The following is a 71,260-nucleotide window of genomic DNA, read 5'->3' as shown; positions in this document are numbered from 1 at the left end:
GGAGCATAAATTTATTGAACTGTAACGGTAGAAACCGCCTGGCAGCTTTCACGGGCCGGCTGTGCCATCGTTCGCCGATATTGGACGGTGGTCCTTCGGTAGGACTTCCCAGTGATGGTCGGCGGCTGTTTGATGAGCCTGGAGTGATGCTGGCTGAGAGTGGGAGACAATAAACCACCAGCACCGTTTATCGATGGCAACCAATATGGATCTCAAGTGAAGCGAAAGGATTGCACAAAATGGGATTGATTTCAGCTGGTGTGCTATTGGCGAAAAATCAATCATTTACGTCAGCCAGGCGCCAGCGAGAGGCAGAGAGAAAACAGGACGAGCTGTGACGAACTGTTGATGTTTATGATTTGTTGCATCATTTTTCGCTTTAATCTCAATAAACAATTTAAAATTGATTTAATGATTTATGCAACTAGTAATCTTCCTTGAGTGCTACAAACAACGACGAGAAATATCGTCCCTTTGAACTAAAAATAGACATCTGTCTTCGGCAAGGATCGTTGCTGGCATGAAAATCTTGCCTTAAGCCCTGCTGCCTCTGCCTCGCCACATTCAAAGCCTCGCAACGTGAAGCTCGGCTGGCGATCAAGGTTAGACCCGAGGCAATTTCCGCTGCGATTCGGACCACTCCAGTTCAGCATCGCGTGGGAAGCGCCCGCAGTATCCGATGCCGGTGGAATTAGAGCCGCAGCGTGAAAGAAAACCCAATCCGCTTCCTTCGGCGCGATAAGTGAGAAAGTTTTCCTGAACCGTTTCTAAGCAAATCCGCCAGCGCCATGTCCAAAACGGACGTTCGATTCCGCAAGTAAAGGATTTATTTTTAGAGAACACACGTCACACGTCGAAGTTGATTTCCACTTTTGCGGAGATGTTTTTCACCGACCTCGGAGGGCTGCGAGGATTTCACTGACCGTACGGCCATTCAAACGCGGCCATCAATTCATCGGCGGCCAACGATGATTTCTCATAAATACCGCACCAAGGAGCCCACGCCGGTAGCCGTCGGCCGGCGAGAAATGAAAACGGAAGAAAAATCACCATCGCTGATAGCGCGTCACGGTTCTCATCATGGTGGGCCCCGGCATTAGTTACGGTGAGCCGGTGGCCGAACCGAACGCGGACCGGTCTGCCTTCGCTGCCCGCTAGTCTAGATAAACATGATTGATAACCCAGGGCACGGGTGCACTTGGTCGGTGGAAGGGCACCCCCGGGGGCGGCCAGCATCCCTGGGTGGTGTCGGACCGTGTGATAGATCCCGCCGTCCCTGGCCGTCACGTGTGCCCACGGCTTTGTTGATATAACACGCTCATCGATTTCTTCTCGTTTTATTTCCCCCGCGCTCAGCTCAGGATGTGGCCGAGGGCCTCGCCAAAGTTCGCCGCTATTTGTTTTACACATCGACATTAAGCATTCGCCGGCAGGTTCTTGCGATTGAGCTGCGAGCTTAAGGAAAGTCGCGCCCGGTCGCGGCCAGCAAAAAGTTTCCTTCGAGTGATTTGTGCATCAACGAGATGCATCATTCATTGCGGGCGACGTGGTGTGCACTTTTCTAACGACCGCCAGCGGCGAACAGCGTGAAGTGCAAGGTCCACAAACGGTGGATGGCGAAACATTTCTTGCATCTGCGATGTCACCAATGGATAGTTTGTAGCATGGCAAAATAGATGATCTGCCCGGAAGTTCCCGGTGAAAAAAGATGCAGCTCGCTGCCGGTAACGAGCATGACGGTGCTCCACGGGCACGACAATAAGAACTTCGTGCTGCGCCACGGGGCCAAGGTTCGTTTGCGGTTTGCAGATTGAATTGGGATAATGTAAAACTTTCTAGAGCCCGTCATTGTGAGCGAACGAAAGCGATCGTTTCAACGGATTAATTGCTTTCTTTTTATTGATAGTTTTACTTACGGAAGCAAAAGAAAACATTAGCGATTGAGTTCGATTTTTTCGTCGAAGATATCTCTTACCGCATTGCCCAAATACACTAATGTTTGAAAAGATGGTGGATTCCGGCCAATGCGTTTAGTGTCTGACTGATGATGATAAATTTTATCATCATTACGCTCTAATGGCGCCGCTTGTAACTTGATTGCTCTTTCCGTCCCAACATGTTCATTTTATCTGCATCTCGAAAGTTTGATGCCGCTTCCTGCCAGCATGGCGGATGATGGCTGCGTCAGCAATTTGGAAGATTTTTGCATCCCTGGCCGGAAGTGTGCATGGTTTGCGGCATGGCATCACAAAATGTGTGTCAATGGCGAGGATGCTCCTTGAAGCGAGCCACTTCTCCGACGTACGCTCGCCGGGGTTTGGCCCCCCGGGGTTGTGTGTGTGTGTGGGTTAAGGCATACAATAATTGGAGCAGGGCACTATTACGTCGGGTTTCGAGTTGGGCCAATTGCTGGGCGTGGAGCCGAAACCATGCCAACCACCTGAATGCTCACATGTTCCAGAATTAATTAATTAGTGCCATTGTTGTTCGAGGTGACGTTGGACGGAGGACCGTGCCTGTGGAGAAACGGCCATCGGCCAGCTGCACCGTACAGTCGGAGTCGGCAGCAAACAATTATCTTGGTTTCTTTCATCTTTTTATGCTGGAGCACCGTTTCCGTTTTTCACTTATGCTTCACCGATCCGAAGGCACCGGGTGCACCCGGCTAAATGGATGTGGCTCCGGAGGACACTCCAAGAACCATCTATGGCGATGATCCTGCTCCGTTGCAGTCAGTAGCCTTCTAATTGAAGACCTAACTTTCTCGGAGTATCCTGTTATGTCGAAATAATCCCTTTTGTACTATCACAGGGTGTTGCTTTCTTCCTGCCCAAACAGCCTGTCACGAGCCTGTTATGACGCACTTTGCCGTATTCTTCGCCAAAAAGCCAGGCTTGGCAGGCTGCGTAATCGCGATGGACAAAAAGCGCAGCCATTCGTGGCGTTCTCGTGTGGACACAAAAATAAAAGGGCGCACGGACCACGCGTCTGCCGTTCTGCTCTATCTTTACGACACGCAGAGAAAGCACGGCAAAGTTCTAAAAGCGTCCCAGCGTATCTTTGCATCTTCAACACCACCGCCATAATAGGTGCAGCGCTCGGTTTTTTTTAACCATCGCTTTGACACGACCCACTCGACGGGGCACTCCAAGTGATTGAAGTGGCCATCTGGCGCGCGGCGGCGAAAGTGTCTACCGCACGGCTTATCCTTCAAGGGTGGGAAACGAAAAGCGCCTACCCGACCTAACGCCCCGGGGTGAAGCCGGAACCGAGTCACTTATTTCTAGGCAGCTTCCGATCAACATTAAGGCCAGGGTGAATTACCGTGGGCGGGTTGCAAGTGCACCGCTAATGAGGTACTGCCCGTGCAAGGGGCATCAAATTGAGGCACAGTCCTTCAATTCGAGGACCCTGCCACCGACAAGGGACCGCCAGTGGAAAATGCGGTTGACCTTTTGCAGACACGGAAGGTCGATGCCGGTTTAAGATGGATCACCAACCCCTCCATCGATGGTTTGTTTTGAGGGCGCAATTATACGCGGATCAAAGGCAAGCTTCAAAACAAACGCAACCGCTTGAATATTCATTGTTAAGCAATCGCCCAGAAGGATCAATCGCTCGGCAACAGACTCATCGGTCGGTCCCATTTAAGAGCCTGTTTCACGATCGATTCTGTCACACCATTTTGTGATGCTTCGAGTGGCAGCAAGCAATCGGGGAGGAGTAATTCGCACGACGAGCAGCTTCAGAACCACCAGACCTGGACTACCCTCCAGGGAACTTCCCCGACGTCAACGATAACGCAAATTCAATCGCATGTGAGCCGTTCAATTTCGTGTGTGATCGGATGGTAGAAAATAAATCGTTACGTCGTTACTCCGAACCGAACCACCATCAATCACATCGTCGTGTAATCGTCGTCAAAAACTGTGTGATTGTAGTACATCGTCCCGCACGGTGTCTTGGTTTTTGCTACGGACTCCTTCCGAGACATGACCCGGGGCTAGTGCATTATATGGGGCTTCCGCATCAATCCCGCATACGTAATCGAACGCACTCAGCACAAGGACCCTCTGTGCCTGGGTTCGGATGGCTACGCCACCAACAGTCCCCGGCGGTGGGCGGTGTTGATTGATTTTCGACAAGTTTGGCGTACTTTTCAAAGTTCCAGCCGCCTTCGTATGGTTCGGTGAACCAGCGTTCCTAGGGCCCCTGGGGCGGGTCTCCTTATGAAAAAACGATCGTCTTGACGTGCAGAGAATATCGAACCGAAGTGGGCGCGAAAGAAGAAACACGCCTCAAATCAAAACGGTGCCATCACCCGGAAGCCGGCGCATGAGTGATGGTTGCCCATTTCGGTGGACCAGGCTTGGGAAACATTATTACCCTCCATTACGTGCACGACCCATCCACTCATTCGTCCCGTTTTTTTGATGATCCCACGCTGCTCAAACAATCTCGGCCTCGGTCGTCATTTTATTCTTTTATCCCGCCCGCCAACATGATGCGTGATAGAAATATGCTAACGAGCTGTTAATCCAGCACCGGCACCAGGATACTTCCGATGCTTTTCGGTACCCATCGCCATACGTCGTCACCGAAGAAGCTTCCTCGGGTGCCTCGGCTTCGTGGCGGACGAACTCGACGACAAACAGCGAGTGCCACCGACAGTGCCATTAAGGCCATAAAAAGGGTGTTGGCGAACTGAAGCCAATAATAAAAGCAAACAACGGTACAATGTCAAGCGGGGATCGACAGGCAAACGACGCGATCCCAATTAAGCGAGCAACCGGAACGAGTTTCCTTTAATTTAAACTTTACCCACCTAATTAAGCTTTCAGCAGCTCTAATTGGGTCGGCGTCCGCTCTGGCGGCGATTTAAATTCGAAAACTCTTACGCACAACGACGATGAAATTATTTTCTCGAAACCCGGCAATTCACTTAACTTCAAGAGCAACAACTTCACTCACTCCGGTCCAGATCGGAACGGAACAGCGAAGAGACAGCGTGAACAACTTTGCCACCGAATCAATCAAATATTTAACAACCACGTGCGCCGCGGGGAGTTTAAAAAGCAATTATTGAATCTAAACATCAGCAACGGTCAGTGGCAGTGATTCCGCCCGCAGCGTTGTCCCCACACACTTTTTTTCTCTGTCCCGGCGATACAGTCTGCGTTTAATTATCAGCAACAAATGGCGCCACCCGGCACGTGGCAGGCTCGTCAATCGGCGATTTGGGGCCGAGCATCGTTCGGTTAAGCTTTTAGGAGGAGTGAAATTAATTTTAAGCTTCTTTCTTGCTCCATCGCGCACCGCGCCTTCGTTTGCCTTCGTCCTCGTTTTATGCCGTGTCAAGCTGTGTGGCGACGACCCATTCTGGTGTCATAACAATTCTCATCAATTTCACTGTTCCGACACCGGCAGCGGAGCATGAATTTTAAGGGGCCACCAAACGAGACTTTTACATAACTTTGGCCCACAACACACAGAAGGGTGTGTCAAAATGTGGTTAGATCGGAGTCGTACGGATTACTGGAGGCGGCTGCGAACGGTTCGCATCCAGCTTTTTCCATCGGCCGGTGGCGGTGGCGGCGAAAGAAAATGGAATTCAATTTCCATGCCCAGTGCCGGAATTATGGTGCCCCGGACACAAGGAGGGCGTAACGTTTCGACAGTTCCACTCGAATCGTCCACAGGGCCAACACAGAGATGGTCCAGAGAATCCCGAAAATCAGGTCAGTCAGCGTCGGTCGGTCAACAACTGGTAACGTCGGTCAACATGGTGCTGCTCCAGCTGTGAAACACAGTTTTGTAGGCAGTTTGCCAAAGGTTGTCTGAAGTGGCGATGATGCTGATGCATTGAGAAAACATTACTGTGCCCTCTGTCCTTGGGAGGAAGGGAAATATGGGCCGACAGTGCAGCATTATGCCTGTGCATCTGCTTTTCCGCTACGATGCCGAACTGAGCCGAAAAGTCACGCTAACGAGCATCGAGGAGTTTTGTCTTTTTTGCTATGGTTCCCAAAAAGATTGTGAAAATGAGGCGCCTTTTTGTTGGACCTGATTGACCTCATTTCAACAGTTACCAGATTGTCAGACCGTGATATGCATACAACTCCATTTTAGTTTGCAAACTTTTTCCATTTGGATATTGGATTATGTTGAGTTCACATATAGAATGGCATGTCTGTTAAAAACTGTGCATAACGGTGTGATCGAGAACGATATTAAGCCATCCATAGCGTCTTGAATGTAAACAATTTCCACGGTGCATTGGCCATGGAACCGACACTCCTGTCACGCCACGACCGATAGGATCATGTCGGATCACATTATTAAAAAGCCATGAAGCATAACAAACGCGATGTTCCAGTGGGTAGCGGGAAGCTATATCAATAACGGAAGATTCCTTTTGTCGGGGTATGTGTGCACTAGGAAAGGAAGACGATAGACCATCGTTACTCCGTCAGTGACACCAAAGTTTGTCACCAAACCGTGACACCGTGGCGCACGCGAACGTTAGAAGCGAAGAATGTTTTATCGGAAAGCGATGGAACGGTTTGAATATTTGTCAGTGAAATGCTTATTCTCCGTATACTATACTCCGACAGTATCTGTTAGGTTTCTTTGCAAGGATTCAACTGTAATCTTTTAGAGTTTGCTTCGCTAATTCCATCCCGGGCCATTTCTACCTTCAACGAGGTTGGCAATCATAAACACAGATGCTAGATACAATGAACACCAGCAAAAAAGAGCAACGACACACCTCAACGACAGTGATCCCTCGTGGCAGGTGACAAACCGGACAGGCCACTTTGAGCGTGGACGAATGGTCGCTGTTGGCTGCATTGCGGACCGTAAAAAGTAGAAACGGATCTACAAATACCAACGCGCTGGCCACTGCAAGGATTCGGTTACATGGAACGAATCCCGTGAAGCGGTCTGTGCTTGGCCACCGGCACAAAGTTCCGAGCAACCGGGAAGATGAATGCATGTCGTTATGCTACGTTACAGGGCGCATAAAAAGTATGCAGCTCCAGCATTGACGGTCGGGTAGATTAGCATGAGCAAAAAGTAGTGGACGAATGAAACCGTTCGTTAGTGTTCCCCCTGACCGATGTTTTGCTTGCTCACCAACACGTAACGGAAAAAATCTACATCATTTTGCCTGGCAAAGCCAATCACACAACGACACTTTTTACAGGACGATCCTTGCCGAAAGAACGGCATGGCAGAGCATATGCAACTGCAAGGGGTTTTTTTCCTCTTCTCTAACAACGATGATTGCAACCCTTAGCTACCTTATCCTTTTTTCTGCTCAACGTCAACAACTCTGCTGTAAGACTTTATGTTATGTTAGCTGTTGCGATGCTGTGCTTGATGTAATTCGTTGCAATATTCAAAATTTGATCAAGTTGAGGGAAAAGTAAATTCCAAGTATCTGTAAAGTGCGTAATGTGCCAAAGTTGTGTTTCTAAGAATTGAATATTATTTTTCAGCCGAAAGCTAGAGCGCAAAAAACTTTACTCGCTCACATAGCACGGATATTCGATTGCAAAGCACGTAATTGTTTGACACCCAAGACGATGCTTCTTATACTCGACAGTACATAATTTATTCACATAATGTTGGCAGCAGAGTTTCATTTCAACGCCATCTTTTTTACCATTTTATGTCTCAAACTGAAAAAAAAACCTCCAGCGTACATTTGCGCCTAAAGATGCCCGCTGCTTGAATGAATTTGATTATCGATGTTGCTTTTAACGGAGGTAAAACTTCTGAAAAATGTACAATAAGAAACTTGAAAAGTTGCTTAAACTGTCCTTTGTAGAATACAATTGGAGTCTTCCTCTCCGTTGACTAATCAGTACAAACGACAGCCTAAACGTATTCCACCGGTCTACGACGGGAGGACGTTCATTATGAACGACAATTGTGGCACTGAGAGACTAACGAGTCGCGGAGGGAGATGAGCTGGAAGCGTAATTTTTCAACGTCCATCCCCAACGATCGCAAAAATGTTTTTCCGTGCATCCGCCAAGCAAGCGGAGCAGAGCTGCGGCGGTCGATTCCAATGAGGACAGTTTTCGCGATCCTTTCCGCACCGGAACTGTTAAGCATCCGAATCGGTATTAGGAGGATAGAGTTGACGCAGAAATGGATGGGTAACTGAAACGGGCAGGAATGTGCCACATTCTTGCCGCCATTCCATTCAACCGTCACCATTTTTTGTGGTCGATAGCAACCACTTTGACGGTGGCCACGGAAAATGGATCCCATCGCACGCGGGCTTGCGGCCAGCTGCCATTTGGACGATGAATGATTGGCTGTAGTGAAATTAATGTGCGGAAGATACTAACCTTTCTGGTGAGAAAAATGTGGCAGACCCAGGAATGGTGTGCATAGCGGATACCGAACGGTGACGTAAGCGAAAGAAAATTGTTCCCTTTTCTTCAGGGCTTTCACAAACGAGTTTCAATGAATTTAAATGACATCCGTTTCATTACTAATTAAGCAACTTTAATTCTTGGCACTTGTGTTTAGAAGCTTGTACCGGGTGATAATTCCCATTTTTTGTAATAATGAAGACCTGAAAAGTTATTATCTTTATCCGCACCTAAGCGAAATGAAGTTTCCTATTTCAGTAATGAAATTGTTGTCATTGTATTGAATATTTACGGTAAATTACGCTACAGAGCAGATCGGAACGAAGTGTCGTAAAATTCCAAAAATGGGCAATACCCCATTACCAAAAAACGTCCTGTGGATACATTTGCCTTAGAGCTTTTTAGTACAATTTGATTATTTGTTTCATTCGTTGGGTTTATCGTGGGAAAGTATTGACCAAACGCTTGAGTAGGGTGCCGAATATGCTACCGGTGCCATTTTTGTAATCACATTGGCTCTACGTTTTATCGTTTTTTCAGTTTCTGTTTTTTAATAACCAGTTAACTATCGCTAGCCGATTAGAAAATAGAACGATTGTAATAACATTATTTGAATATTGCACCGAATCGGGTTAGAGGTTTAATTAATAGATAGTGTTACAACCTAAACTGATCTAAGTTCATCTTATGAACTAGTTCCAATTTTTAACATGACCTAAGTGTGAACGAAACAATATATTTTGGTGCAAAAGTCCTTACAAATATAAAAAACACAATTGCAATCGGAAGAATCCTTCAACTTTCATGTTCACATTAAATACTGACAGTATCTGGATCAACTTCAAGTGCCAATCAATAGTGTGATCGATTCTGACAAAATTGATTAAACATGTCTCTTTTGGCCAATTTTCTGCCTGGACAGAAAATCTTTGGAAATGGTTTTTGATATGGCTCCACAATTTACCAATCAGATGCCTCTGGCAAACGTTGGAAAACGAGTGTCCATGGCAACGGCAGAACATCCGTGCTCGGTGAAAATTAGCTGTCACATTCCAGCTGTCCGTCAACTATTTTGTCGCCCACGGGTGTTAATTGCGTGCAAACATCGGTTCGGTTTCGCGAACAACCGACGCCAAAACTCACTCTCTACTACTGCTATGGGCCTCGTTCATGGCGAACCAACACAAAACGTGTCGCCATTTGCCATTTACTGAACTCGTGTTCGTCACCGGCGTTTTTTTTCGAACGGAGGACATCTGAACGCTGTTGCCACGATTCATTCTGGGGATATGCTTGAGTCTTCTCAGATAAATGTAAAATATATGTTCGTGCCTAATGGATTTCTGGCAGAAGAATCGACACTCTCGCGCGCTTTCCTTCCGTTCATTCGCCAAAAGGAGTCGGCATATTTGCAATCAAATCGATGGCACCAATCCGTCTGTCTGTCTGGAGGCATGCACTTTCGCCAAGGGCAATGTGAGCAGATGTAACGAGCACTCACTGAAAAGCCCTACGAAAGGCAATGTGGCGATAATGATCTGTATTTCCGGAAGAGTTTTCGTTTCCGCAAAGGGCGAAAGAAAGTACACTCTGGAGCCTGCTGAATACTTGCAGGTTAACTGGCTTTCGTTGCACTCAACGATGTCTGCCGAAGTTTTGTGCTCGGAACTCGTTGAGGGAAATCCACTTTGGTTCGGAAAGTAAAAAAGATTCCAAATGCAACGATTACAATGCCATTGCAAATCGCATCAGTTGCAACATCAGCTGCCGAAAGCATGTGATAATGAAGTTTGGTTCACTTCACTATTTGCATAAGCATTTATATGAACAAACAACATTTGTAATAAGCATTTTTTTAGAACCATTTTTCTTGTTATAAAAAATATGGCAAATCCCTTTCTAACAAATCGACTCTACTATGGTTTCAAACTGTGCACTTGGCCGGGAGTGATTTCATTCACATCTGCCGTCGATGATGTCCTATAATTGTGTTTTGTGTGGTGAACCGATTCAATATCGAGTTTCTTGCCCAACCACAGCCAGCCAGTCAGCTGTGCCGCAAATAGATGTTTTCCATGCGCATTCCCGGTTTTGGCAAGGGCGGTTACATGTTTTTTTTTTTCATGCAAATGCGAAAAACGTGACAAATATTGGCAGACGACGCCACCTTCGGCCCAGGGCCAGGCATTTTATTTATATTTCACGTCTGGTACAACTCGGCAGATAATTTCCGTCACCAGTTTTCCACCGCGAGGGACCTTGGGTCGCGACCGATCAATCGCACTCGGATTTTTGTTTGTTTAGGCCTGTGGGAACCATAAAGCGACGTGATAGAAACGCACGAAATTGGCGAATCACTCAGAGGGTCGGTGCAAACGCGAACAAACGCCTATCAGTCGGCAGGCTTGTGGCAGCGGGGGCTTCGTTCAGTTTGCATAACCGACGAAGCGTAGTAAAACCGATGAAATTCCAAACCGTGCGTGAGCGTGAAGAACATCGCACGGAAAGTACAAGACCACGCTCCGGTAAAAGCAGCGCTTAAAGGCTCAAACATAAAACCATCAGGGTTTAACGAAACGGAGTGGTCGATCGATTGCTTTTAAATTAATGCATTTACATTGTATCCCAGCACTATTGGGCATGGTTATTTAATGAAGGTTCACTAAATTTAGTCACTAATCTGTGCGTTCCACCGTTGACGGTGAGCTACCGGACTGCGTTAGTGAGTTCTGAACGCACGCGCCCGCGGCTCTCCGGACCACATTCATACGTTCCAACGTGGACATGTGTCTGGTGATGATGTTTATGGCCAGATTTGATGGGATTTTCCATTAGTGTTTGAGAATCAATTAGCGGCGCCGCTGGCTGCCGGGTACAACCGTTAGCGACGGCCCAGGATGTGCCTGTGATGGGATAATAAAGCACAATAAATGGAATTGGTCGTTTTGAATTGATGGTTCAAATTCAAAGTTTGTTCAATTTCCATCCGTAAACACTCGAAAACTTGTGAAGTGGAATTTAAGGCAAAATACTGTGAACCATTCCCATGTTGGCCCCATTAATCAGAATATCTGTCTCGAACATAATCTACGCAACGTAAAGCATAATCTTGCACAATGTCAAAGACAGGTTCGTTGCACCAGATTTATATTGGCTCACCAGGGCTTGTATGTATGCAAGTGTTGCTTCAGCTCCTGATACCCGTAGCAATGGTCATATGGCGTAATGGTACAGTTTATTGTTCAGTTTGATATCTGATACCGTTACAGTTTTATCTGTTTTTTATAACTTTCACTTTCGTGACCCTATCAATGGTTTGCCTTTCGGTGGGACCGATTTCGTTGACCTTTCACTCGACTGTCCCGCATGTCGCACGAACATACACACGCAAATCAGAGACCAATCGTTTGGTGACCGTCGAAGGATGAACCCATCATAATCCTATATTCAATTAAAACTTTATCCTTTGGTGAGCTCCAGAAAAGTCCATCCGAGGCTGCGGATCCCGGCACAGGGCTGCAGACTGTAGTCTGAGAACCGTGGAAGTTAGAAATCGTTTCAATTGCGATATGGGATCAAAGTCCCTCGCGATGGTCGGTGACGATAACCGCGGTGCCGTCAACGTCCCTGCAAAAATCAATGTCAGTACTGAATGGACAAAAGCGTTGTGCGGCAAATTGGTGCCACTACCACAATGGAGGGATACATGGAGATTGAACATGCAGGAGGGTTAAAAAAGCCATCAACCCATGTTCCGTCGTAGCCATAGGTTTCCATAGGTTCAAGCAGTACCAGGCGCCTCCATCTGCTAGCTGAAGCTGACTCCAAGCTCAAAGTCAAAGTCAATTAATGTTCTGTATTTTTTGGCACTCTCGCACTACACTCTTTCAAATCAATCGAATTCAAATTGCGTTCAACGCAGCCCTCGAAAGGGAGTTTGAATGAAAAATAAGCGCTGGCTTATTGTTTAATTAATTGGGAAAAACTGAAAAAAACAACACTAAACTTTCCTCTCGACGAGCTCATGGAACGTGGTTGGGTTTAATTATTTCCCAAAAACTCCCGTCAGGCCCTTAAATCCCCAAATCCGTTTTAGAACGTAAGCGTTCGGAACTTTCATCCGCAACCGGTAACGCCTGCCGAACAAGCGGGGTCAACAGATGCCCAAACATGTGTGTCGCTTACATCGCCAGACACGTTCGAAACATAAATCATGGCCACCCGAGGCTTTGGTGCCGTTCCCCACAAGTCGTTAGTCATTTTATGGTTTTCAACAACTCAAAGGTTGTTCTGATAAAACTGTGATTTTATTCATCATAGCCGAAGGTAGCCGGTATCTTTACAACTTACTGTAATTTTAAACATAGTCTTAAATAATAGCAATACTGTCAATTGTTACACTCAAAGATTAAACTTAGTAAACTAAGTTTAGAAGAAAGCGAATTATGAAAATCTTGTGTATTATTTTAGAGTTCAACAGATCAAACGTCGTTCTAACTGAGGTCGTCGGTTGTTTTCACAGAAAATAAATCCGATTGCTTTTAATAAGAAACGTTTCGGCCAATTATCCTTCCGAGGATCCATTATTTTTATTTCTAGTTTGCAAACTGGAACGACGCCCCCGGAGAAAATGTGTTTACTCGTTCCAAGCATAGGGAAAAAGGTGAAATAAACCACACTGTGAGTGGGTAGCAAAAACATTCCCAGAAGCGTAACATATTCGAACATGAGTAATGTTTTTTTCTTCAACCATCAGAACACACAACGGTATGGAAGAGGTCTACAGTTTTGAATATGTTTTTGTTCGCATGTTTGCCTCGCTAGCCAGTCACCTCTAACTCTCTAAAAACCAGTTGACTACAGTTGAGTCTTGGATCCAAAGCGGATCTTGTTATGTCGGTAAAAATACCTTATGATGGGTTAGGTTGGTGAAATGCCTGAATCAGAAAATACTTACAAACAATACGTAAAAATACTGAACACAAATCGACCGAACAAAACTCGCGACATGGAAACAATGTTTTCGTGTTTTTAAACATGGGTTCACGTTACTTACAGCTGCGCATGTTCACTTGAGAAATATGCGGAAAGAGAAATGAAACCATAAATTTACGCTCCAGTAGACACCACTTGAAAACTTCATTAGCTATCGTCGAGCTAGCGCGTCAGCTCGTCTGGATCAACGGTTTATATTCCTGCCGTCCCGTTAGCCGTTGTCATCTATTCTATGCTCTATAAAACTATGCCCTCGCCCTCATACGCCGGCATGTTTGTTTATCGGTACGCCAGAATAGACAAACATGTTGTGGCTTGCGGTTTGTGGATCTTGGAAGACGCCGTAATGGGTCTGGAAGCTATCGAGTTGTTAGCATTTGATTATGTGTCTCAAGTCTGGCGTTCGACGTGGGAAGCAGCAACAAAGAACCAACTTCTCAGAAACACGTGCTAATGTAATGGTTGTGAAGCTGCCAACAACATCATAGAGGGTGTCTCTTGGACGGATTTTGGGCGTTGAAGCTAGGCACGATATTACTCCATGGCAAGAGTCAATGAAGACGTGTAGTATGTACAACTTTTAAACAATATAAATAAAGGGTGATGATGAAGGCACCACCACATCATCAAACTATGGTTATAAATTAGCTTCTCGAATACATCATTACAATTTGCATCCGATGTGAATTAAATTTGGAGCACTATTAGTCGGTGTACCACAAACGGCTGTGCGGTGTGAAAATCAAGTACCAGAATAAAACGCTAGATACACAGTTTATGAGGTGTGCAGTGAGTTGAACTAGCCATTAAAACTCAATTAGTATCGGTTCATCACCTGCTATTGATGCAACGGTGACTGATTGGTGTTTGAAAAACCCTTCACTCGAGCACATTATGCTTTGCCATTTGAATGCGTTGCCAGTACTCTTAACCACAACTGAAAGGCCAGCGAAGTGGCGTGTTTTTTCTACGATAACAAATTACTAGCAAGCCTGAAAGCGTTAAAAGCCGACCGAATACATTCCCAATGAATGCTCGAATGTATTTTAATAGAGCTCATTCAATCGAGTTGTGGCAAATGATACAAATTAAACAACAAACAGCGATTACAGAACCCCAACGGAACACTCTCTCGTGTGTTCAATAGTGTGGATTGGAATGAGACACTGGCATTCCAGGAGCACCGTAAATTATTCATTCACATTGAAGAATGTATTGAGGTAGCGCCAAAATTGCCATTGCCGCACGAATGTAATGGAAAAAACCAATGCCGCACTATCGAATCAGTAAGATTAAATTACTCAACCAGTTTTTGTTCGTTTGTTTTCAAGTGAAACGTAAACTTTGCAATTGGTTTTTGTTGAAGCATTAAAATCCTTGTGAAAGGAAAGTTAAACACTTGCCAATTTCGGAAATTGCGCAAGACACCGACTCCCGTCTATCATGTTACATCATTGTGTTAAGAGCCGTGAATTTGAATAATTCCAATTGGCTGTATCGTTCGTCGACTGTCACGTTTCGTCTGCTGTCAGCGTTTTGTAGGAAAAGTGTCCAAGAATAGAAATGTGGCACACTTTTTATTCATTTACTCTCAAAGCCAGAAGATCATGGAAAGGGCCATAGGGACCTACCCAGAACAAAAGAACCACAAAGACTTATTCATCAAATACAATTACAAGGCGTTTTCTTTGTGGCCATCTTTTTTTTGTTGAATGATTCTCATTTAAAGAAATATCGAACAGTCTACACCGTACCAAACCAAGATGTCGTCGAATGGTGGACTTTAATACGGAGAAATAAACCGATAGAATGTAACACCACATAGGTAGATAGTCGTGTTTACACAAATTTTGTTCACAAACGGACCATATTGTACTTGGAGCACTGCTAGAACCGATCGAAACGGAGTATTTTTCGGACAAAACCGCCCTGAAAGGTCTTCCCAAAACATGCCAACCACTCGGCTCCTTTCGATGTTCGACGTAACGAATACCAGGTTACGTTTTTTTGCATAAACGTCGACTGTTCCGATCGGTTTTCGGATCGAAATTAATTACTTTTCCTCAAGCAAAGGCTCCGGAAAGATCTTGGGGTTATAAGCGGGTCACCCTTGAAGACTGCTTTATGCTGTGAAGGCACAAAAACTGATCCCGCCGGCATTACTCTACACAGACGCCAGGTTGAGGACGGTGTGTTTGGGCGTTATTTGGCGTGGTCTGGTGTTCGCAAAAATGTTGAACTTCGAAGGAGCTAATGGACGCTTGTTGGTTTTGTACCAGACTTGTCGGTATTCGGGTAAACGTCCGTCATGACAGGATCGAAAACATGACCTGTGGTTGGTGTAAAAGGTTGAAGGTGTTTGAAAGATATTACCTTTTCTTAGCCGATACAAGGCGTCGCATCTTTCGCGTGCACTGCAACGAAAAGGCAAAGTACAAAAATATGAATGTTTTATTGCGATGCAAAGACCATGAGAAATTTTACATAATATTTCTGGTTACTTATGTAGCTGCTATTTAATTTTAGTTTTAACATTTGTTTAAACTCACTACACCTTCAAAGCGCTGCTTATTTACTCGGTTTTTCTACAAAGACTACTTTGATGCGCTTTCTGTGGCGCTGAAAACTTGTGCACTGAAAGTTGTGGTGATTGTGCAGGTTTGTGTAGGTTGTACAAGGTCACCATATATTACAGAACTTTTTAATTTCATACCGAAAAATGGTCTGCAAGGGGATGGATAAATAACAACCGGATCATGTTCAACCGTAATGCCCTTCAACTCTGTGAAGGGATTTTTCGTGCTTGCTCGTGCACATTCCATCAGCGTGATCTATTGCTCATTGCTCTGTTAACACCCTTTTCACACGCACTGTCGGAGCGAGGAAACTAAATTGTTAAATATTAATGGTCTCCAATTTGGTCTTCTGACAAGAAATCATCCACGGAGCGCTTGTTTCCGCTGAGTATCCGGTTCGTGTGTACATTGATTGTACCGTTAAATATTAAAGTTTCCCACAGCAGCAAGTGCTGGGTCACTGATCCTGCTGGCGAAGCGAAGAAAACCAGTGACCCACGGTGAGCGGAAATGGAAAATCATCCTTCTGACAGCTGTCCAAAATTTGACGATCTCGGGGCATCGCTTAAGTGGAGTCACTTCAAAGTTATTCCATTTGGGGTAACGAATTCTGGCACCATCAAACGCTCAGCTAAGACGGTCGTGCCGCGCGTTCTTCAATCACTTCTTTTTGAATCTTTGAAAGCTCTCATGGAAGCAAATTAAAAAAAAGGTAAAGTTCCCAGCGGAAAACATTTCCTTCCATTTCCAAACAACCTGGCCCTTCCAGTTGTCACAAATAAGGGTCAGCGCGCACGCACCGCGCGACGAAGGGCCCATCACGAGATTAACCGGCAGCTTCAGACCCGGTAAGCGGTAACAAGATAACAAGCGGTGATTCTACGGTGAATATTAGCCACGGATCCTTACGGCTATCCCTCGCGGACAGCGACCGTCGTTTCATGCCAAAGTCGTCACCATCGTCGTCACCCGAAGCTGGAGGCTCATTCGCGGAAATGGAGTGCAAAAAAGCAACGAAAATGACTGCTGCTCTCACGTGGAACACCTTCAATTATGTTTATCATGACCCTTGCTGCTACACTCCTCCGGCAGTCAGTCAAGGCATTTGGCTTCGGCCTCTCAGTTATGCCGCTTTCACCCGGGGTCCATTATTTTATTATTAATTTTGTTCTGTCATCTCGCCTTCTCGAAGACGTTTAGTGGTTGTTGCTTGACGGAAGAATTTCACTGCTTTCAGGGTTGCCATTACACGAGGGCAACCCAATAGGAGCATCACCTTTTTTACCATTCCCTTTTTTGCCCGACTCTCAATCGTATTAGGCGAAAAGAGGCTGCCTTTCCACTGAGCAAACATCAGGCACAAGGATAAATTATTCACCCGGTCGAAAATGCTTCTTCTAACGGGAAGGTTAATAGGTTTATTGATTAAAAGACAAAAATAAGCCACCCAAAGTGCAACGTCCCTAGCGATGGATGAAGGAAATTCGTCCGTGAACTAAAGTGAGGCAACCCAAAACTCGATCCCCACTGTCGTTAGTTAACCTAATTATAGAGGGCAGCAAAATGAAACATTCTGTAGAGGCGTAGCGGACGTCGCCGTATGCCATTTGCGATCCGTGCCGGAGTTGGGAAAAACCGGAAACTTCTTACATATCCCGGCTTGGTGACTTTGATTTGACTTTCAGAACACGGCCGGGCAAGGTCGCTCAATTCAGAGCACCTTGGTGTTAGCGTATCGTATTCGATTTCTGTTAATCGCAGCCCGCTGAAGGGCACACGTTAAGGACCGCGGTTCCTCATTGCATTTTGGTCTTGGCATTCGATTTCCATCATTAACCGATCGATAGCCCACGAGTCGCCTCACGAGACCTGACGCTGCCTCTTTTCCCGAGCGACATTGAACCTATTATTTTTCCACGCACACGCCGCACCAGCGCCACCGAGGTCACATTACTAATCAATCGATCCTTACGATCCTTTGTGGAAGTGAATTTTAATTTAACTTGATATACCGTCTGCCGTATGTGACCGCACCAAACCGGCAACCGTCTCTGAAGCTTCTTGTGGGACACGTAAGCACACACACACACACGCACTTCCGGCAGGCGTTGCGATCAGCATTGGTGGGGTGGTTGTTGAATATTTCATCAACCTAAGAGTGGCAATTTCCCATCCAACTAGTCGAACTATCGTCACACTACTCGGGGGACACAGGACATCGAGCAGGAAAAAGTTTTTTAATTAACTTCCATCACGACGCTATCGGACTTTGGGACCTACAGGCTTTCGTTTTAATACCATCAGGTCCCATAAGGCGAACGCGACGATAGAAACTAACACGAGTAGATTATTGTTTCACGATACTAATTGTTAAAAGTTTGATGAAATCAAACAGTCTCATTACAACATGGGTGAGAACACCGTGCGACGACAAGTCGAAAGAACCGTGCCAAAGGAGCAACTTTCTTCCGGGGACAAATGTGCTTTCTTTCCACATCATTGTGTGCGTTTTCAATGCAATTATTGAGAAGCGTTTTCCTGGCACCAGGCTAGAGGGGCCACGGAGAAAGAATAAGTGTTCCAGTTTTTCCTGGAGCGATTAATAAATTGTTTCTCGCTCCCGTTCCGATGAAACTAAAACAAACATCTCACCTTTATTAATCGTGAGAAATTGCTAAATTGAATGTAAATATTGGCCTCAAAGCCAATCAGGATTTTTGAAGGGAGAAAATTCACTCTTCAGTGAAAATTTGGCGTTCGTAGGTCCGCTACCCGTGGAAGCGGACACGAAACATAATCTCAGCTGACCCGACCGGCAGGGATCGTCTACCAAAATTTAACCCAATCCGTTCGTTACGCCATCCCAACCTTTTCACAGCAGACTACCCTAAGCCAGTAACTGAGCAGAACCTTTCGGTGGCCGTAAATCGGTGAGGTGTTGCTTGTTTAAAGCATCAAAATGAAATAAATTGTGTCAAAATGTTTGAAAAATAACCTCCCACAACGTGTTACCTACAGCAGCACACAGGCACACCGATGAACAGGCCGCTATCGCTGGAGGAAAGTAATTGCGCACCGAGAATCGGGACATCCGGGGGCCGTGGGCATCATCCATCAGAATGAATGCGAACCGAAACAACTAGCGCGTCCTGTACGGTGTGGTTCCGGTGACACACTCCCGGTGACATAGAAAAATATGATCAAATGCACAATCATTTCGGCACGTAGCCCGTAGCGCACGCACCGCGATCGTGACCGTGAGTGATGCTGCGGAACAAAAACATAAACCATCTACGCAACCGGAAGCCGCATACGTGACACTCGCGTACGTTAGATACGAACACGGCCGAAAGTGCGATACATCATTGCGTCCTGTTGGCCTATCAGCCCCCGGACGGGGACCGGATCCTGGAGGATAGCGAGCTACGCGCGTGTAATGTACGCCAGCAGCCACAGACACCGTCTGTGGTCTTGGGGTTCACCGTGCACGGCACGGTGAATCTTGGTGCTTCGAGCGGTCCTCGAATTTCACCGACCCAGTCGAACGGAAAATCTACCGATAATGAGGCAGGGTTGTTAGCCAATACAACCGGCGGCAAATTGCCCGTCGCACTCTAGCCCGGTTCCGTTCGATTTAATGAGCCAACGAGCTTGTTTACGGTAATGGATTTTAGGTTAAGAGGTGCGAGACCGATCCCGGGCTGGCCCACACACCGACGGCGGTGTGAATGGGATAATTAAAGATTCATAAACTTTATTCGGAAAACGTGCTGCGTGCGGAACGGACCATTGGAAGCTTACGATAAATAATGATTGATGGATGATTTGAATCAATTGAAACGTAAAACGAAGCACTTCTTTTTCGGTCGTCGAAGGTGTTTGGCGCGTGATTCAATATTTATTTTAATATTTGTTATTGCACCAAGCGAAATCGCACCAAATCACGGAACAAAATTTTCGTAGTCGTAGTGAGTGGCCCGCGCTTGAGATGTAAATTATGCCTAAGTTTAAGTTTGTTACCAAGAATGACCGCATTCAGAAGGAGTTTTTTTACTTGACCCACCAGCATAGCTAAATGATGCTGACATTACAAAAAAGCTGAGAAAAGAACGAAAACTTGAAGCGCAGCCTACTTTATAGCGGAATATACACTGCGCTGAACAGTTGATGCGGTCGTTTAATGTACTCTCTGATTTTCTACAGTAGTGCCAGTCCTTAAAGGTGTCTGTTCTATTGTTTCGCACAAAAGGAGCTGGGTGTTGGAGCTGGGCGGTTCGGCCGTTCCGATACTATCTACGCCTCGGCGGTACGGCGCACTGTTGCCAAGTCGAAAACCAAACCATCAACGGCCGAGCAATTAGAGGTGTTTGGTAAAGAAAGAACTTTCCCAAATATTCTCAGCTCAAAGCGAAACAACGAACAACCGACGTGCAGTTTCATTCCCTTTTCGGCCCGAAGCACGTTTACCAGAGCACGAAGCAACGGCAACGGGCTACGGCCGGGAAAGTTTCACTTATCCAATAGAAACTATTACTTTTTGTACTCCATGCGTTGGTTGGTTGTGTGTCTTTCGGTGGTGAAAAGATAAACTCAACGTTGATCTCAATTTACCGGGAAAAAAGCTGCATCATTCGCACACTCTGAGCGCGGTCCGAGCGTTAAAAGTTTTTTAATAACGATAAAATTTAATGCATATTCATGGTTCACAGTTTGGTAAACGTGACGAAACGAACCAAAATAAATGTTAATCTAATGAAATGGTCTCAAGAGTATAGGCCAGAAAACTGTATGTGAAACATAACGGGAATTATAGTTAGTGAACTCCGATCCAAACATCTAAATATATAGCTTTTCAAAATAACTTTCATATAATCAATGAAGGACGTATGAATACCCATCCAATCGACCTTTAGAGTTAGACCTCATATTGTGTCACGATCATTAAATTGCATCAAACCATTTAAATCCCACATGCTGGATAACCCAAAGATGTCACATTCCTGAGCCCCCGTCAACCTAATACCCTATTCACGGTCATTAAGTGACTAAATGAAGAAATCATCTTTTGATAACGCTTCACCAACACCAATCATCACCTCCGATCGACTCATCGTTTGCAAATGTTTCCCTCTACGGGATCGGAATCCTCCTGGCAGAAGAAAATCAGCGGCCAACCATGTTCCCATCCGAGTTTACCTCTCAAATCAAAGATACAGCAAAACGACCCTCGAATCGAAGGTTCACATGTTGACTGACTTCCTTAATTTGTGCCCTCAAGCTCACGAGCTGCCTGGCTGGGGGCGGGTTGGCGGTAAGAGTATGTAAATTGGAAGCAGACCCGTGAGCTGGTGATATCCAACACAACGCAACCCGGGTGTTCCCTAATCATTACGATATTGATTTTATTACGTTTTCCGATTCCGGAGCTCGGAAAACGGAAGCGGCCCAGGGCGATGGCGCTGAAGGATGGTGAGATTTTCTGCCACCCTCGTTCAGCATCCCCCCGGCCAAGTGGAGGAAGCGAACTCTGAGAAGCATGTGTGCGCTGCATGTATCATGATGTACGTCCCGTTCGGTTTGTTGGCGAACGAGCCGGGCGGACGGAAATATTATAATATAATCAACCGCAGAACGAAGAGGAACACCCCGCCGAACCCGGGTTCGTGATGGGTCGGGAAGGCGGGTGCGTGTGTGGCCACCCGACGCTAGTTAGTGGTTTCGGGATGGCGGGTTATTGGACGGAAACGTGAAACAATTCCGTTCAGAAGCTGCCCTCACCGTCCGAGCAGCCCTTCCGAAGCGGTTCCTTCGCTCTGCTCTGTGGATTGGCGCGAAAAACGATTCCACCGGCGCTCGACTCGGGCAACGGGAACGTCTGAAATCTGAACGTCTCGAAAATAAAACCATGGTGCTTCTGGTTCGAATTGCTGCGATGACTTTCTTCGCCCATGCACGGCACGGTGGATTTGAATGTCGTGGCGGTGCAAGAAATGCAATATCGATTCGATTGGCAGTGGCTGAGTAAACACTATCACTGCACTGCAATTACGTGGCCACCGCACGCTCCATTGGCCGCCGCCGACGACGACGGTCTGTATCAATATCGTTGGCAGCCGTCAGATCACAACTAACACCGACCCACGAGCCGAGCGGCACATGAAACGGTTTCCGTTGGCGTATCCGATGCACATCCGATGCCTGTCGAAAGTCACTTGCCGAAAGTCAATGTGTAGGTTATTTGCGACTAATGACTCAATTATGAATTGTTACGTCGGATAGTAGTGTAACCATCATTTGCAAGTCACAGAATCATTCAATTTGTCAATTCAGGAAGAAGGTACTTTAGTTCGAGCTGTACATTTCTATTCAAGCGAAGTGCTGGCATCTTGTGGCGGCAGTTTAAGTGTTTTTTAACATCTCGAAGTGGCACGGCTGAACCAGAAGGTACTGGACCGCAAAAAAGTAGCGGCAACGGACAGAGAAAATTCACTAATTGAAATGGATGTTTCGAAGTGATTAATGCGATTAAAGTAATTGCATTGAAACGGTCGACCAGCTCGGCTTAATTGTCACCCAAAACGGTCATTTGGTACGGGATCGTGTCCCGGGGACCCGGAAACATTGTAACCCGCTTCCGGTAACCGCAATCAACGACTTTTGTTTCGTGTTCTCCGTGTAATTCGCCCACGAGGCTACTGGCTACTGGTGAACAAAGGCTAACCCGAAACATCCTGCTCCTTTTGCGCTTGCTCCGATCTTGAGCGAGTTCCAAGGAAACCATCAAACCGCGTGGACCGTAGTCCCGACGACTGACTGTTCTCGTTCAAAGGCGCAGCGATCCGACGGTCAGATCTGGATAGTTTCGCACTCGGTAGAACAGAGCGGTACTAATGATTTATGGCCACAGCATCACACATCGCGCTTATGCGATCGGCCCAGCATCTGACAACGAAGTGGAACATCGCTGGTTGGGTTTGGAACCAGCAAAACCAGACACTCTACCGAACCTGGTCCACCAGCATAACGGGGTTTGCTAGACAAACAAATATCAAGCAAATATTTTCCCACTCGATACTAATCCGCAGCGGATCGTTTTTATAAGGAAGGCCTTAAAATAACGGCCTTTAATGCGCTTTGTTTGTGTTTACTTTGTTGGGTTGGAGATTCATGCGAAGTTTACATCAATCAAACGCATCGAAACCGGGTTAGTTAAGTTAATCAAACATGGAATAAAAATACACGAACACCCATGATCGGCCCCTGGAAAATGCTTCCGTAGCAACGGAAAGCCACAATAAAAAATGCAATTGCCAGCAGCTGTTTAACTGTTGAACATACTTAGCGGACCATCCGTAACTCGACTATCGTTACTGTGGTCAATTAGATATCGATTTTGGTCGCGTTCTGAGTACCGTATCATATCGACCACTATTGGCAGTTGTTGCGTGGCCATTGGACTTCGCCTGTGACGACTACAAGCGCGACACAATCGTCGCAATATTACTTGCCAGTCAACAACATTTCAAGTGGTATTGGTGTTGTCTGAAAGCATGCAAAACCCTTCTCGGTATTACGAGTTCTTTGCAGGAGAAGTAGACTAAGCATAGATTATCGTTTGGAAAAGGAACTGCGACGCCTTCCGGCGATCAACTTCTTGGCTGAAAACCGCTTTGCACCGCTCACAAACACAATTCACTCGTCGTTAATAATCAATCACAAACACAGCGGGCCGCCCGGGTGCATGGTGGCCCCACTAATCCAATTTATTGTCGTCCTTCGCCCTGCCGGCCACTTCCCTGGAGGAATCTGTACGTCCACCTTATCCGGTTACACAAATGTGTGTACTGCAGCGGATCGGCGATCGAAACGTGGCGCATGCACAACACGAACTCGTTAGAATGTCAGCAAAGGCATCCGACGGATGGATTTGATGACCCAATCGTCACCACCGGGTGGGTCCACACAACACAGCGATGCATCGCATCGCAAGGATAATGCACCAGGGAACAACTTGCCGGGCGGGGCGTTAAACTGTAGCTACTGGTAGTGCCACGAGGGAACCTGAGCACTGCACGTTCGACGACGTTTGCCAACTAGTGTGTTGGCCATTTTCCCTCGGCCTGGGGTGGGGATTGCGTCAGGACACTTCGACACAAACGACACCGTTATGTAACCGCCAAGTTCAGCACACGCTAATGTCCGGAATGTGGCGTACGACAGGATGGGTTGGCTTCTAGACACTTTGGTACATTTTTTTGGATAATCCACCTTGTAGTGTCACAGCTTTGCGGCACATTTTCTCACATCCTTCCCGACGTTGACATGCTTTGCGATCGTTACGACCGTTTTATGGGACACACAGTAGATACGAGCTACCGCCGAGCATCCACTTGACCATAAATGGAGCGCAACTTCTCACAACCGTTCCGCTACTAATCACGTTTTATTCGTGTTTCTGCACGCGTCCGTCATTTTTGTTGGCCACACCGAATACATCCCGCGCTCGGCAACTGTGGTCGGGAAAAGTGATTCCTTTTAATGGGTCCGGGTGCCCGGGACCGTCCGTCACTTGGCCCCAAACCGCAATCGATGAAACCTGACGGATCGGACCGCGACTGGTGCGCCAATAATTGCCGCTAATTTAATTTATGAGAGCAACCAGTGCCACACACTCGAACCCGCTGGGAGCTATTTTTAAAGGGCGGAAAACAATAAATACAACCACAGCATTCCTCACACACACAAGAACGACACGACCACAAGTCACATAAAACGAACGTTGGGAGGCCAAGTTTGGAAAATCATCTTCATCAGCAATCGTTATTTATCGAGAGCGATCGTGCTGAGCTCGTGCTGCTACTATCATATGTTGCACTCCCGGCGGCACTTCCGGTTTCATTTTCCAACTGCCGAAGGCCTCATCACTGTCGGTTAATCCTCTCGACGAACGACCAGGGCGAGATCTTTCGCCGAGCTGGTGATCGTGAAGGTCTTCTCGAAGTTTGGAGCCCGAATTGATAATAAACTCCAGCGTTAAACTCCAGCTAAACGATGCGCCTTTCCGATTCTTGTGCTCATCCTCAATTCTTCAATTAGCGGTGCTTGCTTTGCTCCAATCGACCAAAAATAGAACCGAAGGATACTAGAACGGCGGATACTCACTTTGGAACACAATTACCTTCGGTCACGATCTCGTCACCTACGCTTTCCACGAGGATACCCGTCTAATTTTCACCGTCACTCGAGTAGCGCCCATGCTTTTGTGTCAAATATTTGAATATTCCATATTCCCACGTTATTAAGGCTGACACGTTCCCCGAACTGCGGCTGCTTCACAGCTCACCCCACGGCACCCAATTTCATCCTACACGATCCTGCCTCGGAGCGGCCATTCACACTGGAGTCACGTCACTTGTCACTCGTCCCTCACTCACTGCTGGGGCTGGGTGTGTGAATTGCAGCACATCCGCCCTCTTGATCGGATCAGCTCCTGGCGCTCCCTGGTGCGGTAAGCGAATTCCAGTTTTGTGGCAAGGCTACTACTCGACAGTATCGAATTTGGCACAGAACTGAACGAACAGTTCCATCACGAACGGTCAGCAACCGTGCGAAATCTTGAAACCTGAACCCATTACACCACACACCTTGCGCCGACTCACCACTCGGGCGCCCGTATGGTGAGTTTAGCGAAGACCCGAACCGGTTCGTGGTTTTTTTCAAATTTTCCCGCCATCTTGATGGCCGTTGGAAGTGTCGAAATTCAAACGACAACATCCGACCACGACTTCGGGTCCCGTTCGTGCTTTGCCCAGCGCCACGAGATATCAAACAGGAAGTCACACGAACGTGAACGTTGAGGTTTTTACTATACAGTTGCTACCTGCAGTAATTGTGTTATGCGCGAATTTACCGAGCATAATTTAACGAATGTTTGTGGCGGGCTGAAAAAATGCCACACATTGTGTTATTGCGTCGTGCTATGAACCTCATTTTTATACCAAACGAAAATTAATTATCACCTACGCTTACGAGAGGCTATCTGCTTGAACTGGGTAACCGAAACGATGAATTATTTTATTTTTGTCCTTGTTGGTAATGAGGACAGAGTTCGAAATGCTATCCCCTTTTCCAGATGATATGCAGAACCGGAGTCAGGGTATTATATCAAGCCGGGCAAAGTTGACGGTAAGGCCCTTCCGGGTTTCATGCCATATCACGTTAGAGGGTGGATAATAAACTTTATTCAGCATCGTTTCGCAGGCACGTACCAACCAATCGAAAGTTGTTGCGCTGTTTAGCTGTTGACTGTAAAGCTTATTGCCATCACATTTTGCCATGGCAATCAATGTATGCTGCTCCTGTGCTGTGAATCTCCGGCAGACGGCCAGTTCCAATTGAATCCCACACCGTTGCCGCTTGTCAGATAGAAAAAGTTGTTTGACACCGCAATTAGACAAATTTGGCAACGCTTAGCCGACACTCTGTTCTCACCCAATCGAGGCGTCCCAATTTGGTGCAGTCCAACTCTTCCTAAGTGTCCTGCAGAAAAACTTTCTCTCCGGCTCCGCGGAAAAACGGTTCCGGTGCTGCAAACTTTTGCCTTTTTGGGCTTCTTAAAATATGCTTAAAACATTCTGCCAGCTGCGGTACAACTTTAAGCAGAAAATCTAATTTTCATAGTTCCCGACAACTACGTTACTGTCATTGCCATCAGGAAGACTACGGGGCGAGCGCAGTGCCGGCTGCAAGCGAGCGATATCACATTCGCACGGAACGGGCGTTGATGATCGAAATCGGTTTAATCTTATTTATTTTGCCACTTTCGTTTCAATTCCAGGTCTGCCGGCGGATCCGTAAAATGGACACGCTTCCACTGAATGCTTAAATTGCGTTATGAAATTGGTTCTCAGAACAAAACAAAAAATGGGAATCTACAAACAACGAGGACGACGAAAACTTCATATTCGCCCGGGGCGTGTGTTTTCCGTAAAAATTCTGCGCTCCCGTCTAGAGTTCTTGTTGTTTGTTTATGTTTCGGTTGTTGCTCCTTTTTTGTTTTGGTCGGGCCGAGTTTCTGGCAGCGCTCCAACCTAATTCAGCAACAAAATAAAGCCCCGGTTTGGGATATTGCTTGGGGCACGTTTGAAAGCGCGACAAACACGAGACTATCGTTCGTTTGCACCGTTGTAGATGCACCAATGCAGTGCTCCTGTAGTACTATCTACCATTTCACATGTTGTGTAGAGAGTTTTTCCTCACTTTGGGCCACAGAAAATTGTTGCAGACCATTAGGCTTTCGGGGTAGTTTACTCAAGCTAGCCTCAACACACGAATTTGTTTGCATCTGCATTTTGGTTCGTGATATGGGCACATGAGCAGTTATTGCAGGCTGTTTCGTACTAGAGTAGAAGAGGACATATAACATTCAAATATGAAATGTAAAATTGGATAGAGTAAGGAAAAATACGATAAATTATGAAACAAAAGCATCCTAATAGGCTAAATTATTACCATTAGCCAATAAGATGTCTAATCACTTTGCCCAGTGACTGAATCGAAATTAATTTTAATTTTCAAAACAATCATCGATGCACCGTAACGGATGGACGGGACGGGTCACCTAAAGTGTCAATCTAACCTGAGCCTAAAAGTGAAATCAATCTTTCCGTTGTCCACTCCAACCCGGCACGGGTAGATAACCTGTAAAGGTACCCGTTTTGGGGAGCAATCAATCTTTCATCTCGCAAATCTGTATTTTTTTATATTTTGGGTAGGGTCATAATGTGGAATGTTCCTTTTTGGGGGTTTCCGCTGCCCAGGCTGCATCTAATTGACACGTGCGGTCTTCTTTGAGCAAACGAAAGTGATTGATTACTCATCAGTCCGGCTTTATCGAGGATATCAAAGCGCCAGCGGACGAATTAGTTATGCAAAAATTCGTTTAATATTCGCTAAAAATGGTTGAGCTACTAATAAACTAATGCTACTAAAAGGACAAGACATGGCCGTAGGATCAGAGCTAATCTACATCGCAAAATAAACTGTAAAATATTTATTTCGTCTTCCTCTAAGCTGTTGGTCGTATACCAAGGTATACAATGGTACATCAAGGCTCAAGGCTCAGAAGGAGTAAAAGTGAGACAAATTGTACCTCCCGTAGAGTAAGCTAAGCCCTGAGCCGGCGAGTTTTAGTACTCGATTTATGTAACGTAAACTCACGAAGCGCGTAAAAAACTTGCCAAAAAATAATACCTAAGACAATACGTCTTGACTAGCCGGATATACTGTACCAAATTTGTTTCTTGTTGCAGGGCGCCGTCAGTTCGTGTCCATAAATAATCACCAGGACACTCTAGCGGGGCGCTGGCTCGTCGGTCGGTCTCATGCTGGACGTCTGGCTGCTGCGCACCGAAACACAGCACGTGTCGGTATTCCCACCGGGGCCAGCCACTGGCATCCTTCTTCGGTGATGCAACTTCGGCTTTCGGTGATGTGTAGTGCACGATGAAGGTGCGCGATTTCCCAGCTTGGAACACGGGGGTTGTGTGCATGGCCGCGACCTGCAATGGTAATGCTGTCAAATGATGCCGTTTAATATGCATATTCCCAAGGGTGCGCGACAAATCCTCCCAGATAAATTACGCAGCCTACATTGAGATACTCGATTTACAATGGGAATGATCTCACCAACCAAAAGCATACGGTTTTGCTCAGCCCCAACTCACCGTTATTTCGGTACAGGATTTTTAAACGAAACCCGAATTGCCATTGTGTTCGGCCAGTCCAAAAACCAAACCATTAGATTGGCGCCCTTGGCCTGCTAAAACCGACCACGAAAATCATGGCAGTGACACGTGTGACTGAACTTCGTTTAACTGGCTATCCTTCATTGTGTGTGTGGGTTTCCCTGGGACGACCGAACCGCAACAGCTTCTTTAGTTCCCAAGAGGACGTTCGTCAGGGAAAGATGGTGTGAACAGCTCCGAGTGAATTTAAAGAAATGGGAAACCCCGTGTGCCCGGCTGCACTTTGGCGCCGATCCAGCTGAGTTTCTTGGATGCGCAAACTTTATCTTCTTTTCAACACCTTTCTGGCGGTTTCTCTCTGATTCGAGCGGAAGAGGAAACCACAGCCTTCGGCTTCGGAGGCGAACTCTTTATTTTTTTGGCAAACTTCTGCTTTGTACACGTAACTTGCCCGAAGCTCCGAGGCTTTGCTTGTGGCACTCAATAAAATAGGCGTCAATCCGTTAACAGAGGTATCGGTTCATCGGCAAGCCAAGTTCTGAAAAAATCCCAACGATGATCGGACATACCTTTTGGCCGCCGTCTTTATGTCTGAGTCTCTACTTTTCGATGCAATTTAAGCGTCTTCATCTGCAGCGTCCAGATTTGCCGATTCTTTAAAAAGCTCCACTTCCCAATCTTCCCAGCTTACTCTAGTGAATGTTTGCATTTCGCAGAATAAAAAACTTACCGCCTCTAAGAGTGCTTGAAAAGTTGTTCCTAAGAAAATCCTCTACAGATGCTTTTGGGCTCCCGAAATCCGGGCCGAGCCTGCAACGGAGTGAGATAAATGGTCGAGTCCTTCAACTTAAAGCCTCGGAGAATGCACTTTGAGCAGCGGCGCGCCTGATGAACCGATGGAAATCGGTTCGGAGACTGTGTGCAAAGTTTTTGGGCAAGTAGAAGGAAGCATCGCTCTTCATGAATCACACTTGACAGCGCGGCTGCCACGGGCGAGCGGAGAATGAATGAGGAACCCTAAACAGAGCGGCGCTAGATACGGATGGCGAAATAAATTTCGCTGAGTGAAAAGATGTTCCATTTCCGCTAATTGCATTCTAGCGCTAGCGACGATAGCGACTATCTTATAAATATTAACTGCATATTTATAAATAAACCAACCTATCCCCGACAAGCGCTGCCCGAGCTGGGTCGATTGTTTGACCGAGTCACACCAGAAGGGCCCAATTACAGCGACACAGAACCATACTTAAGCGATCAAATACCCTCTGGTAAGTGTTTTATAGGCCTCTGCACACTAACGTACGGCTCCGTCTGATGTGGGTCAAGTGCATTATCATTTGCCATCCATCAATCGATTAATGGCATGCTCTCTAATGATTAGTTGCACGCTTTCCGAAATAATCCGCTCTTCCGAGAACGACCGCTAAGAAAAGCGAGACTCTAATAAGCGACCCACAGAGATGACACACTTCAAATCATTTGTTTGCAACTATGCTTCATCTGCCGCTCGTTTTCCCGGTGACCCAGCTGTGGCCACAGCCGTTATTACGAGTTTAATGATTTCTCGCGAAAAAAACAAACTCCTCGTCGGAGAAGCAAACTAACGAGCAGAGCTCAATGATGCAGCAGCATTCGCTCGTTGCCAGCAAATTGTTGTCCGCCTTTCCTTGAGTTATGGATGCAGCGGAAAACAAAAAGCATTTTAGTTTTCCAACAGATCCGATGCTATACCGCCATCGATCGGCGGCTACGGGATTTTGTGGGTAGAATTTTTAATCATCGTCCTTTATTTTTTAGTTTCATTTGCTGCTCACATTGCGAACGATTCATTTAACAGTCCGAAAGAGTTGCATGTGTTGTTTTTGGCTCTACGTTTCCTGCTAACTGTTGCCAGCAAAAAAAATCGGAGTCTATTTCCGGATGATTGAAACGGCAAAACCGTGACCCCGGAAGCACCCGGAGGAACTCGTTTCCTGGTTGAAATCCCGCCCGATAGAGGCTGAATGAAACCAATCAATTAAATCACATCCGGTCGAAACGGGTCTCGTGTGGGTTCGTGAAAGCGCCAGCGAGGGAATTAATAAAAGTTTCCACGGAACGGTCAAATAAAAAATTCTCTACTATTTCAATAAAGAATTTTGCGTAGTTTATGAAAAATAATTTGGAATTTTGTAATTAAACCCAAAACCACCCTAAACCAGGCAAAGAATATTTCACCACGGAAGACAAAATATTGACCAAATAGGTGCTGGTCATGTTGGGTGGTGTGATACGCGACCGTATCTCGATCTGCCGGTAACACACCCCCCGGAAGCGCGCTATCGTCTCATCGGCAGCCGACGGTTTGTAGATTTCCCAACGATACCAAATGCAGCGAGTGACGCAAACAGACTTGACACGGGACTGATATGGAGCCCGGTGTTTGGCGTGAAACAGAAGAAAATGGCCCTGCAGCAAGCAATTGAACTGGTGCCGAACCGATAGCGTCAAAACACACCCAAAAAGGAACCAATAGCTCGGGACATTGTTCAAATTTTATCACCCTCCCTATTACAGGCTCGTAAACGAATCCATTCGACGGAACGTTCAGAACGGGCCGGATTGGCCAAAAAGGCGGGCAGTCTCGCGGTTTTGGAGTTTGAACTTTGGTTTATGCGTAGTTCGGTCGGAATCCTTGACCGGCAGACACTGTAAACACGAGCCACGAGCAGCAGCAGCAGCGCAAAGATAATGACGCCCTCGATCGAGCAACGTTGGCCTCCTTCAAGGCAAAATAGTTGACGGGCGTTTTTCCCCAAAATACGGATCCCGGACGTGCTCATCATCGACCAGATTATGCTAGCTTGGTCCTGTTTTTGCTCAACTCTGCCTCCGGCGTCACCGTCTGGGATGTCACTGTGCTGCGATTAAACGTCTGGGCGCTTTATGACGAAAGGTTGTGCCCTCACACGGGCCAACGGGCCGTTTCCGTGACGCCATCAGTAGGCTGCACTTGTTTATGGTTTTTCGGTTCCGGCCCAACTACACCGCTGTTGACGTGTGGCCGTGGGCCGCCCCTCTCGAGTCGAGAGGATTTGCGGGACAGCGCGTGGCACGGAACGCAGAAGCAGAGCCGTGGTGAGCCTCCACGACAAGGGGCTTGACCAGCGATTAGTTACAATGTAATATGGCGTTAATCTGATTGCAGGCACAGAGAGAGAGAGAGAGCAAGAGTCCAAAGATTTTGCAATCTACGATTATCGCGAAAATCTCATCTCAAGAGGCGCAGATAGTGCCAATTAAAAATAGCACGCGAAACTCGTTATTGCATAAATGCGCTTCAAAACGATGCGACTAGCTAGAACGCAAAAAACTCCATCTGGCCATGTGGTGTTCCTGCAGAAAGTACAGCTCTTTGTTGGCTGGCACTTGCACTTACACATTAGCAGCATCATCTGACCTGAGCGATAATGTGTTCTTGTTTATGTTAGTCCGATCACAACATGTTTTTGTTACGTGCACCGAAAACAATCGAGCGTGTCGCTAGATTCGCGATGCAGGAAATGGTAAACACGAAAACACTCATCAATGAATGCACACGCCATTGGAACGGAATTTTCTAAGGACCCGCCGAGGCCCCGATCAGCAATGCGGCTGTTGGCTGGCTGCTGAAGTACCTTGAGCCCTAAATCGCTGGCCACTACGATGTACGATTGCTCACCGTCCTGCTAGTAAGGACTTTTGTAGACCACTAAATCGGCCCCACAAGTGGACCCAACAGTGGAGTGATTAATCCAGCGAGCTTTAAATCTATTTTTCCATTATCCGATGCCGTGTGTCCGATCGCATTCCTGTTTTAAATAACCCCGCGCAATACTACGGGTTGTAAAGGAGGCCCCTAATGGCCTCTCGACAAAGCAAACATCCTGGCCGCGCTTGTTATTGGTGAGTAAATTCCGGGATCAAGTGCAGTGTAGAAGTAAAAAAAAAGCAGCGCATCGTCGCTCGAGTGTTGTAGCTGTTGTTGTGGGAAAATAACTGCACCTCTGGCCAGTGCGGGGCTTGCGGATCACAAACAAACTGCAGCCGATAACGACTGTTGCAGTCCATTCCATCGTCCATCGATCTGAATTAACCAGGCGGTCTTCTAAGGCCGTGACAAAACAAACCGTTTGACCTGTGCCATTGCCCAGATCGGCGCTCGGCCCTTTCGTTACGAAAACAAGGGCTCGGTTGAAGCGTTCCCATGCTTTTCAGCAAAACAAAATGTGTAACAAACATCGACTTTCGACGGGATGTGCAAGAATCTAGCCTGTGAATGGGCATTACCTCTTTGCTCCATTTGAGTCATGTTGAAGGAAACCATTTGACAATTGCGGCAAACAGCCACCGTATGTCAGAGCGTTTCAGATGCATTCTAAGAGATTAGTTGAGTAAATACGGAAATGCTTAGAGTCTATTCTTCTATTCTTAGACACCTGTTGATATTGCCGCGCATGAGCTGAACTACTTTCTCTCTTCCCTTTTCTCACCCTGGGAGTATGCTGTTAAAGACCGCGTTGAAACGAGCATCAACGGGTGTCAAACCGTACGACCGAATGGACTCCAGAACATCACATGATCTGCCAGTGGTGAAATATTCCCAATAACAACTATTGTTTGGCACATGCTTTTTTCAAAACACGTGTGCCACACCCGTAAACATACGCAATCCATTCGCACGCTACGTACGCAAGCCCGGCAAACTACGCAATGCCGCGAAAAATAAAGATAGAGAGAGAGAGTGACATCAACAGCTTCGTAGTCTTCATAGAACCTAGGTCTATCGCGAGGATCTTGCGATCGTCACAGCGATCTATCCTGTAGAAAGTAAAACTTAATACACCGTCGCGCCCAAGTCATCGTCTCCGTGCTGCGCATCAAAACAAAAACAAACCGCGTATCGCGCGTATTTTCGTCAGTTCGTCGAAGAAGCTGACGAACGCTGGCGGTGGCTTGCGTCAGCCAAACCGTAAACGGTCGACCCTGACGCGCGGGACTCGATTCGACCAATCGCGTGCCGTGCGCTGTTGAGGCGAGCCTCCAAGCGACCAGTTCGCTAGAAATCCCCGGCCAACACACACACACTCACGGAGCAGCGTATCAGCTGTTTCGCGAGGCCAACACATACTCGTGTTATGCTGGGGCGCCGTGTGCGTGCCTCTCGCGCGTCCGGTCCCTCCGGATCCTGCACCGGTTTACTGCTGGGCGCGATTATTAATTTAGCGCGCCTGGCAACAGTGAGCTGCGGCGGTTGTTTTCGTTTCATCCGACCCCACCGTTATCAACCGATGGCCCCACTATGCTTCGTCCCTCGAATGGGGTGCGCTTGTGTTGGGAGCCAAGTCGCGGGTTGAAACCGTTGAAGTTGCATCTCACGCAGAGCAACTTCCAACCAGGGGCACGTCCAGAGCAGGCTGTCAGTTGATACTATGCTCTTTGGCGCTGCGATAAGGTTACAGTTCCTGCCCACACAATAACAATAGGCCAATAGGCAGGACCAGTCGAAGCGTTGGTAAACATATTGACTCTAGACCGTACACAGGCCCGATCCTAGATCCGGGCCACCAAACTATGAACGGTCGAGTTGGGACCTTGAGAAGCGATCAGTCAGCAAGCCATATATGGGGTAGATTGCTGCGAAGGGAGTTGTTAAAGGGTTCAAAGTCTGTGTCGCCTCTGACACATGAACCACAGCTCCAGAGCTGGTTAGAACTGGATTCAATTGACTGTTTCGTGCTCGGCAAACCGGCACCACCAGAATCTGGAACGCTCACGGTGACATGGCTAACGAGTCCGTGTTCTGGTTTTCCGTGGCCCGTAGCCGTCTACCGTTCTTGGTCTTTGGAAACTACTTGACTGCTAGAGTAAAAGTGCACCAAGACCAAGCGTAACACGGTCCCGAGGGCCGGTCTGGCCTGATGTAATTGGGCCCGCAAACTTGCATCACACTCGACCTGAGCCGATCGTAACAGGAACCCAGCGATCGCTGAGTGAAAGCAGTCAAGGCGAACACTTTGACAAAGCGCCGGTTTGTGGTGGCGTTCGCGAGTTAAAAATACTAAACCCTGGGATCGGTTTCTAGAGCTGTGCAGTCAGTGTAGTCTCTGGTCGCGCCGGCTCCTCGCGAGACGCTGACTTGTGGAAAAGTTGGCATTGATGGGTCCACGCCGGACTGAACCCTAAACATTTGCTCAACTGCTCTCGATCACAACAAAGTAGCTCTGGAACAGGGAACTTTGTTTATGCCACTCTTCGACAGACTTTTTTTAATTGCCTCGAAATGATAATGGCGACACAGGAAACTCAAAACAAACCCAGTCAGCAGTCAACAGGGTGGGCAGAGCTCGGCATAAAAATATCAACAGGTTTGTTAGTGTCGATGAGTCAACGGCCGGCTTCTTCGGTCGTCTCCCCAAAATTGGACCATCTCGATCGCTCGGGTGGCGTGACTTGGAGACTTTAGCCCTACGAGAAACATCTTTTCCCAGCATCCAAGCGTCGTCAACATTGACTCGCCGCTCGATCATGCAGCAACCGAAAACCGGCCCAACCTGTTCCACCACTTTGGCCAATGTCACTTTTGTTTTGGTCCCATCCGGACTAATTTGCGCTTCCCTCGGTCGCTCGCACACGGGCCGGCGCGTGACTGGCGTCCTAAAATTGAAGTTTTGGCCGCGCTGTTGCTAACCGCCGACCATGTCATCGTTTGGGGGTTTTTTTACGTTCCACCTTTCCTTTCACCAGCCCATTGCTGGGGTCCGTCAGCCGAGTTCATGGCGCGTTTTCCTACTTTCGAGCCGTCGCCGAAAGTGATGATGACCTGCGGTGCGCCGATAAGCTGAGGCCGCCGAAGACGGACGGACGTGTTATCATCGACTTCGAACCGGCCGTCGGACTTGAAGTGGGCTCGCCCCTGCCTGGGGCCCCTGCTAATCGGAGTATCCGCTGGTGCGTCTTCCCGCCCCGAACGGTCTTCGGTTCGGTTTGTTTTGATTCTGAACCTCTGACTCTATAGGAGGAAATGGTTGCCGTGTTTTGAGGGCAGCGACCAACCCGCGCCTACAGCCGTGTGGAATGGCACGCTCGTTCCGCAGACCCAGTCCACTGGCTAGGTCAATCGATGCGAGCTCTATCGGCCCAGTTGATAAGCGTGTTGCTCGCGGCTGATATCAGCCGGTCGAGTCTTGGGGCCACGGCGAGAGCTTGACTCGTCGATTAGCCGGCCACAGTCGCTGGAGCACGGGAGGATGGTTTTGTTTTGGTCTCGCCACCTCGCCCGATGTTGCTATGGGTGGCTCTAGCATATGGGGGTCTAATTGGCAAACGGCAACTACTGTGAATCACGGAAAAGATGGCTTGTGCGCTTGATTCCACCCTTGAAAAGGGTAACAGTTTGTTTGTGACATTTAAAATAAAATTCGAATAATTCGATATTACACGTCTTGGTCAAAAGAACTCGATTCGGGCAAGGAAGGTTCCGCGTGGTTGCCATAATACCGAAAAATGTTGCTTCGTAAGACACCCTTACTTAGTGGCGAAATGAAGCAATCAAAATAGAAGTCTTCGGATTAGACGAGGAAAGGTCACCGCCAATGGTGACCTTGCCACCCCTATTCCTCGTGGCCAGATATGCTCAATTCGAGCGACCCAAAATTTGAACACTCGTTACGAACTGGTAGACCTCTTTCTCTTTGAATACTGGGCCTAAGAAGATTGTGGATGGAATTTTCCATGTCAGCCCGGTGTCTTCATCCCTTTCGCTCGTTCACCGCCGGTCTATTGGCTACCCTTTTCCGCACATCTCTCACTGCCGGAGCTGTCGGGTTCTGGTTCTATGGCGGTAAATGATGGGCCCCGTATTGAGGACCGTCCATCTTCCAACCCGACCTATCATCGGAGGGCAAAATCAGTTGTTGCCCGCGCATTCTCGAGCTGATGCCCTAGAAACCCGAAGCCGGGCTTCCTGTGGAAGATTTCAAGTGGAAAAGTACTGGAGAAGCGCACTGGGCCAGGGTAAAGTTTTGTTGGGAATAGGAATGTTGGTTTGGACCAGGTACGCAGACTAAACGAACGAAAGGTCGTGCAAGAAAAGGTCCTACCATTATTACCCTTCTTGTCTTTTGTCTGATACGCCTTTTTTGAAATATTCCTTCGCAAAGGTGAGTTTCCATGCTTTCTTTTACCTAAAATTTGTGTTCTTTACCTTTTTCAATGTCCCATTACTTTTGATTGTCAGTCTCTTATGCTTGCAGTAACAGCTTACAGTATCGCGACGTTAGTTTGTTGCCTGTCTATTTAAGTCACAAATACTGTAATTACCCATGAATTTAATCACTTAATTACACTTTAATAAACATGAACGCGAAATTCGGGACAACTAAGTCTTAGTTTCAATTCCTCATAGATCAAATGCATAGTTCTCCAGCACGGAGTCTTTTGGTTTAATGCAAAACGTTGTTGGTGGTGCAAAGGTGTTGGATGCTTTTAGTTTAGTTAAAACTATAATTGTCATGTAAGAATTACTCGCTCAAATTAGAATCTAGAACTCTCGCACCAGAATAACCTTCAATTTGAGTGAAACAATTTCAATTTAAATGAAATCCAAATTCAAAGCTCCCAGAGCCCAAAACAAAGCAGGCAATCGGGCGGGGGCATCTGTTTTGCCGTTAATCCGAGCACGATCCGGTCGTTCTTGCCAATAACAAAACTACTGCGGCCCCAGACGAAAGATAGGAATCTGTAAATCCCGCATCAAAATGTAACAGTTCAAGGACTGGCCCTGGCAGGGGCCAAACCTTTTTGCATAACATCACCGGCAACTACTGTCCCTGAGTCCTGCTCCTTGCGAGTAAACAAAAACCCGCCGCCAGGCCGCCAGGACACATTGCGTCACATCGGCCGGCGGTGGGAGTTTACACTCCCTCCGTTTCGATGTGGATGGAACCGGTTAGAACCAAGTCTAGCCGATTTGGGCGGCGCGAACGAGACTCGTCCAGAGCGGGATAGAAAAACAACAAACGCTGGGCGCACACATTGCCCTACATGAACGCTTCCTGCTTGATCGGCCACACGGAGCCCTTTCGAGAGCCCTGTGGATGTGACTCGAAATTTGTAGACCATGTTGTAGATCGACGATGTTTACTTCGCGAGGTCACGCTTTCTTGTTTCGGGTTGTCATCGGTGTGGTCAGATGGAAACAGCGTGTTCAGCGAGTGCTCTTGCGTGATAACCCGTGGCTGGAGCCGAAGCCGAAGAAGCAGGTTCAAGACCAACCAATTCGCGGGTTACTGTCGCGGCACGACCCCAACGTGACGTCACTCATCATAACAACGCCACGCGTGCGTGTGTTGGGGCCGCGAGATATGGCGTTGGGGTGTGTTGCGATCGGCTCCATGCTCGGTCGGTGAGCGAGCGAGATACAAACACAACACACCGCCGCCATTAAACCTCTCGCTTACTCTAATGAGTGTGGCACAAGTGGCAACCTTATCGGCGTAACGGGCTATCGGCAACGGGTCCAGGGGGTTTCTATTTTCGCCCGTATGTGTCTCGCTCTCATCCACGGCATCCCGATCGTGTCGTCTCGCTGACCTGCCGCCTGCCCTATCTGTCGGCCGGCGCGCGCCCCGCCGGCCCCGAGCTTGCTCGGCGCGCCACCCCTACCCAGACCATCGAGTGCGAATATAAGAAGGCCCGGTTCCGAAGGTAACAGCATCAGTTCACCAGAACCAATCCAATTCGGAAGATGAAAACAAGCTAGTTTTCGTGTCCTTCAAGCTTCAAGACTTTGAGTCAAACTTCCAAAATAAAAAAAAGGCACCAAACTCGCGCTTCTCAAAGCAAGAGCCTACTTAGCCACCCTGCAACCTAAAGTCAGTGTAAGAAGTGAAGTGAAAAAAGCCAACTCCGTTGTGCCTTTAACGTTTACACCTTTAACTGAGTTTCCGAAGCAAAACCAAACCACCCCAAAATGCCTCAAGTCATCGAACAATACACGCCGTAAGTATCTCGCCAAAGCGCACTCCGTACACTGCACTGGCCCTCACGTGGCCATTTTCGGTAGGGCTCGTAATCGGGCTTTGCCAACCTGGTTTTGGGTTTTGGGCTTGGTGACGCACCGTTCCGACCGAGTCGGAAACAGGGTGCCCGGGAACTTGTGAAAGCCTACGTCACACGGGGTGTGTACCGATAAGGCTACTAGGTCGCAATCGATCTTATCGCTCCGGGCTGGTCGAGGGCTGGCCTGGCTGACGATGGGCCCTTGGGCAACCTTTGCACTTTGACAGTGCAGCGTGCTGAGACCCAGCCGAGGGTTTAGCTTGGCCGTGTGAAAATACCATCGGCATCCTCAGCATGCGTCAGAGTGAGACGTTGCTTTCAGAGGCTGGGCAATACTGATAACTGTACAGCTTGGCAATAACAAGGGCAGGTTGTATAAAAGAGGCGTACAGAGGCGCACTCTCAGTCAGTTACTGTAAAACAATCGTGCCACAATCGAGCCCCTTTTCTAAAGCCTAGAGCCAATCAGTCTTCTAGCCTTGCTCTAGTCGATCCGCAACGATCTTGTCTCAAATGAAAATAGAGAGTGCCAGTGCAGTGTTCTGCTGGAAACATCACCCGAGTACCGTGCCGAACATACATAGTCTAACGTTGCTTTATCTTCCTGCCCGTTCGTGATCCGCTTCCGCAATGGTCAAACTATTCGCTCTGCTTAGGCTCCCGACCACTCTGGGATGCAGCCCGAAGCTGAAGACTCTTCCGAAGAACCTGTACAACCATCTCCGTGGGTTCCCGGTTGTCAATGGTGAAGTGACCCAGCTGTCCGACAAGGTGCGCCGATTCGTGGAGGAGTCGGCCGCCATGTGCCAGCCGGAACGTATCCACATCGTGGATGGTAGTGAGAGCGAATCCAACACGCTGCTCAAGACGCTGCACAGCCAGGGTACGATCAAGCCGCTGCCCAAGTACGACAACTGCTGGCTGGCGCAAACCAACCCGGCCGATGTGGCCCGCGTCGAGTCGAAGACGTTCATCTGCACCGAACGCCAGGAGCAGGCCATCCCGACTCCGGCGGAAGGTGTCAACGGAACGCTCGGCAACTGGATCGCTCCGGTGGACTACGATCGCGCGGTAATGAGCCGCTTCCCGGGTTGCATGAAGGGCCGCACCATGTTCGTGGTGCCGTTCTCGATGGGCCCAATCTCGTCGCCGCTGTCCAAGATCGGCATCGAAGTGACGGACTCGGCGTACGTCGTCAGCTCGATGCGCATTATGACCCGCATGGGCTCGGAGGTGCTGGACAAACTGTCCGACAACTCGGTAAGTCACTGGTTGCTCACGGCTAACCCGACCACGAAACTCATGATCCGTTTTCCTCTTCCCTCAGGATTTCATCAAGTGTCTGCACTCGGTCGGTACACCAGCCAACGGAAAGATCGCGGTGCCGTCGTGGCCGTGCGATCCCGAGCGCACCATCATCCTGCACAAGCCCGCCAACAACGAGATCGTATCGTACGGCTCGGGCTACGGTGGTAACTCGCTGCTCGGCAAGAAGTGCTTCGCCCTGCGCATCGGCAGCACCATCGCCCGGCGGGAAGGATGGCTCGCAGAGCACATGCTGATCCTCGGCATCACCGACCCGAACGGAGTGAAGAAGTACATCGCCGCGGCGTTCCCGTCCGCGTGCGGCAAAACGAATCTCGCAATGATGAACCCGACCCTGCCCGGCTACAAGATCGAGTGCGTCGGGGATGACATCGCCTGGATGAAGTTCGATTCCAAGGGCCAGCTACGGGCCATCAATCCGGAGAACGGGTTCTTCGGTGTAGCGCCCGGCACCTCGACGGAGACGAATCCCAACGCCATGGAGACGATCTACAAGGACACGATCTTCACGAACGTCGCGTCTACCTCGGACGGTGGCGTGTACTGGGAGGGCATGGAGAAGGAGGTGTCGCGTGACGTCGAGATCACCGACTGGCTGGGCAACCCGTGGAAGCTGGGCGAGTCCAAGACTCCGGCCGCTCACCCGAACTCTCGCTTCTGCGCGCCCGCCAGCCAGTGCCCGATCATCGACCCGGCGTGGGAAGACTCGGAGGGTGTTCCGATTTCGGCCATCCTCTTCGGTGGCCGTCGGCCGCAGGGCGTTCCGCTGGTGTACGAGGCCAACTCGTGGTCGCACGGTGTGTTCGTCGGTTCGGCCATGCGCAGCGAAAGTACGGCCGCGGCCGAGTACAAAGGCAAGGCCATCATGAACGATCCGTTCGCGATGCGCCCGTTCTTCGGTTACAACTTTGGCGACTACCTTCACCACTGGCTGAGCATGGAGCAGCGCGCCAACGCTGCCGGTGGCCAGGCCCCGAAGGTCTTCCACGTTAACTGGTTCCGCAAGGATGCGAACGGCAAGTTCCTGTGGCCCGGCTTCGGCGAAAATAGCCGCGTGCTGGAGTGGATCCTGCATCGCATCGATGACGTCGACTGCTACCAAGACACACCGATCGGTCGCCTGCCGACCGAGGGCGCCCTCAACCTGAAGGGACTGGGCCCGGTGAACGAGCGGGAGCTGTTCTCGATCCCGAAGGATTTCTGGCTACGGGAGGTGGCAGAGATCAAGCAGTACTTCGACAACCAGCTGCCGAAGGACCTGCCGAAGGAGATCGCCAGCGAGCTGGAGCAGCTGAAGAGTCGCATCGAGAAGATGTAAGAAGTGATCACAACCCAGACGTAACCAAGCAACCACTAGAGCTTAAGTCAACCGCTGAGATTAGATCGTTCCGGGAAACCGGAACAACCCCGGTTTATTGACCGGGGCTGTCCCCCGTCCAGGGAACAACACGAACGGAGAGTTGGGAGCCACCGGAAGCACACGGCAGTGAGCTTGAGTTGGATGATGTAGATACGTTGTATTAAACCTTTTAAGAATCGCTATGATTTAGCCTTTTACCTTCCTACAGTAAGTATTGTGATAGTTGTGGTAGACAAAACAAACAAAGAAACCAACAAACTCAAGCGGAGACGCTTTCTCGAAAGCCAATCGACCGCCAATCTGCTAATAATGGAGCACAACAATTGTAAGCAATGTGGGAGCAATAAAAAAGATGATAATTTATGAAATGCTTGTGTGTTATTATTTGCTCGGCCAAGTGGGAGAAGTTGCTGCTGTTTACAGTGCGTTTACGAGGTCATTGTCGTTTCCAGCATCAGCATGGTAATATGCGCCGAAGGTTTCCAGTTGTTGGCCCTTGACGCCGTTAGTTTCTGGGTATAAAAGTAAAGTTGGACGACATGCTTCTTTACCGTCAGTCAGTGGAAATTGCGACTTTTCTAGTAATTTCGGATGAACTTTGGCCAATTCCGAAATTCACAGCTTGCAACATTTGCAGAGATAAGCTTCGTAACCTTGAGCGAACCTCATGTGAACAGTTGGCCAGTCTCTTAATCAGTCGGTTCGATCAGGATGTAGACACAGAGTAAAAAAATGAACCATCATAATTACAATTTTGTGCTTTCATCATTTTCATTTCTTCCAAGCTATTCACATTATTTGTTTTGAAAATACCAATTGAACGAAGGTTTCAACAAATTCACAAGCAAATATAATTTTGCATTAACATGGCAAGGAAAGTTTGTTGGTATTCTTTATAGTAAAAAATTGCGTTAGTTTATAACCTTATTCTCTCGCTTTAGGGTAGCTTTAAACAACTTTAATTGTGTTATTCGTGAGTCCTATTTTACTTAAAAGAAATTGCACCAAATAGGGATAGACCGAAGGACTTTGCTTCTTAGTAGAGTAGATTGCGCCGTATGCATAGAGTCCATGAACATATAAAAAATAAATATATTAAGAATATTTTCGTAGCTTAATAAGGGAAAGTTATTATTAATTCACATAAACAATGATCGTGTAATCGCTGTTTTGTTGTATCTTATCCATGGTTTACATATATTAGAAAGTTTATTTAGTATTTAGTTTTCTGCATTATTCAATTTATTTTTTTCAACACTGAACAATGTAAGTTTTGCGATCTCGACAGTTTTTTCCATATTGTTTCAAAAATTCAACTTTCTCCGTTTAAGGCAACAGATATAGTACTCCCTTCTCACAGCTAGATGGCGCGCACATCGTTCGTGAATCCAACTCGGGGCTACCAACATGACGGTGTGGAAAAGAGCGGTTAAAAACAACATCGAAGCATTCGAATAAACGTCTTTTCCCGCATGGACGTGAAAGGATCTCGTCCTGCGTTAAAAGGACCTTAATCGTTAATGGCCTAAGACCAAAGTGTTTCCAATGTACTGCTAAGCGATCGAGTGCAGTGAAGCGTTCGAGTGTAAAAAAACAAACATTCGTTTTTCAGCGTAACGGCCACTTGGTCAAGGTCGACCGATCTGCGTAAACACCTGGCTTGCGATGCCTTTAGCTGTGGAGGGCAACTATTGTGAACCCGAATCTGCCGCAGCAATGACGGAGACACCGGGCAAGAAGCGTAAGCGGAATGCCGAAACGAATCCGTTCCTAAACTTTGCCGACCAAACGTTCAGCATTTCGTCGTCGACACCGATCCGGAACCGCCAGATCGACGGGAGCGCGTTCGAGAACCCGTCGTTCCGGGGATGCAACAAGGAAAATTACAACATATTTTCCGACTCGTGCATGGAAGTCAAATCGATTGCCGATTTGGCCGCATCCTCGGCTGTCAACCGACCGGCGTCGGTCAGCGTCGGCACTGAAGCGAACCCGTTCGAGGTGATCCGGAAGCCACCGAAGAAGAAAAAGAAACACCACGACGGGGCCGGGCTGGAAGAGAGTTGTTTCGAGAATCCGTGCCTTAATTTGGCCGCAGCCGACAAGAAACCACTGAATCCGTTCGAGGTGCTGCGCGATGGAGAAGAGTGTAAACGCAAGGAGGCCGAGGACATGAGTCGTTGCTTCGTGAACAGTGCCCTCAGCATCCGTGATCGGCCGGAGACCGGTGAACGGTTGAATCCGTTCGAGATAGTGCGGGCCAGGCAGGCTGAAGCGAAGGAAACCGCCGGACCACCGGCACAGGAGTTGGCGGGAATCGAGAATCCGGCACTCGAGCTTCCTACGTACGCGATCGCAGTTCCGTTCACACCGTCGTTGAAGCATCGTATCAACTTCCACGAGCTGCCACCGGGTGCTCTGACACCGTGCCAGCTGCTGGCGAACATGGTGGTGTGTAGTCCCATTCCGAGCCGCCAGTCGGCAACGGATGTGCCGGAGGAACGGGACACTCCGAGACGGAATGCAACGGTCACGCTGGCGAAACGGCGTTCACTGTCGGTCATCAACGAGGAGTCGGACATTGGCGAAAAGCTGGACTGCTACCAGCTGGAACTTGAGAACAGCATGAACGAGGCGAGGGTTCGGAAGGAGCTTGCGAGCGAGGCAACACCTGGTGCGTACAGCGGAGCCGCACATCTACGGCGTTCGGTTCGTCGCAGTCTTATGGACGTAAAGCACATAAGCAACCTATCGCAGAAGCTGCGTGAGCTGGCGGACTGTGACGAGGGCGATGTGACGAACTTGGAACCGGACACGGAGGACGAGGACAAGGAGAACAAACAACCGGCGGAAGAAAAAGAAACGCTCAAGAAGGCCGTTGAAGAGGAACAAGTTCCGACGACGGCGGTCGTTCCGGAAGAGAAGACTGAACAAGAAACGGACCAAACTGACGCTGCCACCAGTGCATTGGAGAGGCAGGAGGCAAACCAAATCACTTTCACCATCACCAAAGAAACGATCGTGCGGGAGGAGATCCGTATCGACGTCTCGAATCCGGACGTGCAGTTCGAGGAGGTGGACGACTTCGAAGACGAAGAGCAGGACGTGGAACTGCTGAACAATCCGGCCCCGTTCCAGCGGGCCTACCGCAAGAAGGAACCAGCGCCGGTCTGCGACGAGTTCAAGTGTCCGACAAACATCCCAGATGGCCGAGAAGGTGGCGCCGGAAAATCGCACAAGGTGCGCGACGTAATCCGTCGTAGTTTTCGCCGGTTGATCCCACGGCACCAGTCGGTGGCGATACCCCCGGAAGGCCACGAGAAAGCGAAGGAAACGGAAGCCAAACAATCTGGAGCCGAAGGGGCTCACGGACACGGATTGATTTCAAGCATCCGCCACAGTCTCCGTCGCCGTCACCCGAAGGCGCCATCATCGGCGGAGTCTGAAGGCGACCGAAAGCCGTCGGAAGCGGAAGCAGCCGTCGACTCTGCGCTGGAGATGTCCATCATTGCCGAGCAGCCACGGACCGTGTTTCGCCAACCGTCGCTGGAGCAGTACACCCCGATTGCGGCGGCCCCGTCCGGAGGGGCCACACTGCGGAGCAGCTTCCGCCGTTCGACCAAAGACATCGGCAAGCAGATGATGAAGTCGGTCTTCCGCAAACAGACCGCTTCTGGCGATCTGGCGACGGAGAATGGCCAACGCGTTGGACCGTTGGTCTGAGAGCTGGCGTACGCTTGCCGGACGGTCATTTTATTTTAGGTTACTAAATAACGTTTTTAAAGTTGATATCTACCAAATCAGTACCATTTCACACTCAAACGGCGGTCGCGATAAGAGTTTATGATTATTATGCTTGCCGAAGATAACGGACCATTATCTTATTTTACCCTTAATTTATACTTTCTTTTTAACACATTCCTAATTTGTGTCGCGATTATTTATTATTTAATTCGTTCGGATTATTTTTAATTTTATTGCACTTTGTGTGGCGTTTTTTTTAGTAAGTTAAGTGACCCTCTGGAGGAGCGCACGAGGTAGCGGTGCTATTGCACCGTATTATGATTGTGTATTGCATTTTTATTCTCTTTATTCGGTTACACCAGTGTTTGCTTTTATTATGGAACGATGTTACTTAATCTACAAATAAATTGATAACAGTTATTTGCTGAGTTTCGACTACGTACGGAAAGTTTGCGGAATCTGATGAACGTTGCTTGTAACTGTGAGCCAGGGATACGCAACCATCTCGATGTAGTGATTGGCATGGGTCATTTGTGTCTGTTTTGTGGGGCGTTGAAGATTTGTGTTGAGCGAAAGGTAAGATGCAACATCCACTACTGCGTAAGCCTCCAGAACCATGGAACGTCATTTGGAGCAATCAAAATTTTGAAAGAAGCTTCTTCAACATACGAGGGCCAATTCCATCAATTCAACGATTTGATCAAGTTGTTTCGAACTGTACTTGAGCGAATGGCAACGGATGACTGTAGGATCGTGATCAGAGCAGATAAAACACCTTTCGGTGAGTAGGTAAGACGCTTCAATGTTCCAACAGTCAACGATGTGGTTATTGTAATTCTTGGAATGATGGAGTTCGATAGGCGGGACATCGTAATCGATCGATGACCCTGTTCGACGAAGTACGAACACATCGTTTATAACTCGATATAATGGCTGAATATGTAAGTAAATGTAACATAGAACAGCACGAATGGTTGAAAATATGTTTCCAAAATGGATGGAAATTGTGTTCCGGAGCTCTGGTGTTCCGGAGGCAGTGACGTTGAAGCGTTTGACAATTTATTTACCGTTTGTTTCGCGTAGAAAATTGAGTTCCGAAGCAGCAGGCAACCCGTTTCGCTTACGTCGAGCGTTAGAAATGCGCCAGAAGTGCACACTTGAATCCGCAAAGTTGAGAACCGATTCCGGTAAGCCGATTTCAGTTCGATTTACCTGCATCCGCACGTGGTGCTGATTTGCTTTTGATGGCTCCGAATCCTTTCCGAATTTTGTGCACGTTTCGTGAACGAAGTGGAAATGGAATAATCCTTCGAACGGTATTAGGACCTTACCGAACACCCGACAGGACCCTTTCGGGCATTGTTTGTGTGTATGCGTGTGTGTAGTACGAATACGATTTTATTTACAATCTCTGCGACACGATAACAAGTAAAAGGCCGTACAAAATAGAATAAAGAGACAAACTGAAAAGTTATCTGTAAACTCCAACAAACTGCTTCGTGATGACCTCTGGGAGTACCGCACGGCCCGGGGCACGGGGATTAGTTCGATGTCGTTAGGCTTAGGTTCGCTGGTTGCCGGGTGGCCACGGGTCTAGAGATCTAGAATGAACCGCGCCAGTCGGTTGGTTGGCGAGCAGAGGGCCGAGTCTTCCGCCGAGGACAGCGAGTACGACGAGATGGATCCGAGGGCTCCACCCTCCCGTTTGCGATCGGCGGCGGCGGCCGCGGCGGCAGCGGCCGTTTGGAGGCGTGTGCGCGGTGGCGCGTGGTGCCGTCGGTGCTGATGGTGGTGGCGTCGTTGTAAATGCACTTGCGGGAGTTGCTGCTACTCGGATGGTGGTGGCTGGCCCGGATCGCCCGGTGGTGACGAGATGCTGGTCGTCGTGGACGGAACGACGGGTGGCGGCCCTGGCCGCGGAACGGCCCCGGCGGTGCGGGCCACTCCCAGCGACGAGGTGAAGTTCATCAGTGGGCCGATCAGTTCGATCGGCAGCGGGAACACGATCGTGGAGTTCTTCTCACCGGCGATACTGCTCAGCGTCTGAAGGTAGCGCAACTGCAGCGCGGCCGGGCTCTCGCACATGATGTCGGACGCTTCCTTGAGGGCGCGCGAGGACTTCATCTCACCCTCGGCAGCGATCACCTTCGCCCGTGCTTCGCGGGCCGCCTCCGCCTCGGCCGCCATCGAACGTTGCAGTGAGTCCGGCAGCGACACGTCCTTGCTGTTGGGAGGGAAAAAGGACTCATGTCATTCGGTATCCCATCCCTCGCATTTGCCCTTGGGGTGACTTACATTTCAACACGCTCCACCTGGACACCCCACGGATCGGTGGCTTCATCCAATGTAACCTGCATCGAGTGCGAGATGGCTTCCCGTTCGGTCAGCAGCTCCGAAAGGTTACGCGTTCCGAGCACATTCCGCAGCGTGGTCGCCGCCAGCAGGCGGGTCGAGTGGCTGTAGTTGGCCACCTGCACGACGGCATTCAGTGGATCCCGGATCCGGTAGTAGACGACCGCATCGACGGACACGGTCACGGAATCGCGGGTCAGCACCTCCTGCGGTGGCACGTCGAACGACACCGTGCGCAGATCGACCTTGCAGTAGTTGTCGATGCAGGGCAGCACGAAGAACACGCCGGGGCCACGGGCGCCCCCGGATCGTAGCCTACCGAGCCGAAAGATGACGGCCCGCTCGTACTCCTGTACGACCTTGAAGCACAGGAACAGCGATATCGGAAGGGTCACCACCATCAGCACGATCGAGCACACGGTGGCCAGTACCTCCACGCATCCTATGGAATCGGCCTCGGCTGAAGGACGGAAAAGGAGGGACAAAGTTAACACATTGGTAAGGCCCAGAAAGTGCAGCCGAAAGAAGAAACACTTTAATTTGCAATTTTGAATCATTTTTTCCGAAAGGACACTCGACGATGATGGAAATGGAGAGGCCCTCAGGTGAAGGCCCCCTATCGTGCTGCTGATTCTTGATGGTTGCCTGCAATTGGAACGAAGTCTTTGGTCCTTGACGGTGCTGGATTACTGTTCAGGTAGCAGCAAATGTCGAAAAGGGCCACAACTTCGCGCAACGCTACGCGAAAGATAAAGGGTCCGTTCCCACCTCACTTGCCATTAGGCCGACGGGTGCTATCAAAGCGGCGTAGTTTTGTTTTAAAATCTCGTGCGGAGCGCATTAGCAAAGGACACCGCCTGATGGCTAAAGGACAAAACGCGCTCCCGTGCCGTGTGCCATTCATTGTCGTGTGGTCGTGGGGCGTGTTACAAATGATGATGGCTTTGTGGCGTCGGTGGTTAACGGTGTCGTTGTGGAAATCTCTACGTTTGAAGGCACGCGACGGAGCGCAACCTGAAGGATGATGCTCCAGGTGATGGAACATTGGTGCCATTTTGTTTCACCACAACGGCACCGACCCATATCTCCGGTGATCCGCCATGATGCCACCATTTATCTAGTTGTCTAACGAGCTTATTGCATGTTCTCGTTTGCTTAACAAATTTTTAATTTTCGTCATAAACACTATGAGCCGACGCCTTAACAAGACTGTAACGAAAATCAATCACCGTTCCGCTCGAAAGGCCATAACCATTTACACGCTGTCCAATTAAAATCCCACAACACACTTCAGCTAATCGGCCAACCAACAAACAATCTCTCAGGCACGCTCCGCTGCTCTGCTGCCACTTAACTTGCAGTGGAGTGGCTGCGTCGGATATTTTCCAAACCACCTTCACTCATCGATCAGCGTGCGTGAGGAAAAATCGAGGAAAAATTATGATTTTCTTGCCCCGGCAGGCAAGCGAACACACTTAACGATCGCGGTTAGGGAATCCGTGTGATCCACCCACGATCCCGACCCGATCCGACAGACGGAAGGAAGGACAGTTCGGTGACGGTAAATGCCGGTGCCGATCGGCCCGGCGCGAACCAATTAGCGGAGATCGAGCCGGAGCGCCGCTCGTTGGAGTGCTCCCGATGGAAATTGTTTGTTTACGGCTTCGGCTCTTGGCAGCGCTCAAGGGCCGGGTGGGGCGGCCACTGTGACCTTCGCTCTTCTGGAGCGGAGCAAGAGCACGCACGTAAAAACACTCCCGGGCTCCCGCAGGAGGCCCGTTGTACGCCTTTGCAAACTACGGGCCGAAAATACTTCACGACGACCAGGCACGCACGCAAGCCGGCCCGACGGACGTCGGATGTTATTCCACGGTGAATAATGCGAATGTTGGACGGATTCGGCTTCCAGCGGGCCACTCGGTTACGGTTAACGCGCTGCTTTTATAAATTAACTGGTTTATGGCCCACACACTTGAAATCCCCTTTTGCGTGCTGTTCATTTTCAAACCCCCATTTAATAGGCGGCCACTTCGGCGGCTGGCGGGCGCAACATAATTAATGCCATCATTTTTCAATCGCTCAGGAACCGGGGCACAACCACACACAGCCACACACACAGAAACAGATTGTAATTCGTTTACTTGCTTATGCCACAGTGCGACCTCATGTGTACTTTCGTTTTCATCGTGACCTCTGCACACAAACTCAGCTCAACGTTCACTTATTGGCGATCATTTTGGGAAGGATTTCAGGAAGTGAAAACGGCAGCTGTGGCACCGTCGACGAACGACCGAAGACTGACCACCGCCCGATATCTTGGCCGGTGTCGGGAGCTCCGTGCTGGGACCACAGCAAAAACCGCCGATCGTCACGCACACCGCGCTACTCGAAGCCCGTTTGGCGAAGTGAACGACGTGCCGAGGACGACACCAGGTCAGGTATGCTACCGGTGGCGACGGCGCTGGCCATTAATTTCGATCATAAACCGCACCTTGGCGGGGCGAGAATTGATACGTACGGACGTCAACATAACACTCGCAGCCACCGGACTCGGTGCTCAGGCAATCGGTGTCCATCGCGAACGTAGCGCGGCCAGTGGCTATGGGCCGGGCACGAAGCACTCCATTCGTCACGGGTTCGTGCGTGCGTCGTTTGTCGCCCTCGCCGTCGCCGAGCCGGCGACGAGCATAATTTATTATTGCGAATTTCACTCCGACACACGCCACACGCCAACAACAATCAACGAACGCGATCGCGACCACGGAGCACGTGCGGCGAGTAACACTCTTCTCACTGGTCTCACAGGATATCTCACACTGCCGGGTCGGGGGTCAACCGGGCGACCGCTCCAAAAGACAGACCGAGTAAATGTCCGCGCCCCGCACGGGAGTGCCGCGAGAAGCGTGTAGTTCGCCCACGGCGCAGCAGCCGAAGTAAGTCGAATTAATTTCACGGAACCATCCTCCTAAACCATGTCCGAGCTTCGGACACGCAGACGCCACCGAATGGGCGTGTGTGTAAAATAAAAATGCACTAGTGTCCGTGGTGGGCAAATAAATACGGAAAGCCGCACGGGCCGAGTGCTCCGACCTCCGATGGGGCCGGCCAGGCGGATGGGCCTGCCAGCCAAACATTCGTTACATGACATGACCGTGAGCGTAAATCGAGCCAGAACCGGTAAGTCCATGGCAGTCTTTGGCAGTCGTTTTGACTTGGCCAGCGTCGGTCGGTCCGCCCAGCCGACGACGACAACCACACTGCGATGATGTTAGGAATGTTCCGACGATCGAACATCGGACAACCTTTCGCGGCACCGCAGTTATTTATGCGATGTTTTCCACGGCTTATGTTACGGTCGCCGTCACCGTTCTTGTTTTATCTTTTCGTTTATGTTCCAATTTTGGGTAATGCAGATAGTTTAAAGGCAAATTTGCGGATTGCACGCTGGAGAGTTCGATTGGTGAAAGATTTGTACTAACATTATAAATTTAAAGTATTATTTAAAGGCTAATTTTGTGAAGAAATTTAACTCTTCAAAATGTCTACAAAATATGTTAAGTTTTGTAAATTTATTATTTATTAAATTAATTGGTCATTAAAATATTGCTTCTTTCTTCCGTTTCCACATTAACTCCCGGGTGCCCAGTTTGATGGTCATTTTCCGGTTTATCGAAAGCATTTAAAGGTGCTCATATTATTTATTATCCGAGTAAACATAATGCTCCATGAGCACTTCGAATTAAGGATTGCGCATAGGATCTGTGTAACCGCGGCATAAACACACCACTAATCAGTGTTAATGGCACCGTTAGTGTCCCGGGGGGTTATGACGTAACAAATTACCCTTTCGGTGCCTTTCCAAAAATCGATTAGCGGACCCCGTATTGTAAATCAAAACCGATCAGTTAATTCATAGACCCCCCATAAACGATCGTTATTATCTAATGTTAACGTTGTCTATTGAATGCGTTGATTACATTCGTACGTGTGTTTTCTTACAACGATTCGCGTTGATACACACGGGGTGTTCGATACGGGATCTGAATGGCAACGGCCTTATCACCGTGGGCGAACAATGCAGCAAGATGCATTATCATACGATTTGGCACCGTTATGAGACGCTACTGCGCGGTTCCTAATCTTATCGCCAAAACTGTACGTGTCGTAAGGCGTGCTGTTGCTTCAGCTCAAAACCGTGCCGCAACACGTTCGAGCCACACAAAATTGGGGACAAATTTTGAAAAACACGGAAGCTACACCTCCGGAGTACATTTATCTCCGCGGGCGATATGTTTATCGTCGCCTTCCTTCGAATGCCTGCGGGCGATTAGCGGTCGGTTGCGGCATAAATAACCTGCCCCGTGCGTGATCATTCTCTTGATCGTTGTTTGCATTTGCTATGCTTCGGCGCAACAATCCATTTCCCGCCGCGAACCGAAGCCCGTGCACGCAACAGACATTCTTAAGCCATGTCACTGCATTAGCGACACTTTTCAACACGTTTTTCCTTTTTTCGCTGAGGCTGCCCCGGGGCTTTTCCGAGTACACGACCGCAGAAGCGCCTCGCCCACGGTTTCGGTGGGGGTTCGGCCCATTAATTTTCTATTTTGCTTCGCAGCAAACCGCTAAACCACAACAACGGGACATGTTTTGTTAATGAACCGCCCGGAAGGACCGGACCGGGTGGGTGGTAGGGCGACCGCAACCAAATCGTGCGTGATGTCGTATCGAATTTCCACCCATTTTCGCCTTCATCGTGGGCGAGGGGTGAACACATTAAATAAGGGGCCCTTAAAATAAGATCAAACAGCGCGCACGTTATCCTTAAAATAAATCACTGGTGCCGTTTTTGGGAGAGGCCAATTTATGTTGTCGATAAGGGGCGAGATCGAGAACGAAGAGAAGTGTCTTAATTGATTGTAAACACGCTCGCTTTGGGGTCCTTTAAACGGGCCACGGGCGGCTGTGGAAAGAGGCCACTCCCGGGCGGGGCTTAACAAAACGTGCCTTTTCTTCCTGGCCACCGGGCCGGGCCGGTGGTCAAGCTGAACTCGGCTGGCAAAGAACAGCCCGGTTGACCGGCCACCACAATCGCCGTCGTGCTTTATGCTCTTGAATCAAGATTACATCTGTTCATTTTGCGTCAACTCCGGTCCGGGTGACGCCGTCCGGTTGCGATTTCCTACGCCACCGCCGTCGCCGGAGAAAAAGTTACGAAAAATTCGGATCACGATAAAACCGAGACGAAAATCTTTCCACGGTCTGATGAACCTCGGACGCGCCCCTTCGGCACGGGACAGATGGTACCGGAAAGATTGCGCTTTGATGACGGCCACCGAACCCGAGCCCGCTGGCTGGCGTCAGCGAAGTTGGAACTCCACCTCGGTTGACCGCGCGGCAAAGGGAAGCAATATTTTTCCACTCTACTTACGACCGCCTTTAAGGATCAAAATGGCGGTCTTTTCAGACCAAACGCGAAGCATCACGTGGCCCCACATCGTTTCAGTTCTTTTCACATTTTTGCCACAAACTCTGCACTTAACCCCGAGGTGCAGTGACACTAACGAATCGATGTGACTAATGTCACTAATGTGTCAAAATGTGGTGGCCAGCATCCTTCGGCATCCGCGTCCGTGGCGTGGTTCACGGGGGAGGCCGGTGTGAAAACTGCAGCACGCCCGGTTCGGTTCTGTTGACGGTATTTATATTTATGGTGGTCCTAATGGGGCGCGATTTGTACGCAAACACGCCAGTCAACGCCAGCGACCGATCAGTCGCCTGCCGGTGCCAGCATCATTCGAAGGTTGAAGGTTCGGTTCCGGGCACACTGCCCGGAGTCCGGGAAAGCAAACACGCTATGGGGGGTGGTTAATTAAATTGAAGGAACCGAGAAGTAAGGAACCGTCGAGTCGAGCTTCCTGTCAGCTGGACGAAGACGGGCCCAAGGTTAGTTAGTAGATTGATCGGAACCGGAGACGGGCACCGTATTTGAGGGTTGCGCTTCAGTTGCAATCTGTAGCCGGGGATCTCAGGAGGGGCTTGTGACACTCGAATCGAAGCGTTGATGCCCAAGACTGTGGCGCCCAGATTGAGCGAGATAAGGGGAATTAGTTTTCCGGTCCGTGGGGACCTCAACACCGGAAGCATTCAGAGGGCGACCCCGAAGGAGTTTCTTATCTGGTTTACGCGCCTGGCGATAAGGCTAAGGATTTATTAGTTGTTTTGTTGTAGCGGGGTCTCGTTCGGGTTTGTGCTACCTTTCGGCAGGTTTTTTTCTTTCATTTAGAAAGAACGCAAAATAATATTTATTTTTCCATCTCGACTATTTAGTTCATTTTAACTGCTTTTCGCGTCACCGATGTTTTTACTCACGCTGGACTTTTCCCGTAAACAGGCGAACCGTTTTCGAAATTGTTTAGCTAACCGGGACCGAGTGACCGCCAAATCAACACGCCAATTGTGCCGGATAAACAATCGCATTCCGATTGCTCCGCGCGAAGCAAATTTAAATCGTGTTCCGTGCAGGAAGAGGTAAATTTACGACATCCCGACCCCGATCCGTGCCGGTGACCGTGGCTGCGTTTAAAGACAATAAATAAGTCAATCGTTCCATGGACCTCAGGCAACCCTCACACGGTGTTTGTGATTTTCCTCACATAAATCATGTGATGGGTGCGCGTAAATTGGGCATCGATTTCGGTGGCCAATTTTCCATTCCGTGCGCTTGGCGCGTGCAGATTTTATAAACAACGTTGCCGATGCTGCTAGTTTTCGTTCCGACCGGCCGAGTCGGTACTAGTTGCTACGAAAGGATTTTCGGCGGTATTAACCGAACGTGACATGAAGCATAATTTTCAACCGGGACGGGGCCACTGCCAGAGCTGCCCGAGGCGCAAACAATTTATGAGACGGAACACCTCTCTGGGTTCAGCACAGATGTAAATCATCATCACCAGCGTTGGCAGCATCGAACGGGCGTTGAGGTCCACAGTCCATTTGGGCACGTTTCGCTTTGGCAGATTGAAAGGGGCTCAAGCGAAATGACCCGGCAAATGGGGTGCGAGTGATGTGCGAAGACGATCCTGCGAAGCACATTCGTCCGGCCACCGTTTGATGTCGGTGGTCACGTTCGAACCCCCCCGGCGGGGCAAAATGTCTTCATCAGCCGGTGGGTAAACCGTGAGGAACCTCTTTTCCCTACGGCGAGACAGACCGCTTGTTTAAAATGTAACCCTTTCGACTGTTTCCCGCACGCCTCGGAGGTCTTCGAAGGCATTTCTATTCTTCGAACACGAGAGCGCACGAGATGCTCAACAAGTGGCCAACGCCACGCGGCCGGCCGGCCGGTCATTAATGAAATGATAAATGAGCCGTGCTTGACTTTCCCGGCCGGCGACTGATGAGACGGACGTGTAATCGGCCCCGTTTTCCCGATGATGGACGTCGGCTGCCCAGCGACAGCGATACGGCTGCTTCTTTGTCAACATGACCGATGTCAGGATTCACGCTTTAAAAAACACATCCTTGATGATTGATCAAACGATTGTTTGTCCGCTAGGTGGTAATTAGAATCTCATTAAATTGTGGCTCATGAGTGGCCGCACTATTCATGAATCATATTTATTATGCTCTCGTTAACGGCACCGTTCAACGTTCCAACGAATGCTGATTTATGAAATGGTTTCCTTCTCCTTCTATTATATTAATGCTCCTTCTCTATGTCCTATTCATGGCACGAGAATGGACGGCCGAGAAAGAGAACCGACCGAACTTATGATCATTATGCTCCGCTCCGCAGAGGGAGGTCCATTTGAATCTTATTTGAAAGTGTTATCATTTTATTTCTTGGCTGAATAGTAATTTTTCCCATTTCTCTCTCTCGCGCGCTATTTCTCTGCCACTCGCTCTCTTTCCCACCGATTTACCGTTCCGCGGCTGACGGCATTCCATACGCAGCACATTTACTAAATTAGTTTTCAGCAAAGCGCATTAGCGGCGGATGTCCTCCGAGTTCACGTCCCCGCACGACAATACTTTTGCTTTTGCCGGAACGAAGTGCTTCGCGAAACGAAACAGCAATTCGCAAGGGGCGAGAAAAAATGGCGCTCACGGGGCACCGGGAAGGTCCTTACAATATGGTGCCGGAATCCAATGGTTGCAGTAAGCGGATTCGCCGTGGAACGGATCAGCTTCGGCCAGCCCTCGGCAGTAGATTCAGCCTCAGCGTTCCGCATCTGCCCCGTGTCGTTGAGTGAACCGTTACGTCGCGGATGCCAAAAGTCCCTGTTTTGGCATCATTTTTGTTGGCCCAGCAGTTTGCCCACGGGTTGGATTGGACCCGTGATTGCGGGCGGGTGACTTGAACGGGCGCGCGGTTTTTTTTGCCCCTCCCATATGCGATGGGTGTAATCATCGCATGGCGGAAATATGCAAATGGAATCCAACCCCTCGAACCGGGCAATGATTAATGCCCGAGGGGTGGTTGGCTCCATTAAAGCTGAACTCACGCTTTTTTGCGGGCAGCGCAACGGATGAAGATGAAAAGCAGTGAGTGTGTGTGGATTGACATGCTGCAAACTGCACAGTGTCTCTTTCAAAACGGGGAATTCCCTCGGCCAGTGCAAAGCCACCGGTGATGCAATAGTGTCCGGTAAGGTAAACAATTTGCTAACTCATTTGCTCCGGCGTCAATCACGTGGCGTCGCCCATGACTGATCGGTATGCTATTTGAATGAGCTGTGGCGGGAAGTACCAATCACACCCCGAGCTGCCCACGGACGGCTTGTACGGTTGACCTCGGTATCGAAGTATAGTTTATGGCTCATAGACTAATTGATTAATTTAGTGGCTCTAATTTCTGCCTTTAGTCATCAGCAGAGCAGGCTTTATAACTTTAAATACATAAACAAACTCTCGCCCTGATGAAAAACATGATCCTCCAGTGACTTACACTGATGATTCACCACCAGCTCACCATTAGCTCCATTGGACGTTATTACAAGGATTAAACAAACGTCCTTACGGTACAGGCGCAATCAAAATATTACCCACACGACGCACGGTTTAGAGTTGTGTCGTGCTACAGTTCAAACAAGACGATCAACACGCTTACGATCATTTAGCAGCGGGCATGTGATTCGGATCAGAGATCAGAGCGGATCCCAACGTCAATCAGACATATGAATGTATTCAGAAGCCCCCTTTCGATGATGAATGATCTCGAATTGACTGGCCGTTCTGTTATGGGGGAGGGTGCACTAAACGCCCAAAACGAACGCGTTTGTTTATTGCGCAGTGACGCATACTGATGGTTGCGTTGCGAACGTCGCCAATTTTGTTGTACAAATACAAGATTACGTTGCTGCACCAGAGTACTTATTTCCGGCCCCGCAAGGAGTGTCTGGAATTGCTTCCCCTCGTTAGTCGGTGATATCACGACCGTACATGAGATTGTGGCTTATCAGGCTCGCTGCGTTCATTTCCATCGTATTCGTCACATGACACGGCACTGTCGATATGCACAGAACCTTGCGACACTGATTGGTGGTCTACTCTGAGGGCTAAGTGTTTCGATAGTTTTGTATCTTCCACGTCGATCACGCAAAGTAAACCACATAAACGCTTAGTGATACTCACGGCCCGAGCGCTGCCTTTCATCGATGATTATGGGGCGCGTTGATGACGAATTGGGTGTATCCAGTCCACCGGCCATTACGTCGGACTTGGAACGTAGCGTAAAATGGGGGGAAAAAAGTAAGCAAAAACCCACGAACGACCGGTGATCGTAAACAGACGCGTACGGTGCGCGATCCGGTTCGACGGAACCCTCAGCGACTACTGACACTCAAGCGCCGCGGCCATCTAATCTGAGTCTTTACGCGACGCCAAACAAACCGGTTCTCCGGAACGGACGCAACGGACGCAGACCACAGTACCGACCACCTTATCTGGTGTGGGCGCATCCTAACACTACCGCCGAGCGGCCATCATAGTACTCGTGAGCCATTACTTGCGCCGTTGGGGTGGCTGGCGTTACATGCGTTACTACCGGCCGGCGTCTATTCATTATAATAATGAGGCCAAAATAATTAGTTTCCGTGCTTGAGGGAAACGATTGAACCGCTCCGAAAAATAGGTACAACGCCCTTCAGCGCTGAGTACCAACTGAGTGCATAAACAAGTTATGATACTTTATGAGATGAGTGTGTATAAAACAGATGTTGAATGGCTCATCACTTGGAAGAAGTGTAGGGAAAAATCAATATTCTAGGTCTAGGACCTTGTAGGATCATGTTTCGAAGGAACAACGAGTATGCTGGGCATATGCTGCACTCGCTAATGGCGTGTTGAGGAGACAGTAACGTTGAAAACGTAAGCCCTTCTAATGCGTGAATTATCTCTCTGCTGAAACTCTGCGGGACATCGCCCAAAGGGACACATGAAGAAGGAAGCTAAGCGATTTATGTTGACGTTCGCCCTCTTAATCCACCGATCCCCCGGTTTGGGAAAGATTAGGGCAATGTTAACCCACCAAAAATGAAACAAAAAAAGGCGCTTGATTGTGAGCGGATTGAGACCCTCACCACGAGCAACACAATGGCGCAATCTTGCAGCTATTTATAGATACTCGTTTTTTTTCTCACCCACAGCTGAACGGTTTGTTGCCGTTTCTTATCGTCGCATGACTCAAAGTAAATGACGACCAAGGGAGCTTTTGTTGTGCAAGACAGCGCTGTTTGCTGACCATTTGCTGACAAACATGAGCGATACAATTTTTACATCTTGTTATGAAAATGATAAGGCTGTTAAGTTGTAGTGGTAAACTGTGATACACGATGCACTTGGTTAGTGGGGAACCGACGGCTGCCGGTTTCCCGGCATAGCGCCGGGGGTTTTTCACGCGGAAGTTACGTTGAGCTTTAATCACATGCAACAGCCGTTTGGGTGTGACGGCCGACGAGTTCCACTTTAGGGTAATGATTTGATGATTTTTAGTCCCCGGGTACCGGTGCACTTACCGTAGTACTGGGGCCTCGGGCAGGGCTGCTTGGGGGTCGTCCCGGGAGTACTCTGCGGCGAGTGCAATGGGGCTGCAAACGTTTCATGTGCGGCATTATTGTTTGCGAAGTTAGAGGCAGCCTTCATTACTTGCTGTACAGTTAACAGGCGGTAAACTGTTGCTCACACGAAAGGTTCAAAGTACGTAGAAAGCCAAGCATAGACAGCGACATTAAAACGGTGGCGGATAAGTGTTTTAAACATAAACCTTTAATTATTTGTATTTATTTTATTCTGTTCCGGGTGATCTCCATATTTTCTAAGCCATTCGAAATAAAGTTGGTGAGTGACTTCCGAGAAGACAGAGAGACACAGAGGTGCCAATCATCGTTTAAACGATTAAAGCGTATCAACTTAGCGGCACCGAAGCAGAGCTAGAAATTAGGAGCGAATAGGCAACACGTAGGTGTGGAGCGGATGCGAAGCGTGTGAAGCGAGCGATTATTTATAAAATGAAACCACTAGAAGAAGAATGGACCCTAGCATAAACAAACGTGCACGGCTCAGTCCCGTCCCGTCCCGAATGCCGAATGGCTGCGTTAATCTGTGGCGCATGACGATCGTGGCGCTTTATGATCGCGTGCCGCGCCAGCATTGCGGGGATGCTATATGCTGATGAGCCAATTTTCGCCCTCCACACGGCCGCTTGTGATTAAATAAAGCTACTCTCGGTGATCGGGTTCCCGGTGGGTGGAAGTGCGTACAACACATGCTGACGGACGGAAGCGTGTGACCGAACAAAATGTGAACAGGTTGCATTGGTGATTGGTGAAGGCCCACGGTGTCGCACAAAAAAGGGCCGAAGCAACGTTGATCCAACCCACTCACATCGTTCGAAATGGGCTAGAAATTGCTCAAAATGTACGTACTTTTCACTTTCCATCGCATTTGCTCCTGGGGCGTCTGCTGGTTCGGGGCTACCAACTGTTGTGAATGTGCATGCTGCGGGTGGAACATGCTGGCAGGATTGTGTCGTCGACTTTCGAGGGGGTATTTTTAAAAATACGCATAAAACCGTACGTTGCAGCCCGAATCAAAGCCGTATCATATCCTCACAAAAACGGCGGATGGTTTCACACAACTTTTCACACACTTTACTTGCGCTCCTCGCGCTAGATAACGGCGACAGATGGTTGGGCCGATGGCAAGTTAAATAAATGCCGTTCCCGGTTCGATGCGGGAATTTTTCATCTCCGGCACTCGAGCTTCGGTCGGAAAAAGAGGTCCCCCCAAAAACAAACGATCAACTTCGCGTTCGCGTACGGTTAACGGTTTTCGAAAAGGACACGTTCGCCCGTTATCTACCACCGGCGGCTCCGTTGACAGGACTGTCTGATAGGACGCGGCGCCACGCACGAGAAGCACACGGCGCTTCGCATTGTCATCGGTTTGGCGCCTTCGTGCGTTTGTCTCGAGAATTTCGTGAAGACTCTCGAAGAAGCTCTCGAGAATCGACAGAGTCGGGCCGGTGCCCGATGCCGATGCCGCACAGTGCCGTTCATAAATTAGTCCCTTGGTTAAGGACATCATTTTCCACTGTTTCTTTTGATTATTTAGCTTAAGCTGTAGATAATTTCCAACCTACGGACAGTCTACTATGATCTTACATTGGTGTAAATTGTTGAACATAAATGCTATAATTTTTGGGATTTTGTATTAATCTTAACGCCATTTTTCTAGTGCTGTAGTTAAATGTTTCGAAAATTGCAAAACATGTAAAGAAGCAGATTGAATATAGTTTAAACACTTTGCAAGGAACAGCACTGTTGGCATGATGCTTCTCTCAATCGCCCGAGATGCGACCGAAGTTGGAGAGGCTTCGTGTTGGTCGTCGAATCCGGAGAGGAATCTCTTGCTGTTGCTCTCACTCTCTCGCTCTCACTCTTTCTCTCTCTTTCTTTCTATTGTTACCCATCCTGCTGCTGGCCGTGATGGTCGTGATGGCAGCATCGTTTTCCTTGATATGTGATATGTCCCCGTGTGAGATTCTTTTGTTTCCGTCCTCCCTGTCGCCCACTGGTGGCGGGAATTGGACCGTATCGAGGAGGAAAGAATGACAGAGACCGCGAGAGCGAGAGCGAGAGGCAGCTAGAAGGAATTCCTTTGGTCCGTACGAAACGGCTGTGACGGAAAGTTCAAACTATTTTCACCACACGCACCATACCGATCCGACGGTTTGTCTGTTGGCCCCTGGCGCTGAGCGAAGAATTCCCAGCCGGCGCTCGACACTACAGGCACGCACATTGGCCCCCCTTTGGGGGTTAGTCTACAGTGAGCAGCATAGTTGGACACCGACTCAACCCAAGCCAGAAACAGCACAGTGATGGACAAATTTTAAGTTTTAGATTATTTGAACAATAATTTTACCAAACCTCACACCTTTGGAAAATTGAGAAAATATTCACACTTTTCTCCAACATAAAAAAAAAACAATAAGCTCACCCGATGGCATTTACAGCTACAAATGAATAAACATAAACAACACAGAACGCACGTCCGTGTCGCGGGTTCGCGGTGAAAAATGGTACACCAGCCGACGCGGCACACTATCTACGCTGGCTGACCGCGACGGCCAACATGTCTCTGGTATGTCTCCCACCCATCGAAACCCGTCCCGTATTTTTAGTGACAGTGGGTGGCGGTCCAACTTCGTCCGTCGCGTCCTATCGCGCCAGTTTCGCTGGCCCGTCACGGCCATCGGGGGAAAACCGAAACCCGGTCCGTCGTTCGAGAGAATCGGAACGTTGGGAACGAATATATGTAGGTGACTTAATCGACGCTCAGGACCGTCTCGGGACGGGACGGGCCGGGCCAGGACCATAAAGGCCAGACAGTTGGCAGACGGAATGGACCGGCGGTACTATTAGGAGAGAAATTGAGTAAATGAGTCAGCAACTGTACAAAGCGCGGATCGTAGATCGACAGATAAATTAAGGCCCACTGACGTAGGCATACGGACATCGGACAATGTAAGGATGCGCCAGTTTCGGACAATTCTTGCGCAATGAAACGGCAAATATGTGAGATGGGTCACGGGTCAACGAAGATTCAAACGTCATCTGGCGCTAGCAGCTGACGAAATGTGAGATAAGCCCCCGTAGGTGTGGCACAATCGAACGTTTCTCGGGGGTCTAAATATTGATTTGGAAACTCTAGTCTACAACGGCAACGTTATTGTCGTGAGGTTGTGCGAAGGTCTGCTGCCATTTACTTTCCTTAAATCCTGTACATTCTTTTCTGAGGTTGTGTCGATCTGCATGCCTAATTTTTATTTATCTTCAAGATGGGACACGTGGACACGTTTGGAAGACCTTTATGTCTTGACCCTCCGAAACTGTGACCTGACGTGATGCAAAAAAAGGTGTGCGACACGTGTCTTAGTTAAACATTTATGCTGGTGCTGGGTACACGAGTTCCGGGGCTACTAACCATTGCTGGACCCTTTTCGTAGCAATGTCCGCCCGTCCGTGGGTATCAAAATAAAATTTTCATGAACCCTACCGTGATGTGACAGTGAACTATTATTACATTCCTGTTCCGGAGTGCGCTCCAGAGGGGGAAAAGAAACATTGCCTCAGGTCGACTCAAAGTGCCTTGATAAACAAATTTGAACCGTACCATGTTTTAGTTTCACAATGTCCATAAAATTAATGCCATTCCCATAAATTGCCAAACGACCGCTTTCATCTATTAAATCAAAGTGATGCATTCCTCAGAAGTGTGCAATTTCGGGCGGTTTATTTGAACAACTGTCTCTTTGAAATTAATTTCAAAACAACTCACCAAAGCAGCTCCGATTCGGACTTTATTGGCAATTAAAACACATCCAGTTCGAAGTCCCATTTGAAGTTCGGACAACGCCGAAGTCAACGCCTGCAGAATATGAGAGAAGTAGCGCGGAAACGAATAAAAAGCTAATACCGTTGATTTACAAACATTACTATGCTGTGATTCGCTGTGTCATGTCTCGTGTGTGTGTGGTGCCGCCATTGGGCCGCCCTCGGGCAGGATGGGGCGGGCGATGTTCTCGGCGCTCCATACTCCAGAAAGGGCAAAGACGCACACAAATTTCCATTTAACGGAACGTGGCGGTCTGCGGGTCTCTCGCCGTCAAAACATTGCCGAGGAGCAGACGGCCAACGAACGCTACAACCCAATGAGTCGTGTCGGCGTAACGACTCACTGACATAGTGATACACCGCTTCGTTCAGCGCCAGTCATCAAGTGAATGGGAAAGTGGGAGGTAAAGAAAAACATGGATTTCCATTCCGTTGCGTCGGAGTTTTTTTTCTTCCGCTTCCTCGGAAGACCCTTCTCGCCACTATCTGAAGCAACGGCAGTCTTTCTTCGTCGGCACCAGCACTTGTGTCTCGGCATCTTCAACGTGCGCTCGCTCGAAGCACTTCTGCTCATAAAAACACTTGAAATTGATATCGTTTTGGATGCTGGTTTTTGCCGGCGTGTGTGCAGCACCATCCAGTCCGCTGGCAAGGAACTCACTGGCAAGCGGGAAAGCACTACTCGTGATGTTCCCCTTTGGCGATTGGGAACCCGTTTTGAGTTTGATGTTTTTGTTCGTCCGCGTTGTTCGAATATTTCAAACTAAACGGCCAACCGGAAGTCGTCTGCGAATTGGAAGCTTCTGCCTGCCAGGGTTCGTTAACCCACTGGGAAAGTTGAGGGAAAACTGTTCGCTCGAAGAAGCACTACCAACAGAGTGTTGTGCGGAGTCCCGGTTAAAGGGGGCTTAAAGAAGCGACAATTATCCTTAATGTTTATCGCCCATTTTCGCAATCAACATTGCTAGTAACTGTGCCGGTCCACTCCATCGTCGGCTGGCAGAAAACCTTCGGAAGCTCGGATTGTAAGTGGCAGATGTTGGAGAAAACTAGACACGAGTATTGTTGTTCCGAAAAAGTAAGTGACTAGGCGGATTAACATCCTCCGGAACACTAGTGTCCGGGCGTTGGAATGTGTATAAATTATTTCAGATAGCAAGCTAGAGCAAAACAAAAAGAAAGCGTTCAAGTAGAAACGGTGCTAGAGCGAAACTTTGCCACAATGTAATTGTTCCGTTCGTTGCTCTATCTTCCGACATTCCGGGGAAAAGTTTCAAACCAACATAGCCGGCGAGTTCCACTGGATCTGCTGGTTGCTTCGTTAAGGACTGATTTTAATCCACGTTTCCTATGTACTCCGGGACGCAGTGACGCTTTAAGTTCTGTGCAGGAGACCATTTCATTACGGTCATTCACTTAGTTCGCCACATTTCTTGTGCCAATTATGCAGCAGAAAAATGCACGATCACAGCCTAGTAGATACGGCGCAATCACTTCCTCGAACGGTGGGTTCGACTTACCGGTTGTTGTGGCCAAAACAGACAACTTTCAGACGATTCAAATGAACTATAAATTGTACAATTTGACAAGCGGAAACCTTGGCCGATTGTTTGGGCCATCAACCTTACTTCCGAGGGCCAAAAATTAATTGGCAATCCATCTGTGTGCAATTTATGTTCGCTTTGGCATGATAGACAATACATGAAAAGATTGTTTAGATTAAATTCAAATAAATTGTTTATAATATTATATTGAAACTCGATTTCTGGAACCTTTTGCTAACGGGGTCAAGATAAAATGATGAAGTAGAGCGTAGAAAGAAGTTACGATGAATAAATATTGAAGCACTAATGTGCATTGACGTCACAAAGTCAAAAACAATTCTTCCTTCATTCATGGCCATTGCATTGGACACTGGACAAGAAATAGGTTGCGGTAGCATTGTTCCGAGTTTTCGAAGCAAACAGTAAACTTTGTGTATTAACCGGCAAAGGCGGGCAGGTTAAAAGACATCCCCGTCAAAATGAAGTGCAAATGAAACAATAGCATCTTCGTACCATTCATCGAAGCGTCCAATTTAGTGTGTCGAGAGAGAAAAGTGGAGCAACATCCGGCACCGCAGACAGTGTGCCGCCTGCTGCTGTGCTGGCCAGAAGCTAGCGGACCAAGGGGCACCGGAATCATTGTGATCTTCTTTCCGACTTCGATTACCAACGCTCGAACGGCTATCAATTATGGGAAATCTCTCGACATCGACGTCGTCGTCGTCATCGTCGTCGTTCGGCTATCGGAGAAGGAGTCGGGACGTGAAGCGAGCAAGTGTGAGAACACTCATTGAGCTAGGAGTCAGAAGAGGAAACAGAGAGGGGCGAAAGAAAACAAATGATGGTGGAAAACCGTGCGTCCGTGGGTGAGAACCGGAAGTGACACTGATTCGGAGTGTGTTGCGAACGATAACGCTACCGATTCAGCAAAAAAAAAATAAGAAAAATGAAACGAAAGGTTGAATCTTTTCCGGTTTTGGGGTCACAGATGGGTTGTCTATGATGGTCGGCCTTCGTTTGAGATTTGGAAACGGAAGATCGATGGGGTCGCCCTCGGTTCCGTTTTGGATCGATGGAGTCGCCCAGTACTTTAATTCGCAAACCCCATGGAGACGCCTGGTGATTTTTGCTATGCTCATTTCGAGGCCAGAATAAAATTGCTCGCACGATGCCGACAGTAAAAGCCAGCGCTGTGCCAGAGCAAAGAGGTAAAGTGGAACGCAGTCGAGTGCCACATCTTTCCCGTCGAATAAAACACGCCACAACTTTCTACGGACTAATTGTTTTCTTAAGCTCTCGCGCTCCGAAGTCTGGATTTCTGGCGGTGAAGTATTTATTAGCAAACACTTCGGTTCATTAGCCAGCGTTTGGCGATCTCGGCCGGAAGGTGAAGGTGGTGTCTGTTGGGTATTTGGCGGCTGTGTAATATCTTCTCGAAGCGTTTTTTTCACTCGCTCGCGCTGCATCCTCGACCCGCGTGTAATTAGCGAGCTAATTTATAGGTATTTGGCCGTTCCCGCTCTCACCGTTGAGCGGTTGCATAGGAAAACTCAAGTGTTTGTGTTGGTAGACTTCGTTGGTGTTTGACTGGCGCTGGCCTCCCTGACAAGCGATCTGCTGGATTAGTGTGCCGAGATCTTAATCCCGCTGTGATCCTCCAAGGCGTAGTGAAAATAAACTGAGCACAAATTGAAACACACTCTGAACGCGTCCGACACTACCTCTGGATCGCGCCCCGATAGCCACAACCACGTGCCAAGGGAGAGGATTTTTAGAGGATGTTGGAAACTAAGTGGCCCATACCGGTGCAGACGCCTGCCGGGTTCGGTGAAGGGCGCAACGTTAGGGCGAAAATAAGATCTCTCTATCGGGAAGCGGGCAGTCTAAAAATACCTTCACTATAATTCTTCGCTATGCTGGGCTATAAATTATTTGTGAATGATTCCAACGCCTTTTTCGGCAGCTGAAGGGAGCATATAACAATGACAGAAAAATGGCGTTAGGAATTTACATCCCTCTGTCTGTCTAACTTTTTCGGTGGTCGCAGTGTGCGGTGCACCCTTTTTAATGGTGCGAAGAATTTTAGACACCAAACGGACGCCAGGCGATCAACCTGATGGCCGTTAAACTGTATTTATCGGTCACATCAGTAGGTTGGAACTGCTATCTAAACACGAGTCGGCGGAAAAATATTGTTCCAATCTGTCGCTCCGAACGATCGGTAACGATGGCGCATAAATATAAATATTTTCTCTATCGATCGCTCAAACAACAATGTGAATCCATTCTCGGCACGGCACAAAAATAAACCATTCCTCCGGGCCGGACTGTCCGCCGGGGTTTGGCTTCCCTGGTGCGTCCGCTTGATTTATGAGCACACCCGGCAGGACATCCTGCTACACGCATTCAGGCGCTGTCACGCGTCACGATCATTCCCCGTCATCACAGGCAGTGAAACAATATTCCAACACCTTTTTTTGAATTCCGCCTTCACTGACTGTCACACCCGCCCGAAAGCGATTATGCTCGTGTGTGGCGATCTTAAAAATGTGGAATTTATTTGTTTGGCCGTCGTGTGGGGTCGTCGAAGCAGAAGCCGGCTTCGAAGACTTTGCAACAGTTTCGATTAGCATTCAAACACCAAACAAATGTTTTACTTTATCATCACTTTCGATAATAGAACCTACGGTTTATTTTTAATAGTAACACGAAAGAGGGAGAGAAAGACGGTCAAGAGCAAAAAGGACGCATCGTCTCGTCGTGGTTGTCGCGAAAAGATTAATGAACCGTTTGGTGGTGTTACTTCACACTTGGCCGGCTGTTGGCGTCTAGTTTTTGCTCGACTAACCCCCAAAGGGGTCCCTTTCTCCAACATTTTGCAAAAGTCTAACGGTTGTAAAAGAAAAAAATAATACGCGCATTGGATGGACGGATCGCTTGGCTCGTTAATGGATCCCGGGCGGACGATCTGACACTTCTGTTTGAAACGAGGAGAAAAACATATCATCTGTAACCCGGCGAAAACATCCGAATAGTCAAACACGAACCGATTCTGAACATACATTTTCCGCCCGGACCGGATGAGTACAGTTAGCCCGGCGTCGAGAGGTAATGAGGCGTTGGGCCGACCGAAACGGACGGACCACGACGGAAGTCTAGCAACGTTGGTACACGTTTCTCTTCCATAAGCGTTGGACCGATCTCGGTCCGGAGCGTGGTTTTGCCAGTTTGTGTTTATTTTTACATTAATCGATTGGTTAACAAAATAAAAATAAACTCAACTCGAGGCTAATGGTCATTCGGAGCCGGCGGATAGTTCGAACGGAGCTGTGCTGAGAGCTAGCAAATGAAGCTAATCGAATGCCGATCAGGCGATCGTTGCTGAAACCGGTGTCGAATTAGTTGCAATGTTAGAATACAACTCTAGAGAACTTACCCGATCGATGGCGCAGTACGTCGGCAATCGGTATCGCGAGTGTCGGTGGATTATGCGGCACTACCGGAGACGGCAAGTGTGGCACATACGAGGTATGCACTTGCTGGAGCGGCTGTAGAAGTGGCTGCTGTAACGGTTGCTGCAGAAGGTGCTGCTGCTGGTGGGCCGGTTGCTCATACCGCGGATCGCTCCGCATGTTCAGCCCATCAACACTCTGTTGATCTTCAATGACTGTCCTATCGGTCCAGTCCATTAAATAGCCGGCCGGTCCAGAATGCATACGGGAAAAGTTTCACTTTCGTTCAATTGGAAGCAATTGAAAAACAAGCTGAACCACACGTTGTTAATCGGAAATAGTTTTATCACGAATCGTTTGCATGTCCAACTTTATGACCCGATTCACTGATAAGTCCTATCGTTCGATCATCGAATTATGCACCGCAACGCAACACACCAAACACACGATCGACCAGCGCACGGCGAATAAAAAACTGTCCGCAACTTTAACCGCAACCGGTGGCCGTAGCAGCGAGCAAGCAGTCCGCCCGAATCGAAGCGTTATGATGTACTGATGCGCGAAACGGTGGCGCAGCTGGCGCGAACGCACACAGCATGGCGAGACTGGCGCGGGGGAAAGCGTGCTGAGGCCGCCTGAGACGACACGGCACGACACGAACCACGCACCGATACCGACCCAAGCATTGCACCTCGACACTGACACACTCGATAGCTGTCCCGGTTTGGGGCGGTTCCTTCCAGCAGTTGGGCGGACTTGCAGGTTACTCTACTCCTAGCTCTGAGCCCTGAGTCGAATCCTTTAAGTGATCTCATCAGCAGAAATCTCGATCGTCATCCTGCCGGAGCGGTCGGTAGCTAGCCTTTCGATGGTCGATTTTAGACTAACTGGTATTGCGCGGAACACAACTGGTAAACCGTGCCATTGGATAAACCGATAACTTTTTCCGTGAAACAAAAATAAATAAAACGCCAGCCTCTTGCTAAACGGGCAAACAAAGCTTCTCGGTAAGTCCGGCAATGGAACCCACCCAGGATGGATTGGAAAAGGAACTGAGTACTCCTCAGAGTATCGGTCAGGTGTGGTGTTGGCACCTCGTTTAAGGTAAATACGTAGGCCTGTTAGCGTAAATATTGATAGCATATATTTCTTGCCCCATTAGGCAACACCAGAAAAAGAGTGACCCAACCTCGTTACGGGTAAATTATTGGCCGGTGGAATCCATATTTTGCGGAGCACTAAACGAGCAGTTGAAATATTACACGCCGTTGCAAACGTGTTTTTCGGCTGTCCTACATTCAGTCGATCATTGTTTGAATTTAAGAAAAAAAATCTCAGCACCAGCCGGATGCCAAATGTTCCGTTTTTGTCCGCGAGCCGTTTCTGACACCCTCGACGATGATGGATCGTCACCTTCGATCTTCGTAAGAACTTCAAACTTCGAACCAAAAAACGGTGGCAAGGAACAAGGTGAGCCCAAGAGAGGAACGTAAGCAGTGTCTGGAACTAGCGGACCAATTCAAAGACGGTTTACTTTTACTCCACCGACTGGCTCGGGTCGATCGGTCCGGCAAGCGGCCCGGGGACGATGAAATTGTTTACATTTTTGATGCGTTCTGTGGTTTGGGCAGTAGTGTAGTAGCGTTTTCTTTCACCGCCCCTCGATCCAAACGATCCCACACGATGGGGCGGCATATAAAGTTCTCGATGGAGGTGGGCCGAAACCTTTCCAAAGCCACAAGTTAGTCAATTACTGTGGAGAAACCGCACAACCGATGGACTGCAGCAAAATCCGTTGTAGGATCGGTTTGTGCCGCAGGCGCAGTTCATTTATATTCATAAACATTTTGGACGCTGTCTGTTTATGAGAACATGGTTTTTCAATGATAAATTAATATCCTAATGCCTGGGGCTCAACTATCCGGCCAGCGGTGAGACAATGGCCGATTTCACATTTAGTCACCCACGTGGCATTGAGCGTTTCGAGGAATTTTTGTTATGGTTTGACCTGTTTACGGCTTCGTTTTTCGTACGATCACCGGCGTACGAGGAACTAGCGTGACGTGACGGTCGTCGGCTTCGGCGTCCGTTGAGGGTTCATTTCCTGATCAGAAATCTGACGCGCAACGATGCGAAAGGAATGTGTTCTAATGATTACTGGCACGCTGCCAGCCAGCGAGGTGCAAACCAAGTTACAGGTTGTTGGTGCTGAAAACGTTGCACGACCCGAACAGGACATCATTAGGCGAAGCGTTCGTTCCGACGCGCGAATTTCAGTTTGCAATAATTACAATGCATTAGTACATTTTGACTTATTTTCACAGGTAATTTATTGAATAGGGCACAGGTAAGCACATTTTGCTTTCTAGCCGTCTTAAAATATTCCAATCGTTATCTACAATTTACGTGAGTTATGGGGCCAGGGGACACTAAACACCTGCCACTGGGAGCCAAACTTAGAAATACGGTTTTGCTGGCACAGTTCAGCCACAACCATTAAACCTTCACCGCAGCTTTATTTATAGACTGTTTACGGTCGTTTAACGGGCGATCGATCTATTAGATTGTCCCATATTGGCCTTCCGGCTGACGGTCGACCTCTGCCGTTTTGCATGCGGCACCATTTGGCGAAAATGATTGACGCCGAGGTGGACCGACTTATGACCACATGGCTGCACTACGGTCGGGTCGGATTATGGATGTAGCCTATAAATATCCTACCAAGAAATCGCACGGTCAAATGGCAGCGATAAATTGATTGGCAATGAGCTCGCGATCGAGATCGGGCAATCGTCGCTCACATTCCTCTACGTCCCGGAACTATCCTTCGATTGCGTGAGCCGACCGTGCTTTTTCATCTGATCCAGCACCGAGGCAAAGTTTGTGGTCTTCTTCTTGGCGGACCCCTTCGGGCCACTGTTTTGCCCTCGAACGCGCATCTGCGGCAGGGTGACATCGTCCATGAAATCGAATTCTTTATTTTTGGATGAGCTGTAAGTAGAGGAGCGGACCGCCATACTGTAGCGCCATTATCGAGGGTGAATCCGACGTGACCATGCTTACGATTCCTTATCCGCCACTTCGGTCATCTTCGGTTCGTCCTTCTTTGCTGGCGACGGCGCTCGACGTCCGGGACATTTCCAGTTCAGCTCAAGCGTGTAGGTGCCATTTTCCATCGCTGAGTACGCTGCGTCCAGCTCCTCCGGTGATGGCATCCAATCGTTCGTTTCAACACAACTTACGGACCAATTTTCGTCTTCCGACATTTTGGCTTTGCCGAGAACGAGAATTTAAGTGAAAACTGTTTGTTGTTTACGTTTTCGTTTGTGTACATTTCCATTCAGCAAATATAACTGTCACAATTCTGCGTGCGGAGTTGCTGAACGAATCAAAGCAGCGCCATCTAGCTGTCAGCTGAATGGAAAGGTTGGTACGTATTTCAAAAGAGCGTTGTAAAACCGTTATTCTTTCCATTCATTTTAACTATTATTTTTTACCGGTGTATTCAGTAAAAATTGTAACCAGCAATAAAAGTAACAGTAAGTCGATTTAAAATAAATAAGTAAATTTAACATAAAAATCCGCTAAACCTAATACCGATGATTAGTTAAGAACTAGAGAGCAATGCAATAAAATTAACGTGCTTTTTAAGTAAAATTATTGCCCTTTGCATGGTTGGTCACAAAACAACTTCCAGAAGATATCTGAATCTTCTATCAAGTATATGTTTGTGCAAGTGATATTGCAAATATAGAATAAGTGCTTCTTAGCATTAATGCATATGAATACGGGTCG

At 48.5% G+C, this 71,260-nt stretch overlaps 4 protein-coding genes across 6 annotated transcripts; 2 read left to right on the top strand and 2 right to left on the bottom strand.

Moving 5' to 3' along the window:
• The first annotated feature begins 38,458 nt into the window (after nt 1-38,458).
• On the top strand, nt 38,459-41,658 carry LOC128272700 (phosphoenolpyruvate carboxykinase [GTP]). Its single transcript, XM_053010563.1, has 3 exons — nt 38,459-38,730; nt 39,447-40,050; nt 40,118-41,658. Exons 1-3 carry the CDS (start codon nt 38,702-38,704, stop codon nt 41,432-41,434), a joined length of 1,950 nt encoding a protein of 649 aa, XP_052866523.1. The 5' UTR covers nt 38,459-38,701; the 3' UTR covers nt 41,435-41,658.
• A 1,483-nt stretch (nt 41,659-43,141) lies between these two features.
• Nucleotides 43,142-45,199, top strand: LOC128274144 (uncharacterized). The gene has a single exon (XM_053012250.1). It carries the CDS (start codon nt 43,142-43,144, stop codon nt 45,197-45,199), a length of 2,058 nt encoding a protein of 685 aa, XP_052868210.1.
• A 1,407-nt stretch (nt 45,200-46,606) lies between these two features.
• LOC128275773 (band 7 protein AGAP004871-like) lies at nt 46,607-59,685 on the bottom strand. Of its 3 annotated transcripts, XM_053014389.1 has the most exons (4): nt 59,500-59,685; nt 58,591-58,662; nt 47,516-48,032; nt 46,607-47,444 (listed from the first exon to the last, which is right to left on the bottom strand). In XM_053014389.1, exons 1-4 carry the CDS (start codon nt 59,585-59,587, stop codon nt 47,048-47,050), a joined length of 1,074 nt encoding a protein of 357 aa, XP_052870349.1. In that variant the 5' UTR covers nt 59,588-59,685; the 3' UTR covers nt 46,607-47,047. The 3 variants fall into 3 exon arrangements, with proteins under 3 accessions (XP_052870349.1, XP_052870350.1, XP_052870351.1); XM_053014390.1 differs by lacking the exons at nt 58,591-58,662; nt 59,500-59,685 and adding an exon at nt 57,209-57,396; XM_053014391.1 differs by lacking the exons at nt 58,591-58,662; nt 59,500-59,685 and adding an exon at nt 50,091-50,211.
• Nucleotides 59,686-69,781: 10,096 nt separating this feature from the next.
• LOC128273518 (uncharacterized) lies at nt 69,782-70,761 on the bottom strand. Its single transcript, XM_053011499.1, has 2 exons — nt 70,529-70,761; nt 69,782-70,456 (listed from the first exon to the last, which is right to left on the bottom strand). The coding sequence occupies exons 1-2, from the start codon at nt 70,729-70,731 to the stop codon at nt 70,273-70,275; spliced, it is 387 nt and encodes a 128-aa protein (XP_052867459.1). The 5' UTR covers nt 70,732-70,761; the 3' UTR covers nt 69,782-70,272.
• Nucleotides 70,762-71,260: the final 499 nt, after the last annotated feature.

Source organism: Anopheles cruzii, chromosome 3 (assembly GCF_943734635.1).
Source record: "Anopheles cruzii chromosome 3, idAnoCruzAS_RS32_06, whole genome shotgun sequence".
Classification (NCBI taxonomy): Eukaryota; Metazoa; Arthropoda; class Insecta; order Diptera; family Culicidae; genus Anopheles; species Anopheles cruzii.
This window is presented reverse-complemented; position numbering and strand designations above follow the sequence as displayed.

Excerpts from the sequence above, each read along its gene's own strand:
- LOC128272700 (XM_053010563.1), top strand. The coding sequence starts at position 38,702 with ATGCCTCAAGTCATCGAACAATACACGCC. Across the intron at positions 38,731-39,446 it reads GTCATCGAACAATACACGCC|GCTCCCGACCACTCTGGGAT; the intron begins GTAAGTATCTCG and ends CGCTCTGCTTAG. Across the intron at positions 40,051-40,117 it reads ACAAACTGTCCGACAACTCG|GATTTCATCAAGTGTCTGCA; the intron begins GTAAGTCACTGG and ends CTCTTCCCTCAG.
- LOC128274144 (XM_053012250.1), top strand. The coding sequence starts at position 43,142 with ATGCCTTTAGCTGTGGAGGGCAACTATTGTGAACCCGAATCTGCCGCA.
- LOC128275773 (XM_053014389.1), bottom strand. The coding sequence starts at position 59,587 with ATGTTCCACCCGCAGCATGCACATTCACAACAGTTGGTAGCCCCGAAC. Across the intron at positions 58,663-59,499 it reads AATGCGATGGAAAGTGAAAA|CCCCATTGCACTCGCCGCAG; the intron begins GTACGTACATTT and ends AAACGTTTGCAG. Across the intron at positions 48,033-58,590 it reads CCCGAGGCCCCAGTACTACG|CCGAGGCCGATTCCATAGGA; the intron begins GTAAGTGCACCG and ends TCCGTCCTTCAG.
- LOC128273518 (XM_053011499.1), bottom strand. The coding sequence starts at position 70,731 with ATGTCGGAAGACGAAAATTGGTCCGTAAGTTGTGTTGAAACGAACGAT. Across the intron at positions 70,457-70,528 it reads GAAGTGGCGGATAAGGAATC|CTCATCCAAAAATAAAGAAT; the intron begins GTAAGCATGGTC and ends CTCTACTTACAG.